The sequence below is a fragment of the Grammomys surdaster genome, unplaced genomic scaffold (assembly GCF_004785775.1).
Source record: "Grammomys surdaster isolate TR1022 unplaced genomic scaffold, NIH_TR_1.0 126278, whole genome shotgun sequence".
Classification (NCBI taxonomy): Eukaryota; Metazoa; Chordata; class Mammalia; order Rodentia; family Muridae; genus Grammomys; species Grammomys surdaster.
In genome coordinates, this window is record NW_021621078.1 from 8,619,979 (window position 1) to 8,689,439 (window position 69,461).

At 39.8% G+C, this 69,461-nt stretch overlaps 4 protein-coding genes across 4 annotated transcripts; 2 read left to right on the forward strand and 2 right to left on the reverse strand.

Annotated features, from left to right (window-relative positions):
- Positions 1 to 8,001: 8,001 nt before the first annotated feature.
- On the reverse strand, positions 8,002 to 8,961 carry LOC114613976 (olfactory receptor 3A1-like). Its single transcript, XM_028759442.1, has one exon. The coding sequence runs from the start codon at positions 8,947 to 8,949 to the stop codon at positions 8,002 to 8,004; it is 948 nt and encodes a 315-aa protein (XP_028615275.1). The 5' UTR covers positions 8,950 to 8,961.
- A 9,265-nt stretch (positions 8,962 to 18,226) lies between these two features.
- Positions 18,227 to 19,186, reverse strand: LOC114613912 (olfactory receptor 3A1-like). The gene has a single exon (XM_028759353.1). The coding sequence runs from the start codon at positions 19,172 to 19,174 to the stop codon at positions 18,227 to 18,229; it is 948 nt and encodes a 315-aa protein (XP_028615186.1). The 5' UTR covers positions 19,175 to 19,186.
- Positions 19,187 to 30,924: 11,738 nt separating this feature from the next.
- Positions 30,925 to 31,915, forward strand: LOC114613967 (putative olfactory receptor 3A4). Its single transcript, XM_028759432.1, has one exon. The coding sequence runs from the start codon at positions 30,940 to 30,942 to the stop codon at positions 31,873 to 31,875; it is 936 nt and encodes a 311-aa protein (XP_028615265.1). The 5' UTR covers positions 30,925 to 30,939; the 3' UTR covers positions 31,876 to 31,915.
- An 8,433-nt stretch (positions 31,916 to 40,348) lies between these two features.
- LOC114613972 (olfactory receptor 139) lies at positions 40,349 to 41,296 on the forward strand. Its single transcript, XM_028759437.1, has one exon. The coding sequence runs from the start codon at positions 40,349 to 40,351 to the stop codon at positions 41,294 to 41,296; it is 948 nt and encodes a 315-aa protein (XP_028615270.1).
- The last annotated feature ends 28,165 nt before the right edge of the window (positions 41,297 to 69,461 follow it).

The following is a 69,461-nucleotide window of genomic DNA, read 5'->3' on the forward strand; positions in this document are numbered from 1 at the left end:
AGAAACAGACAGTTAATGAATTTTCTTGGAAGAAGTCCAATGCCATGGAAACACCTTCTTCTTCTCTTAAAAAATTTTCTCTAGAGGCTATGTGTGGGATAATTCCTAAGCTGCAGCTCCTTCCTACAAGTGAATGGACCCAAGAAGGTCTAAGCATGGCAAACATGGCTCTGGCAGGCCTTGCCTTTCTTCTCACTCCCTCTGCCTTGCTCAAAACCATTAGATTACATTCCTGAAGCTAGTTGCCAAGATCCAGTCCCTTAATTGGCCTCTTCCTCCTTCAGAGGCTAACTAACCAAGGTCCAGGTATCAAAGTATTGAAATCTAGCAATCAAAATCCCCCTTTGGCTTTCCTAATTAACATGCCCAATTAAATGAAACACCTCGTCCTAACATGGGGTTTCTCATGCTTTACCTTTATAAGCCGCCATTTGCCTGTGGGCATCATCTCTCTTCTCTGTACCAGAGTCAGTGCTTTGCCACTCCCCAACATGGACACATAATAATTCTCCCTTCTCTTTCTTGCTCCTTCTTCTCTCTCACTCTTTCTGTCCCATCTTTGTCTCTTATTCCCTACACCTTGTCCCTTTGTCAAAAATAAATCTCATCTGTGCTGAGAACTTGATCTGGGGGAGTCTTGAGCAAATACTGGTCCCTTAAACAAAAGATAATGTCTCACAGTGGTTCTTTGGGGAAATAAATAGATTGGTACATTCTCTGGTAGTCCAGAGCAGAAACATTAGAGTATTATTGGGGTTCTTATGTTGAGTAATAGGGCTCAATCTGAAATCCTGTCAATCTGAAATCCTGTCACAGGAGTATGTAGGACTTCCCTGGGAAGTATAGGATTGATTTTTGTCAATAGCAAGTCTCATTGCATTACTTTCCACATACCAGGTACCAGGTACCTGGTACCTCATATTCCTTGAACTAAAAATCAGGTGGTTAAAATATGTATAAGATTCTAAAGAAAGAGAAGGCATCACTGTAAACAGGTCAGGATCTGAAACACTTGCTGAAAACACTAGAAATTTGAGGTAGACTCCTTTTGATTAGCATGACTTAATGGATTTGGAGGGTGAGATCCCCATATAGTGTTGTTTCAGGGACTCCTTTACGTTCATGCGATCACTTGGTCTGTAGCTAATAATCTACACGCCAAGATCCTTTACAGACTGCTTCCAGGCAGAGTCTGTATTGGGAAAGATCATCTTACAAATGGGTGTAAGAAAAGCAGCAAGATGACTCCTGAAGCACTGCTGAACATTCAGCTTACACGATGCCACGGGGATTCTGAAATGAGTTGTTTTGATCCACCTGAGATGCCTTTAGCATTTCACAGAGTCCCAGGAGTCCCAGTAGGAGTCCTCCTGTGAAGTTCTTTTAAGCAGTTACAGTTCCCTCTTAGAACTTCCAAGAGTAAAAGTCCCTTCTTACTCTTAGTAATGAAAAGTTTGATGAGGGAAGTTTCTAGGGTATCTGATGCAGAAGAGGTAGACTGGGTAGTGAACTATGCTTAGCTAATTCACTCATCCTCTTAACACCATAGAGAATAGGCTTCATAAGAAAGAAGAGGTCAAGGGAAAGAGGACTGGAAAACGAGCCAGGGCCCCTCTGCCACTGTCCTAGCTCTTCCCTCAAGTGGGTTTTTCCTTTCAGGAGCATTGTTACACCATGTGTGATGCCATGCTTGAGGTGATGATGGCAAAAGTCATTTCTCGTTTTATAAGAATAGAGGAAGGAAATCTGAGCATACATGGCTAGAATAGACATCAAACTACTGAGGCTTCAGAAAGGAGGGCAAGGAACTGCACAAACTCAGCTATCCAACTAGAGAGCAGGGAGAGGGGCTACTTGACTGGTGTGAAGAATACTCTGGAGGGTATCCCCTTTGTCACAGCAGTGTCATTCTCTGGGGACTCAGAAGTTGATACTCCTATAATATACTGGAGGATTCGGAGAAACCTGTAGAAGGAAACATCTCAGCCCTTGACACAGTCACAGTGTCTCACCCTCTCTGCAGTTGAGGTTTTCTTATGCCTCAGCCTAATGCAGAAAGATAGAGAGAAGATGAAACATGTCCCACTGGACAATAGGGTCACTGTGGCCCAGAGCATGTGGCTATGTCTTTATTGGTCTTCCTGGATGTAAGAGGTACAGTCGGGGACTGGAATGGGGCTTCTCAAGGAGATGTTTTCTTTTCCAGATGTGAGCTCAGGGCCTTTGAGCAGAGAGGAGCCCACTTTCATACTTAACTTGAACCTGAGAGCAAGAAGAAGCCCTGGGAAGGAGGAGGAATAGAGGGAAGGCTTTTTTGTCTCAGCTCCCTAATGGGTCCAAAGGAATGTAGTAGTTTCCCCTAGGGGCCTTATCAGAGCAGACCACTGATTCCCCTAGGGGCCTTATCAGAGACACTGGGAGGGTGGTTTGGAATGTGACAATAATTCTGGAAGTGGTGGATTGTTCTCGAAGTTATAGATTATGGTCACAGGAAGGCAATGTGCTGATTATTTAGGGAGGGTTTAAATCAATATATTAGGGATAGAAGATCTGTGTTTCCTATTCTGTGTGGTCCAGCAGTAGCTAGTTCTGACAGTCTCAAAGACATTATTGTAGAAGACAAGGCAACATGCTGATGGAAGTCATGGGAAATAAGGGTTGGGAGGATGTGTCAGCAAGTCAAGGGATACCAGGAGCCAACAGAACTACAGACATGGAATAGTTTCACACACAACCCCCCAGCCTTCAGGAAGAACTGTAACTGTTAATGCCTTTACATTAGTTTTATTAGAATTGTTTCAGACTTTTGGTCTCTAGAAGATGAAATAACAAATTTCTGTGGTTTTAAGGAATTCGGTATATAGAAGTGTGTTTCAGCAGCAGTAGGGAGGTGACTCATTCTCTAGCTGTCTTTTTCAGACATGAGAATTCCTCTGTTTCCTGGATGGATTGCAAGAACAAGTTATGGCCGAGGAGTGAGCATAGTTGTGATAACAGAGATTTACCTGATGTGAAAGAACTTTCCTACTTCAGATCTGCATCTCCTGGCAAAAATGCTTAGAGTCTTTCCAAGTGAACTACTGTGTTTAGAAGCTCAGGCAGGATGATGGCAGACCATTAGAAGAGGACTCAAGAAGGAACCAGAAGGCTCAGGGAGCAGAGACCTTACATGGAACCAGAAGGATCATTGCTTAAGTTTCCTGTGAAGTGAGGAAATGTACTAAAAGCTGAAGGGAACAGAATCTTCCAGACGTTCAGCACCAGTGGCCTTGTGGCTTTAGTTTGCTTTCTTCTGATGGCTGAATATGTTGCATATCTATCCTGTATTTGTATATCTTCCTTTGTAAAGTATCTGTTCGTCTCTTTTGCTTATCTGAACTCCATGTTTTGGCTTCCTTTTAGTATTGTAAGAGGAATAATGTTTCCATCTGGCACCACTGAGTTGTAGAATTCCTACAGGATTTGTCTGTTTTCCTAGTACATGTTGGTTATTAGGCAAATGTCTCTTGACTAAAAGTCTCTCTGGGATGATAGCTTGGATATTATATAGTACTTTGTCTTTTGCTGTTCATCACACACATTTTCTAGGTGAACAAGGGTACTTTTTTTGTGATGAGACAGTTGTAATCAATGGAGATCAATGTTAGAGTACATATACAAACAATCACCACGTACATCAAATACTTAGTTTGAAGGGAAACCTGGAAGTACTAAAGAAAGCATTAAAGATAGCACTGACAGATACAACCTTGATACAATGTTTAAATGGAAAAGTCCTTTTACCATGAGCTTGATGCAAAACAAAGAAGATGAATTTCAAAATGTGAAACTTCATTTGGATATTGGGGCTCTAAAATTTAAACACAGTGGGGAACTGGAAATTGTGTGTGTGTGTGTGTGTGTGTTTGTTTGTTTGTTACAGGGCAAACATGACATCTTGAAACATGAATAGTGTTTCTTAATCATTGTCAAAGTTATAGTATGTGTATGGGTATTAAAGAATGCTAGCCCATGAATATATACAAGTTTTACTTACCAGATAAATTTCATTTAATTAATAATGAAGGAAGTAAAATTTAAAAAGGTAAACAATGAATCATAGGGCAGCCACCTTACTCCCCTAAAACTAGATGTTTGTCCAAAGAGAACCCCAATTCCCCAAAAGGGAGTGGACGGCAGTCTTGTTTCAGCTCAAGTTGGAGTATAGAGGGGATAGCACTCTTAAGAAACCTATAAAGCAATTTCTACCTGGCAAACAGAGCCATTTCCCTTACATATCAAAGCTTATGCTTCTCTCCAGAAACCTGCAGTCTGAACTCACCTGTATCCTTATGCATTTCAAAGTCTACATTTGCATGCTGGCCAGTCTTACCTCTTCCTCTACCCTAAGTTCCCAGGCTGCTTCAGGTCACAGGCTTCTCTCCCCTCAGCTATTTGTTCTCCTTAAAACCCACATGATTTTTCTGCTTTCTACTTTTGTCGCTCTGGCCATATTCAGTCTTTTCTCTGCTCTAGACTCTTCTAGATGCCTCTGGCTGTTCTCTTTTATCTACAATAAAAACCTTCCCCTAACCATGAAGCAGTCAGTTTGGTGGTTTCTTTATTACAACCTCACCTATGTAATGTCCAGTTTGAGAGACCCCAAAGAGACTACCAGGGACCACAGCTCCAATGCAATCACATGAGAGTCTTTACTCAAGTTCAAACTTGGGTCACAACCCTTTCTGCGAAACAGGCAACAGGTTAGGAAAGTGATGCCTAGGGGTCTTAGGGTTTATATAGGGAAATTTTGCAAGCTGGGATTTTCAAGCCTTGGCATTACATGATTGGGTAAATGGGTAAAGGAATGTTAACCTCCAAACTGATAGCATTTGTTGAGACAACTAGAAGAGACCACACATCTGAAAAGGGGGTGTCTTTGATCTGGGAGTGAATAACTCATTCTGTTATCAGTGACCAGTTTTTCCTGTTATTGCAAGCTGGCCATAGCTGTTATGTCTATTTCTGATTGCTGGGAATGCTCCATGGTCTCTTTCCCAGAGCTCAAGGGTGGGGGTCTTATCACTCCAAGGACAGCATTTTTCTCCTTCCTCTAAGAACAGGATACAGCAACCTTTCCCAAGGCTTCCCAAGGACAGTGGCTTAAGATAGTGTTTAGAGGACTAGATGGAATCTGTCCTGATACTTTTTGTCTCTTCACTTATATCAGGATAGACAATTTGCTGACAGTAAAATAACATATAAATCAATATCTATCATCTTTCTATCTATCTATCTATCTGTCTGTCTGTCTGTCTGTCTATCTATCTATCTATCTTTTAGAAATAATTACATTTATAAAATAATTCAAATTAGAAAACAACACAATGTTTCATTTAATTATTAAAGACAAAGGATACATTTATAATACCCAGTGATATCAAAGATGTATGTAATAAGGTTTCTTTTAACTGCCAATCAAGATGCAAAATGCTGCACATATTATTTTGCAAAAAGAGAGCCAGAATACTTATTAAAGTTTAAATATGGCTTTACATTTTAAATCACATGTGTACATGTACCCATACTTATACATTACTTGTAGCAACGTAACCAGTAGAATTAATTGCATATGCACAGAAATATTAATCTCAGAATTGTTAGCAATTACAAAAGCAAAAATTATAAAATGAATGAAGTCGATGATAGTATATATATATATATATATATATATATATATATATAATATTTTATAGATTTTAAAATGGATAAGATGGGCTTGTAGCTCCCTTCTGCCTCCCCTCCCAGATGCAGCAGGTAGGAGAGCTAGCTATAAGGTCTTAAGAGTGGGAGAGCTGACCCTGTCCCTCACTGGATTTAGGGACATCCTACACTGTGACATGTTGGAACATGTGAAAATCGTTTTGTACTGCAGATCCAAAGCTGCAGGATCTCCATGACAGGGCAACAATAGGACATCCAAGAGGAGCTTCTGTGAGGATCCAGTATTGATAGTGTAGCAGAAGCTGGAGGCCTTGAACCAGAGTAATGACTCATTGAAATGAACCTTTGCAAGTAAAGATGTGTGAACAAAAATGTATGCTGTGGGACACATTACAGCTTCCATGCCAAGACTGTTTCTATCCAATCTTACTTTCTTTTCTTCTGGGAGAGGAGGTTGCAAGAGCAGAGGGAAGATACAAAGGGACAGGAAGATGAGTGAGATTGGGGTACATGATGGGAAATTCATGAAGAATCAATAAAAAGGTTAAAATGATGGTCTTGTAGGCTGATTTAGAGAGCTGTATAATGCAAAAGAGGAAGGTTAGCTGCAAATCTATGTGGAATTCAGAATATGTGCATGCATTTGTGTGTGTGTGTTTGTGTTTGTTTGTGTGTGTGTGTGTGTGTGAGCGTGTAGTCTCCCTCCCTCCCTCCCTCCCTCCCTCCCTCCCTCCCTCCCTCAGTCCCTCCCTCCCTCCCTCCTTCCTTCCCTCCCTCCCCCCTCCCCCCTCACATTGTTGTCCTCTGGTTTAGAAAGGCAGTGGTGACATTCTGCACCATTTGAGCTTTTACAACACAATGTATTTCATTGCTAATGACAAATTTAAATTATGAAGAGATTTCTAGTTTGTAAAAATAATCTGGATATAGATTTTAAAGAAAAAGGAGGTCTCCAAATTATTCAAAAATTCCCATGATCTTTGTGAGTAAACAGAGAGGTGGTTTCACTACAATCGCTTCAGGGCAGCCAGAAATTAGTTATTTCAGGACCACACAGAATAGGAAATCCAAAGCATCCATCTCTGACATATAAATTTTATCCCATCTCTGACATATCAATTTTATCCCTCTGAAATCTTTTAACAGCCTCTTGGCATCTTACCTATTTTTGCATTAGCTCTTACCTGCAATTCTATCCCTATAGCCAATGTCAGTATCTGTAATGCTTCTGATATTTCTTCTCAATCTTTTGATTCTCGATTCCAATCTCTCCTTATGCCCACATGGTTTATCTTCATTTTCCACAAATCCTCTACCTATTATCTTCTTTTACGTCCTCTTTCCTTCTCTATCTTAGCCCATCCCTCCAGCCTACTCACCCACATGGAAAAGTTAATTCATACATTCAGATCAGATGACAGTGTTAGATGGATTTATGGATTAGAGACAGACCAATGAGACAGCAGCACTGTCAAGAACTGATTAGTTCTAAAAAAAACCATGGTAGGAGGAAGATGCACCTGGGTGATGACTTGATAGATGGCTGGGAAACAGCAAACAGGACTGAGAACATTCTAGATTAGAGTAACACTCTTTGACTGACAAGATGAGCCATCACAGTGTGATCTGCACTGACACTTAGATTTTGGGTGTTAGAGGGGAAGAGTGAGAATTTTCAGAGGAATTTAATATTGAGTAGTATGGAATTTAAAGTTTTTAAATGTTTAGATTATAAACTCTTATCTTTCAAAAATTTAGAAATGTGAGGATGATACTAGAAAGAAGCTCTTTTTCTGTTATAACGTCTCTCTCCTGTGAGTGGAGTTTTGACGTGTACAGTCAGGTCTGTGAGCTGCATGCAGATACCAGTGATTAGGGAATATGAAACCAGACAGCAAGATTTCTCTCACTTCCTCCGAATCATATAGAGTTGTATAAGAGGAATGAATCATTTCTCCTAAAGGGTTAGGTTGCATAGACAGACCAACTGTATCCAAACTTGAGGAATAAAGAAGACTCCTGGGGGAACATTTTCTGAGAGACTCTGGGAACTCCAGCTAAAGGGAAAGTACACTAAGTAGAGGTAGTACTCATCAAAGGGCAGACCTAGGAGGACCCATGTACACACCATCATCTACACATGGGTATGACTTCTTTGGGCAACAATAATTATCATCCCTGAAATTAAGCTATGAGCTGAGAGTTCTGAAAAATTGTTCTTGCATTTGAAGCTAGAGGAGACCCCTATTCTCAGCTGTAGTTTTAAATGAAATATGTGGAAAGAGACTTGAGAACCCCTCAAGCTGCTGGCCGTCTCCCTGTGAATACCCTCCAGAGGGCGGCCTGCACATCAGGGTTCCTGAGACTGTAGATGAGTGGGTTCAGCATAGGGTTGATGACAGTGTTGAAAATCCCAATAGCTTTATCCTTATCTGAAAGATTGAGGGAACCGAGTCGCATGTAGTTAAACATGCCTGTGCCATAGAACATAGCAACCACAGTGAGGTGAGAGCTGCATGTGGAGAAGGCTTTCTTCCTGCCTTCAGCAGAGCGGATTCGCAGAACAGCAGCTGCCACATGCATATAAGAGGTAAAAATGAGTGCCATGGGGATTCCTGCCATTATGAAACTCAGTGCAAAGAGCAGCAGCTCATTGAGCTGGGTACTGGAACAGGACAGCTGGAAGAGCTGGGGAAGGTCACAGTAGAAGTTATCGATCACATCGGGGCCACAGAAGTGAAGTGTGGACATGGCAACAGTGTGAGTCAGCGCATTGCTGAAGGAAAAAGCCCAGGACAATGCCACCAAGATCCTCTGGACTGTGTGGTTCATTCGAGTGCTATAGGTGAGGGGCCGGCAGATGGCCAGGAAGCGGTCATAAGCCATGGCTGTCAACAGGAAGCAGTCAACCCCAGCCAGTAGATGGAAGAAGAAGAGTTGTGTCAGGCAGTCTCCATATGGAATTGTAAGCTTGCGGAGTAAGAGCCTAACCAACATGGAGGGAATAGTAACACTGATGCACCCCACATCCATCACTGAAAGATTCCCCAAGAAGAAGTACATGGAAGTGTGTAGTTTGGGTTCCACCAAGACAGCTGCCAGGATGCTTAGGTTGCCCCCGACTGTTGTCATATATGCCAAGAGGAAGAATATGAAGACAACTGGCCACAGCTCTGGTGTCTTTACCAAACCCAGCAGAATGAATTCAGTAACAGTGGTTCCATTGGCTGTAGGCTTTGGCTGCATGAGTTCCTTTAAACAAATGTGCAAGGAGGAAATCAACAATGTTGTGGGTAATATTTAAAAAAAAACCGCTTCCGGTCCAGCTTGTTCCTGGACAGCCGCCATTTTCCCATGGATCAGGCTCTGGACCGTGGCTCCTGCTAGATAAATTCGCAGACCTTGGCACCCTGGAGACGCCAGCATGGGGGCTGTATCTGCCAATCTACCACTCTGTCTCCACAAAGCTTAACTGAACCCCAGACAATACCTGCCATGCTCAGGGTTCCTGGTAGAAATGAGACTCTCAAGGCTTAATAATTAAACAAAGGATTTATATATTTGGAAATGCTCAGTTAACAAGATGCCCACACAATTAGAGTTCTTACTCAATACCTAACCTTTAGATATAAATTGTTACCCAGGAGTGCTCTCTACCAATTCCTCCTCCTCCATTGTTGCCAGTCTCCTCTTCTCTCCCGTTAGGCTCCTCCTCTTCCCTCCTTCTCTCCTCCCGACTTCTCACTCCCCCTACCTCTCATACAGCTCATTTGCTGAGCTTTATACAAATGTAGTGGGAAAAATCCCACTACACAACAGTACCTCTCAGTGAGGTGGAGAAATTTATATCATAATATTTGAACACTTAAAATTGGAACTTATGTCACCCCTCCCTTCCCTATCTTCCATACAAATGATATAATTATATAATAATCTCAAAAATAAAAGAAATAATTTTAAAAGTTTGCAGTGTTGTTTTAGTATAGCAGTTAAAGGAACTGGGAGTGCTTGAAAGTCAATATGGCTGTAACATGTAACAGGTCAATTGTCTAATACACAATTTACTGATAAAACACATTTTTACTTCTAAAGAAAAACACCCGAGGTTTGGCTACCATGGCACAGCAATATTCGCTACAGTACAATATCTGTTTCTCCTGGGAGGATGAGGACTGAGAAGGAAGGTAGCATTATTGAGATCTATATTAATGGACTCATTGTATCTGTGTACCACTTCCCAAATAAATGAGTGGCTGAACTTATTGACAAATTTAAATTCTAAAAAAAGAAAAAAGAAATAAAGAACAAAACCCAAACCCCCAAGTCCTAAACCATGCATATGTGGTTAGCAAGAATTATCCAAATTTAATTTTTATGGGGCCACTATGAATTTGGAAAAGCTAGACTTTGAAGTGCTTGAAGGGAATGTGGTACAATTGAGTAAAAAGCACAGATTTTTAATAGTTGGGATGACTCTAGGTAAAGCATGAATCTTTAGAAGCACACATACTCATGAATACTTTTCTTTTTTATTGGATATTTTATTTATTTACATTTCAGATGTCATCCCCTTTCCCCATTTCTCCTTCCTAGAACCTCCTATCCCATCCACCTCCTCCTTTTTGCTTTTATACCATTTTAATTACATGCAAGTATTAAGGTCAGTTCTAGGTTGAAGGTCTAGCAATACAATAGATGCAAATAGTCAAGGAACAAGCAAGACAATTCACACAAATAGTCAAAGAACAAGCAAGGCAATAAACAAAATTCTGTGAACACTCCTGTGGTCACTCTTTCTAAGGGCTTATCAGGATGATCAAAATATCTGAGCCAACTTCCTTGTCATAGCCCAAAGTCATTTTCATGTCTGAAGCCTACTTCCTTGTTCTAGTCTAAAATTTAGATTCCTGTCTGAAATTACTTCTTTGTTCTAGCCTAAGATTTAGATTCTTGCCTGAAATAACTTTTTGTTCTAGCCTAATGTTGGATTCCTGCCTGAAGCCTATGTCCTTTTGCTTAGCCAATGTCATATTCCTGACAAGCAGCCCATTTCTTTGTCCTTGTCCCATGTCAAATTCTTGCCAAGCAGCCCCAATGGCTCTCTGCCTCTCCGCCTTTTTTATTTTATTAACAAGACTGAACCTGTCTTAGGTTGTTCTGACAAGATTGCCTTAATTATCTGCCCTGGAATATGTGTTATCAAAAGCAATGCACTTCTGCCTTAGGTTGGTAAGGCTCTGTGCAGAATCTTACCCATCCCTGGCTTGCCAGACTGTTAATTTTATAATTCTGTCTGGGGGTCCATTTTCAGGTTCAAGCCATGTCCTTTGGCTGCCAACATGTTGATGTTGTTAAAAACAATCTTTTACACGATGGGCAGGAATAAAAGTATTCCCAGTACAAAAAGGGATAGCATGATCAAGCTATATATACCATTCTTGATGCTTGACAAAAATAGAAATACTGACCTCAGGCCATGGATAATTTTGTCAGCAGTATCTACCACATCAGCACTCAGAAGAGCAGCATTCTTGAAATTCATAGGCTCACTATGTAAATTTAAAACATCTGGAGAAGTGTTACAATTATGTCAAATACACTGCAAGTGTCTTTAACCTTTTCCTAATTATAATGACCACCACTGTAAATTTTAGAACTAACATGAATCCAATGGTATTTCGCATGACACTCATTTGAGATGGCTCCTTATCCTTAAATTCTGAACCTCCTTCCAATAATTTGAATAGGATAAAGATCACCAATCTGTTCTTCCAAATGCTCTTAGAATGCCTATCTAAATCCTCTTGTATATTCAACACATTAGTGACTTTTTTTTTTTTTTGCTAAATGATTAACAAAAGTAGCTGTCTTAACTTCTTGTGTCAAAGCAATTGCAGAAGCAGTGGTGCTAGCAATTAATGTAATTAAAGCTGCTATACTAGCAATAATCAAGCCCACTACCCTCTTGCTTCTGCTTAAAGCCTGACTCATTTCTTCTAGTACTTGCAAGCTATTTTTAGAATACCAAGGTTCTGTGATACTCAGGGCAATAAAACAAAAGCTGGTTGATAGACCTCCATAACTGACATGCCAGATTTCAAAACACTAACACAATTAGAAGGTGTACAGTGAATGCAACTTACATTAAATACTGTCAAAGAAACCAAAGTAATTTAACTTGACAATTAAAAGAACCTTAACACATGTGCTAACACCTGTTTGATATCCAGATCCTGCCCCAACTTTATTTCTTGCTAACATGACATCATAGAGAACTGTAGCTAACTTCCAAATATGTCTCTGAAAATGTCCAGAACCAGACTTCCAAATGAAGACTGTTATTTCCAATATTGGATTGACTTCTAGACCAGTCCATGATTGAGTCCTAATAACTGGTCACATTTAAGAACAATACAAGTGTCATTATAACTTCTCATTTTGATTCTCTGTTCCACAAGGTCTAAAAACTTGAGACAAGACAGCTTGTCCCACCAGGGGTATAGGAAAGCCATGGTGGGTGAGGAACATATGTCTAATACAGCTTCCCAGTCAATATGAACTCTACAATTTATTTTTACAATCATAACAATTATCCCTTTTAAAAGACCTACCGTGGCACAGAATGATAGCTATTACTTGTTCTCAACCAACAAGAGAATAGGCCTATGTAAAGTCACCTACCAGCACCATCCAAGATGTCTGTGGTTGATGGGATCTTGAGAAGACAATCAGTGGTGAGGAGCATTCCTGATGCTGAACCTGATCTCACCTTCACTTGGGGGAAGATTTACCTGATCACAAGTCTCTATTTTACTTTTGACACACTGATCAACATATCTGTAAGATCAAGAATGTCAGAGAAACATTTGAACCCCTATCAGGTGACTTAGGGCAGAAGAAAGGCCATGAATACTCACCTGGTGATGGCACAGGAATCATCATAGAAGTAATGTGAGAGAACAAGGAACACACAAACTCATTCAGCTTTAGGGATGACAAGAAGGTGCTGTATGTATACATAGAGATAAGCAAGACAAAGAGAGACTGAAGCATCTCTGTCCTGAGGATTTTCCATCATAGTGGTCTGTCTTGGGACCTCAAAATTAGTCCCAAGGAATGAGAGGAGGTTTGGGAACAGACAAGGTCATGTCAAAGGCTCAAGCCCTAATAAACACCACTGCTTTGAGGCATGTAGAGCTTCACCTCACAGTAGGGATCCAGAATTTTTCCTATGTCTTTGGTTTAATCCTCACATTATCTAAAGGCATGTAGAGGAGATAGGACACAAGTTCAGTTTAACAGACAAGGACATAAAGTGCTGTTAGTTGTCTCAAAGTTACACAGGGAACTGTAGATAGAACATGGTCTTGAGGCTGATAATATAGCTCCTTTACATGCTTGTTATAAACATGATTTGAGGACTGATCCAGCGTGTCTTCTAAGCTTGTGGTTGAAGAGAGAAGCTGCTTTGGGTCTAGAAATGAAAGAGAAACCCAAGAAAGCAGGAAAGTCAGAAGAGGCCTATTGTAACCATAGCAAATCCTCAAGGATAACATGTGTTCCCACTTAGATCCTTGTTAGGGAGTACCAGAGGGACTGTGTCTTGAGATTTCTGTAATGATTCTAGGAGAGGCCATGGAAGCACTTTGCTTGGCAAAACAGGAAGTTGACGGGAGTAAAGTTGCTCCCTATTGAGGTACTGGGCCATGTCCCTAGATGATTGGTAGCCTTAGCAATAGAGATGATGAAAGAGTGAACTTGAGTAGCTGTGCAATACAACTTTCATTTACCTTAGCTCTTCAGTCAACTGATTATCTATTCAAACCCCAGAGGTAATGTGCTGTCTGTGAGATGGAGAGACTTGTTTTCCTTTCTTAGTAACTGCTTATCCCCTTTGGGCCTCAGCTTTTTTTCTTTACTCTGTGAATATACATGATATACATTTTTAGGTTTTCTGTGAGAATTACATTAAACAATACCCACAGAGTTCCTTGTAGGGGATGACTAGTATGTTTAGTAACAGTAACAATGAATAGCTTTTTATCTTATTTGTAGTATTCATTTAGCAAGGACTTTACATTGGGTTGACCAAATTCCAATCAGTCCTTCCAATGATTCTCTCATGTACCTGTATTTCTCATGTTTTACAGGTTAATAAATTGAATTTCAAAGTGATTAAGCAATTTTTTATAGCCACACAGGAATCAGAGTACAAGAGTTTAAATAACACATTCATAACATTCTAAGGAACATCTAAGTGTTAATATCTATACTGTAGGCTCCCACTCTATTTTCTTGTATGAGACCCACCTACCATTTAGTGGACATTTAGATCTGTTTTGTGTGTAGACCTGTTTTTTATGTTTATCTCATTTAATATTTATTTCTGGAGACTTTGACACATGAATCCCATATTTACACTATCTCTACTGCAACTTCCCCTTCCTTAAACACCAGTTGTCTCTTCCCAGTTGTTCTCAAATTCACAACAGCTTCTTTAATTATCATTATATGTATATTTACTACAACTTCCAGAGCCTTTCTAGTGTTGCTTATGTGTATATGTGTTTACAGCTGACTGCCTGGGATTGGATAACCAATTAGGTCCCATTCCTGAAGAACACTGATTTTCTCCTTCTCACAGCAGCAATTAATTGCCTGTAGCTCTGTGTTTAAGGTTAGGGCCTGATGAAATTTTCCTTTGCCCTGTTGGGATGTCAATTGATAAATAAACCTTTAGCCAAACTAACTAATTAGCACTGAGACAGTATTCAAATTAACAAAAATAGTAATGAAAAGTGAGGAAATAAAAAAATCAGATTTTACTACAAAAGCCTATAGTAAACAAAACTGGAAAATCTAGGTGAAATGGATGATTTTCTAGACAGAAATCACATACCTAAATTAAATCACTATCAGGAAGACTATCTAAACAATTCCATAATCTCTAAGAAAATAGAAGTAGTCATTAAATACCTACCAACTCCCCCCCCCCAAAAAAAAAGGCCAGGGAAGGATGGTTTTAGTGAAGAATTCTACAAATCCTTCAGAGAACTAATACCAATACTCCTCAAACTAGCACACAAAATACAAAAAGAAGGAACACTACCCAATTCATTCTATGAAGCCACAGTTACTCTGATACTTAAACAACTGTCATATAGTAGACATGAAAAGAAGGAATAATAAATAAGGAGACCTTGTTCATTTCTTATGAGTAAATTTTAGAGTAAAGAGTTATATTAGAATGTAGCAAGAGTGTAAGTTTTGAGTGTCAGGTAAAATCAACAGCAGAATAGTGGCTGTGGTGTGAAGGGCAGGAAAAAAAGGTTTTGCATGAGAAGAAAATGACCAATAAGTCTACAATATTTGTTTAATGCAGTTAATAAGTTGGATCAAACAAATTCATATTCCACTGTATTAAATCAATATGATGGATTTTTATCTGTTTAGTCTCTGGTATTTTAAACACCACTCTTAAAACAAGAATTGTATTTGAAATAAAGACACCATAGTTTTGAGATTGATTTAGTTCAGAGTATGACCATGAATCTGGTAGCTCAAGACCATGTTTCTGGGAGCTAATGGCCAGATGAGGTATTCCTTGGAGAGTGGTGAAGGTTGAAGAGATTTATTCATAGTGGGAGTTGGATCCAGGGGCCCATCTCATGTCAAGTGAGACCGGGACAATGGAAGAAAGACACAGGCAAGAAGAAGCAGAGTCGTTTGGAGGATCCTTTGTATCATTAGTTAATTACCAGGCATTCCTCTCCAGGTCAGTAATTTCCTGTAAACCTAGTCTTCAACTCAGAATTCACACTGTCTACAGTTTCTCACATTGTTGTTGCATTCCAGAAATAGTCCAGTTACAGCACCTTTACATGTCTCTTATAAATAATGGGATGATTGTGACCTGTTCTCCCAAAATGCCATCCCTAGGCAACATTCCATTCATCCACTTTCCTCTCTCACACCATTCAAGTGGAGAAACCATGAAAAGTTGGGACTACAACTCTTGATACCCGATTCCATTTGGACCCTTCACACTCTTCAGCAAAAGTCCTAATTGTCCATGGAGGTCCTCCCAAAAGTAACACAGAGAAGTATTAATCTCAGAATCATTAACAATTACAAAAGCAAAAAATATAAAAAGTATGTGAAGTCAAGTATAATTAATGTATAAAATGGAGCATTTTAAGATTTTAACATGGATCAGATGGGCTTGTATCTCGATTCTGCATCCCATCTCAAGGCAGGAGAGCTAGCCCTAAGGTCTAAGAGTGGGAGAGCTGACTCTTTCCCTCACTGGATGTAGGGACACATCCTACACTGGGAGATCTGGCCCTGGAAGTTACCTGGGTAGCACAGTAGAGCTAAGCCTGGTGGCAGAAGTACAGGTGAGCCAGCTCTGTGAGGTTGAGCTCAGAGAGCTGGCCCAGTTCCTTACAGATTTCAGCATTGGGTAAGCTAGCCAGAGCTGTGCTAGAGAACTCTTCCTGATAGTGGAGGCACAGCAGAGCTAGTGGTCTACCCAACACAGCTACCTCCCAGGCACAGGTCTAGAATTCTGTGTTGGCCCACCCCAACAGTCACATCTGTGATCTGCTGGAACATGTGAAACTCCTTTTGTACTGCAGATCCAAAGCTTCAGAATCTTCATGGCTCAGGGCAACAATAGGACATCCAAGAGGAGCCCCTGGGAGGATCCAGTATTGATAGTGTAGCAGAAGCTGGAGGCCTCGAACCAGGGCAATGACTCATTGCAATGAAACATTGCAAGTAAAGATGTGTGGACAAAAGTGTACACTTTGGGACCCATTACAGTTTCCATGCCCAAAGTGTTTCTGTTCAACCTTACTTTCTTTTCTTTTGGAAGAGGAGTTTGCAAAGACAGAAAGAGGGTACAAGGGACAAGAAGATGAGTCGGATTGGGGTGCATGGTGTAAAATTCACAAAGAATCAATAGAAAGGTTAAAAAGATGAGCTTGATTTAAAGAACTGTATAATTTAAAAGAGGAAAGTTAGCTGCAAACCTATGTGGTGTTTTGAATGTGTGTGTGTGTGTGTGTGTGTGTCTGTGTATGTCTCACACATTGTTGACCTCTGGTGTAGAAAGGCAGTGGTGACATTTTGTACCATTTGAGCCTTTACAACACAATGTATTTCATGGCTAATGATAAATTTAGATGTCTAGTTTAGGATAAAATAAGCAGGACATAGATTTTAAGGGAAAAGGAGGCTTTCAAATTATTAAGAAAAAACCCATTATCTTTGTGAGTAAACAGAGAGGCGGGGTCACTGCAATGGCTTTAGGGTTGCCAGAAACTGGTTATTGCAAGACCACACAGAATGGGAAATCCAAATAATCCATCTGTGACATAAGTTTTATCTCTCTAACATCTTTCATCATCCTCTTGCATCCTTGCCTATTTTTTGCATTCTTTCCCATCTCTTTTTTAATCCCTGGAGCCCATGTCAGCCTCTACTACTTCTGTTATTTCTCCTCAACACCTTGATCCTTGATTCCAATTTCTCCTTATGTCTACATGGTTTATTTGCATTTTACCACAAAGTCTTCTTTACTGTTCTCTTTCCATCTCTATCTTATCCCATCCCTCCTGTCTATCCAGCTACATCATATATCATGAAGAGGTTAAATAAGAGATTCAGATCAAATGAGAGTTTTAGATGGGTTGGGGATACATTAGTGAGACAGTAGCACTGTGAAGAATAGATAAGTTTTAAAAAACATGTGAGGAGATGATAAGTTCTAAAAAACCTAAGTGATGAGTAGACTGATGGCTGGTAAACAGAAAATGGTGTTGATTAGAGACTGACAATAAGAGGATCACACTGTGTTGTGAACAGCTTAGAGGTTTAGAGATGAAGCATGAAAATTTAGAGAGGAAATAATATTGAGTGGTGAGCTGAATTAAAATGTTTAAATGTTTAGATTATATATTCTTATCTTTCAAAAATTTAAACATGCAGCAAATGATAATCAAAGGAAGTTTTTTCTGTTGTAACATTTCTCTCATATGAGTGGAGTTTTGACATGTACAGTCAGGTCTGTGAGCTTCACACAGATACAAGTTCTCTAGAATTACTAGGGAATATGAGTTTATAGAAAAACTTTCCTCCCATTTCCTATGAATCCTATAGAGTTTTATAAAAGAAATGAGTTATTTCTCCTCTAGGGTTAGGTTGCATAGACAGACCAACTATATCTGAACTTGAAGAATAAATAAAACTCCTGGTGGAAATGATTTCTGAGACACACTGGGAACCTCAGCTAGAGGGAACATACAGTGACTAGAGGCAGAACTCATCAAAGGGAAGACCTGGGAGAACTTATGTATGTACCATTATCTATACGTAGGTATGACCTCTTTGGGCAACAATAAACATCATTCCTTAAATAAAGTGCCAAGTTTGAAACAATTATGAACAATTTGTTCTAGCGTTGAACCATAGGAAACCTTAATCTACAGCTTTAGATTAGTTTAGAAGAAGCCTTTAGGTCTCAAGGTGACAGCTGTCTCCCTTTGAGTACCCTGCAGAGGGCAGCCTGCACATCAGGGTTCCTGAGACTGTAGATGAGTGGGTTCAGCATAGGGTTGATGACAGTGTTGAAAATCCCAATAGCTTTATCCTTATCTGAAAGTTTGATGGAACCGAGTCTCATGTAGGCAAAAATACCTGTGCCATAGAATATGGCAACCACAGTGAGGTGAGAGCTGCATGTGGAGAAAGCTTTCTTCCTGCCTTCAGCAGAGCGGATTCGCAGAACAGCAGCTGCCACATGCATATAAGAGGTAAAAATGAGTGCCATGGGGGTTCCTGCCATTAGGAAACCCACTCCAAAGAGCAGCAGCTCATTGAGCTGGGTACTGGAACAGGACAGCTGGAAGAGCTGAGGCAGGTCACAGTAAAAGTTATTGATCACATTGGGGCCACAGAAGTTGAGTGTGGACATGGCCACAGTGTGAGTCAGTGCATTGCTGAAGGCACAAGCCCAAGATGTGGCCACTAAGATCCTCTGGACTGTATGGTTCATTTGAGTGCTGTAAGTGAGGGGCCGGCAGATGGCCAGGAAGCGGTCATAAGCCATGGCTGTCAACAGGAAGCAGTCAACCCCACCTAGCATATGGAAGAAGAAGAGCTGTGTGAGGCAGTCTCTATATGGAATTGTGTTTTTGTGGGCCAACAGCTGAATCAACATGGAGGGAATAGTAACACTGATGCACCCCACATCCATCACTGAAAGATTCCCCAGGAAGAAGTACATGGGAGTGTGCAGTTTGGGTTCCACCAAGATAGCTGCCAGGATGCTCAGGTTGCCCCCAACTGTTGTCATATAAGCCAAGAGGAAGAGTATGAAGACAACTGGCCACAGCTCTGGTGTCTTCACCAAACCCAGCAGAATGAATTCAGTAACAGTGGTTCCATTGGCTGTAGGCTTTGGCTGCATGAGTTCATTTAAACATACATTTAAGGAGATAAATAGCCACTCACTGAATTGAAGAAGTTTAAATCACAGCTGCTGGAAAACATAGAATTATAATTCTCAAAAGAAGAACTCATATCATTCCCTCCCTTCCTTTTCCTCCCTTTATAAGATGTAATTATAAAATAATACACATAAAAATAGTTTCAAAAGTGTTTGCTCTTATTGTTGTATAGTTCTTCAAGAAACTGGGGATCTTTAGTATCAACATTTTTGTAATGTGTATCAGATCGATTGTCTAATGCACACACTGTTCACAGATCTAATTCATCCTTCATTCTAAAGAAAACAACTCAAGTGTTAGGCTACTATGGCATAGTAAGATTTTCTAGAGGACATCTGATTATCCTTCAAGGATGACAGCATATTAGGGTGTCACTATTTTATTTAATTTGTATATAGCTTTTGTAGTGTTAACAACATTAATCTTGAGAAACAAAAAGTAAAGGTTGTATTTTGGAAAGAAATGGTTTATCTCCTAGAAAAATAGCCGTCAGGACAATAAGAGGTAAGATGTAAGGAGTCCTTTTTTACTCATATGCCACCAGTGTACATAAACAGGAATTGTAGTGAGAAATATATTCATTATTGTGTTTTCCCAACAAAGCAGAATAAATCTCAATGTATAATGTTATGAGATTAAAGAAGTGTGTGTGAGAGAGACAGAGAGACAGAAAGACAGAGAGAGACAGAGACAGAGAGAGACAGAGAGAGATGAGTATATAGATAGATATTCACTAAAAAAAAATTTCACTCTTACCATTGGCTTTATCAACGGTGGCATTTATTTCCTTGCTTGTTTCAGTTTTCCACATTGTCTACAGTTGACAGTTTTTAAATGCTATTTAGAGGCAGCATCTGGAAATGGCCATGTAAACCTACTGAGTCCCACAGCACAATGAGCTAACTGAGCAAAGGAGAAACAGTGTTCTCTTTCTGTGTATTAGCCAATGCCTTGGATGCGGACAGCTTTCTTGGGGCATTCTCTGGTAACACTCAAGCTGAACTCCTGGGAAGCTTGTTCTGGGCTAGCACTACTCTAAGGACTGAACATGTAGGCACTGCTCTACTTTGAAGATTACACATGTAGTAGATAATAATTTCTTCAGTACCAGCATGGCGTTACTATCTTATTCCTTGCTTCACGTCAAGAAAAACATGAGCATGCACCAAGCAAGAGGCACAGGCAGGCTTTATCCCCCAGATTCCCTGCTCTTAACTACTAACACTGCAGTTAACCCCAGGATCTCAAGGGCTCAAGACCTTGCTTTTCTCAACTTCTCCCTAAAGCTCTCTGAACCACTCTATAGTTCAAAGTTCACCCACAATCCTATGACTGTGCTTCTATGGACTCCAATATCTTGTCTTTCAGGCAAATAGTTCAAGTTCCAATGAGTTCCCTCGTGGGCCACATCCACAGCAGCCTTTCATCTTAATTTCCTGTATCCTCACTGATGCTTCTGTTAGTTTCTTTGCACGCAATGCCCTCGTAGTGTCTTCTGTCCACATCTTCATGATTTCGTACAAACAATGGATGTTAGTTCCAGAGCACTACACTGAAGGTTCTTGCTTATTCCAAAGTGGCACTTAAGTACTCAATATTCCTTATGCTCTATGGCTATATGTTACATGGTGCTTATCTTATATAAATCCTTTGGCTATTGTCCTAATCACTCAAGTATAATTTAAGGTCAAACTCCACATCTGATTTTTCTTTGGGACCTATACTCATAGACCCACTGTGAGTATGCACCACTTCACCTCAAATGAATGGCTGCACTTGTTGAAAAAAAAGAAAAGATAACAAGAATTTCCAAAAAGTTTTTCGGGGTTGGGACAGTATGAATTTGGAAAAACTTTAGAATTTAAAGAGATGATGGTAAGAGTTGAGTGAGAAACACATGTTTTGGTGCAGTTTTGTCTGATGATGCCAGATAAAACATACGGTTCTAGCAAACAACATGTTCACAAATGCTTTTCTTTTGTGCTTTGACTCTATCTATCTATCTATCTATCTATCTATCTATCTATCTATCTATTATTATTATTATTATTAATTAATTAATTATATTTTTTGGGGGTAGACATTGCCCATAGAATTTGCTAAAAGTAGCAGAGTCTAAAGGATCACAAATTTGAGACCAGCCCTGGCTACACAAATACTTTTAAATATAAACTTTACAAATCATTTTTTCTAGTTAGGACAATTATTCCTTATTAAAAAAACAGTTATACCATGTCATAAAAAGGTAACTGCTACCTTGACCTTAAAACTAAACATGTATAATGTTTAGTTAACAGCATCATCCAGATGTCTGTAGTTGATGGGATTTTGAGTGGACTTTTAGTGGTAATGACCATCTCTGACCCTAAATCATCTCTTAAACTCACTTGGGGAAGACTTGCTGTCTGCATCAAGTTTCGTTTTTTGATTTAGAGACAATGACCAACATACCTCTAAAGCCAAGAAGGTCAACTCACTGAGAATCAGCTGAAGCCCTGTCTGGTGACTTAAGAGCTGAGAAAGGGCCATGAATGCTTACCTGGTAATAGCCAGGGGACCAGTATGGTTTAGTGGAGAGGGAAGTGAGAGAACAAGGACTACACAAACTCATTCAGCTTTCATGATGGCAAGAAGGTGCTGTATGTATATATAGAGGGAAACGAGACAAGGAGAGGCTGCAATATCTCTGTCTTGAGCATTTTCCATCATAGTGTCAGCCTCTTGGGACCTCAAAATTAGTTCCAGGGAGTGAGAGGAGGTTTGGGAACAGACAAGGTCTTGTCAAAAACACAAGTCCTAATAAACACTACCCTGCTGAGGCAGAGGAGCTTCACAACACAGTAGGGATCCAGAATTATCTTTGTTCTCACCCTTATATTGTCTACAGGCACACAGAGAAGATAGGACACAAGCTCTGTTTAACAGACAAGGGTGTAAGGACTGCCTGCTGTCTCCAAGTCACTCAGGGAATTATAGGTGGAGCCAGGTCTGAACAGGGTCTTGAAGCTGAGAATATATTTCTTTTATATGCCTGCTATAAACAGTATCTGAGGACTGAGCCAGGCTAATTTCTAAGCTTGTGGTTGAGGAGAAAAGATGCTTTGGGCCTGGGAATAAAGGAGAAACCTAAGAAAGAAGGCAAGTCAGAAGAAGTCTATTATAACCATAACAAATCCTCAAGGATAACATGTGTTCCCTTCCACCTAGATCCTTGTTAGGGAGTACCAGAGAGACTTGTCTTGAGATTCAAATAATGAATCTAGGAGAGACCATGGAAGCACTATGCTTGACAAAGCAAGAAGTTAAGGGGGGCAATGCTGTTCCCTATTGTGGGTTTGAGCCACACCCTTTGAGCTGTGAGCCTTAGCAATAGAGTATGAAAGAAGGAACTGGAACAGCTGTGCAATATAATCATTATACTCTTTATTCTGTCAGACAACTGATTATCTGCCCAAACCCCAGAGGTGGTGCATGCTCTGTGGGATGCAGAAATTTGTCCTTGTCCTCTTTTCTTAATAACTATGCACCTTCTTTGAGCCTCAGCTTTTTCCCAGTCTGTGAATGTAAATGATTTATTTTTTAGGTTTTCTGTGAGAATTAAATTCAACAATACTCACAGAGTTCCTTGTAGGGGATTAGTAACACCTTTAATAATTTAATAACAATGGATAACATCTATCACATGTTTGCTACATTCATTTACTAAGAACTTTATATTGGGTTGATTGAATTCTAATCAGTCCTTCCATGGTTCTTTCATGTGCCTATATTCCTCAAATTGCATGGATTGATAAACTGAATTTCAATTCAGTAGTTTTCTTATAGTCACATAGGAATCGAGTTTAAATATGTGTTTGTACCATTCTAAAGAACATAGTCTCAACACCTATGCTATGAGCTCCCTCCTCTTCTTTGAGACTCATTGACCACACTGTGTACCCTTTAGATCTACTTTTTGTGTGTAGCTCTGTTTTTTATGTTTATCTTATTTGATATTTATTTCTGATAATTTAATTCATGAGTACTATTTTACATCATTCCCACAGCAGCTTCCTCCTCCTTAAAGCTGCCTTGTGCTCTTCCACTCAGTTTCAAATCCTTGATTTCTTCTTTATTTATTATATGTATACAAGAACACAACTGAATGAGTCCATTTACTTTTTCTTCTATATGTGTGTGTTTACAGCTGACCACTCGGGATTAGACAAACAATTAGTGGCTCATCCCTGGGGAGGCTGATTTCCTCCCTCTCTTAGCAGCCATTAACTGCCTGTAGCTCTTTGTCTGGTTTAGGGCCTGGTAAAATTTCCTTTAGCCATGTTGGTATGTCATCTGGTGTTCTCATTGCATAGGTCTTGTTCAGGCAACCACGTTGTTAAATTTCATTGGTGTAACTCCTTGTCATCTGTAGAAGACACTACCTCACAGCAAACAGCCCGGTCCAGTTCTCATGGTCTTTCTGATTCTCTTTCATCCTTGATGTTCCCCAAACCTTAGATATAGAAGTTGTATTGTAGATGTATCAGTTGGAGATTGGCACCCTAAGGTCTGTTGTTCTATGCATTTTGACCAGTTGTGGATTTCTGTAATGGTTTCTGTCTGTTGCAAAGAGAAGTTTCTTTGATGAGGGGTGAAAGATAAACTTATTTGTGGATACAAAGGTAAGAATATAGAATGCTGTTGGGAATTCTTTTGGTTTACCAATCAGACAGTATTAGGGTCTCTTCTAGAGTCCATGACCTCACCAACCTTGTTTATTTGCTTGGATTCATAGTACTAGGCATACATTTCCTTAGTGGGTCTTAAGTAAAATTATATAGTTGTTGGTTTTTTCCAAGATATCCATGCTACTGATACATTGTACTCTTGTGTATATCTGGACACTCTGATCATTGTTGGTATTCATAGGCTTTACAGCTAGGTAGGACTATTGTATCTCTCCCTTGGCAGCTTGCAGAGCATCTTTGGATACTATTGGTAGTTTTGATATTTATGATGACTATCAATGCCTATGTAGAATGAATAATGTTCCAAAGAAGAGCACAAGACATCCTTAGATTAACAATAATATCCTGGGGTCTGTGCTTAATATCCTGATTCTTAGTACCAAACCACGTTTTCATCTCCTACTTCTGAGATAACTTTCTCACCAATCTACTGTATCTACTATTCAGTCTCATCTCAAAGAAGTATAAAGCTCTTCTGTGAGAAGTTGACGTCTCCATATTTATGTTAGATTCTTGGCCTCTCTCTTAGTTACTTTTGTATCACCACGACAAAATTTCATGGCCAAGGTAATTTATAAAGAAAACCATTTAATTAAGACCTTACAGTTACAGACCAGTAGAGTCTATGATTATCAGGACAAGGAGCCTGGCAGCAAGCAAGTATGCATGATGCTGGAGCAGTAGCTTGTTGGGCAGTGGGCTGTGAGAGGCAGCTGGGTATCTGGTTGGACAGGCTTTGAATCCTGGAGCCCCTAAGGGATGGGCGGAGTTTGGCCTTGCTCCTGGGCTCTTGGATCCTTTCACATAACTACACCCCCCCCCCCATAGAGATCTGTGGCCATTAGTCACATAGGACAATGCTCCTACTAGCCCCTACACAGGTAGAGGACATAACTACAGGACACAGAGTCTCAAGATAGATCTCCATATTAATGAGATACCTAAAGGCCAGAGGGCATAGCCAAGTAAGCATTCCTTCCCAGACCCTCCTCCTTGCAAAAGGTATATAACCTCAGGCCCTCCTTGAGAACACCAGGGTATAGCTTCATACATTTTCTGCCATGACAATAAACATTTTAAGACCTGGACTATCTTTCTTCTTTGGGACCCACTGTGGGGAATCATGAAGGTCTTCAACTACAGAGACTTTGTCTAATCTCCTGCTGCTGACCTCTCTATACTTCCAGCCACGGAGGCCTCAAGCAAGCGAGCTGATCCAGCTATGACCTAGCCAAGAGAGTTGTCGTGACCTTGAGTCTCATTCCTGCAGGGGCACAGCCAGAGCTTCTTCCCCCCCCCCGCCCCCACCTTCTGCTGTGGGTCGATCCAGCCCAAACGCCCTCAGTGTCTCAGTCCTTCTGTAGCCTCTCAGTGGCGCCTGAGTACCCAAGGGCCCAAGAACCAGTCGGTTCCAGCCACCTTGGCCCGGGGACCCCCAACCCAAAAGCTCCAGTCCCCATGGGACCCCAGACTGTGTTCCCTCACCCTTGGAGAGGAGTCCTGTCACAGCCCGACATCCATCCAGCGACAGCCTCGGGTGAACACAGTCAACTTCCCGCACCTCTGCCTCACTGAGCTGCAGCCTTAGCTCCTTGGAGGTGGCAGACGGCGGGACCCATAACTCAAACCACAGGACCCATTCCCTCACGCATGCTGCAGTTCAACAGTAGCTGAGAGCTTATATCTGGTTCACTAGCATGAGGCAGGGAAAGAGAGAGCTAACTGGAATGATGTGGGCTTTTGAAACCTCAAAGCATGTCCCTACTGAATACATCCTCTAGCAATGTCACATCTCCTAATACTTCCCCAAAAGTTCCACCTACTAGGGGCTGAGTATCAAATATATGAGCCCATGGAGTCCAGTTTCATTTAAGCTGCCACAGTCCCCAAATGTTCATCCTTAAGGTTGTAGTATATGAACGCAGAGGCTTTTTGTTGTTCAGCAATATTTTTTCTAAATACAAAACCAAAAATACTATTGTGAAAATTGTCAATTGTAGAGGAATTTCAACTCAGCAACATGGCTTCTCTGTGAAGGAATCACATCCAAAGAATTTCTAGGTCTGTGATTCTTCTGGAATGATACACTTTTAAGTACTCTGGCTGGAATACAGATATACTATCAGAACATACTTTTATTCCCTAACTATGAAGGTAAAGTTAGTTTTTAAAAGGAAGCTGCCATGTTTGAAAGTGACATCTAATTGAGGGGCAGACAATGTGAAAATTTAGAGAAAGATTTGAGAGAATGAGTCAGAGACAGGATATGTTCAACTCTCAAAAGAACAGATAGGAAAGAGAGGCTACTTATGAGCAGTGTAGAGTGAGTTAGGAGGAGGGGGCAGTTCAGTGAGTGCAGTTAAGCTGAATTCAATCAAAGTACTGGAGTTCTGTTGAGTGCAGTTCAGTTGAATGCAGTTAAGTCTAGAGGAGTTCATGCAGTTCTGTTCAGTTCCATTCAGTTTACACAGTCAGTGTAGTTCAGTTTGTGGAATTCAGAGGCAGTTTTTCCAAGCAGAGCAATTCAGTGAGAAGCTGAGAGAAGCCAGTTTGAATCAGTCTACTTATGGAGGAGTTTTGAGCCAGAACAACTGAGTTAGACCAGCTAGCCAGAATTCAGAAAGAACTAAAAAAAGACTTATTCATCAGTAAGCCTCCTGGATAACAATTACATCTGGCAATTAAAAGTTACTTTTATAGTCAATGATAACTGAAACTAAAACATCAATGAAATTCATGGTGAAACTAAATATGCTTTTTCTAAATAGTTCTTGAGTAAAGGGGAAAAACAGTTTCTATGTTGTTATAGGAATGTCATAATACAATGACAAGCTGGCTCTGAGCTGGGTTTTCAGCTTAGTTTTATCTTGTACTGGTCATTGAATGTCATTCTACTTTGAATGTGAAACACCCCCTGAAGGTGTCTGTGCTTGAGAACTTGGTTCCTAGCTGATGGAGCTATTTTGGGAGTCTGTGGAATCTTTAGAGTAGGAAGCATGGAGGTTGTCTTAGTTAGGGTTTTCATTGCTGTGAAGAGCCACCATGACCAAAGCAACTCTTATAAAGGACAGCATTTAACTGGGGCTGGCTTACAGTTTTGGCAGGTCAGCTCATTGTCATTATGGCAGGAAGCATGACAGTGTGCCGGAAGACATGGTGCTGGAGAAGGAACTAAGAATTCTGTATCTTGATCTGAAGGCAACCAGGAAAGACTGACTTCCAGGCAGCTAGGAGAAGGGTCTCATTGCCCATCCCCACCATAACACACTTCCTACACCTCCTAATAGTACCACTCCTTGGGCCAAGCATATTCAAACCACCGCAAGGGCCTTGGCAGGCTGTAGCCTGATACTAATTTGACTTAAATACTCTGTTTCCTTAACTGTCAACCTATGAATTCTGATGGTAGAGTTCTCCTTTTGAAATATAGTTTATATCTTGCCTCTGGACACTGAGACATAAATACATAAACACATAGTATCAAGTATCTATGCAACTCCAACTACTCACGATGAGATTTTTTTCTCCTTCAATTATGCCATGTAGGATGTATGGAGGTCCTTGTGCTAAAGAAAGTACAAGGAGAACCAGAATGTTAAACACACATTGTTACTCCTTAAAAAGTAGGGGTGCATAACTTTTTCACATGAAAATAATGAAGTCTAGTTTATTAATTTTTTTTACAGTCACTGTGGTGCTGATGATGGCACCAAAGTGCTTTGTTCTATGCTGTCTCTGATCTCATTGTGAACTCTGAGCAGAGAAAAAAAAGGTCCCAGTTGGAATGACCTGGAAATGAGAAGGGGGGATTAAGAAAAGAGGTTAAAGGGTGATGGTTTCTTGAGACTCATATGCTTAAGGAGTCCTTGTGAATGTAACATCTTTCTCATGAGGATGTTGTTAGCAGAGAATCCTGGGGTGCATGGAGAGATCTCATGAGGGAAAGTGAGTAAAAGACCTGAGCTGTTAGGAGGGTCCAACACAGAGATGACACTACACACTATGATATTTTTAGGTCCTGAGGGTCCTGATGATGAGATTAATGGTAGATGGGGTGGGGTCTTAGTATATACGTAGCAGAGGACTGCCTCATCTGGCATTAGTGAGAGGGGAGGCATTTGGTCCTGTGGAAATTTGATGCCCCAGAGAAAGGGGATGTTAGAGGGGTGAGGCAGAACTGGGTGGATGTGGGAGGACCCTCTTAGAGGCAAAATGAATGGGGATGGGGTAGGGGAGTTTGTGGAGGGGAGACCAGGAAGGGGGATAACATTTGAAATGTAAACAAAATGATTAAAAAAAAAGAAAAGCTTTATTCATGAACAAGGTACAGTTAAGAATTGTGTTTGATGGCCAAAGCAGCCCTCAGAAATTAGTAAAAGTAGGGTGTTCCTGGAGCAGAAGATATCTTCAAAACTTTCTTTGCTTTCATGGTATTGAATGCACGAATTTGGGATGCATTTTAAGTCAGGATCCTGTGGCATCTAAAGTGTACCCTAAATCTGAACTCTGTGCCAACACTGTGACTTTCTAAACTGTAAGATTCATGAAAATATGGTACAAATGCACAAAGGAGTACCATTTAGTTATAAAAAAAGGAAGATCTGTCACTTGTAGAAATGTGGATGAAACTAGAAGACATTGAATGAGATAGGCATACTTTCTCTCATACAGAAAAGTTAAAAAATGTTCTTAAGGTTGAATAGTGATTGCTATATAGAAATTAGGAAGGGTGTGTGTGCGTACGTGTGTGTGTGTGTGTGTAGAGTAAGGCAGAATTTGATCAGTGCATACTGGGGATATCACTAATAATATCAAATAATATCACTAAGTCCCACTAATATGTTCAATTAATGAATGCTGTAAAGACTTTCTGAGGGCCGTAACAGTTGTAGAATGGCAGTAACAAGAGTGCTAGTTTATAAACTCTTTAGTTAAATAAATGTGTGAACTTGTCTACACCCATGAAGTTCATACCTGAAACATGGAAAGAGTCTAAAGCATTTTCAAAGCACTAGAGATTCTTGTGTCTTGGAAAGGCAGATATTCATCCTTCCCTTGTTCCCCCTGGAATGTTTTAATTTCAGACACCACCACAGGGAGAAAATAGGAGAAGAGCAAACCTATTGGGAAGATGATGTCAGTCAAGTTGTTTGTCTCTTTGTTTCTCTGTCTTTGATAAACTCCCAACCATGGAGACAATTTGGCTTCCTCTCTGCCCAAGAAGTGCCTGCCCCTTCACTGAGTGAGTGTCATTTCAAGAGTTCTTACTGCATACTCACAACTGGGCTTATATAAAAGTGATTTCACTCTTTGTCTTTGGAATGGCATCTCCCTCCTCCAGGATGGCCCTGGGGAGGCTCAGGTACTTGGCTGAAAGGGGTAAAGTATGCAGGAAATACTATTTGCTAGGATAATCAGGTTGTTCCCAAAACATTTCCTTCAGTAGCTGATGGAGAATGATAAGCATTTGACTTTTGGAGATATTGAGTTGGACATGGTACGATTAGTGGTATGATTAAGCTCATGCAAAAAGAAAAAAAAAAGCCTGTGCCGTTAATAGTGGTTAGCCTTCTAGGACCTGAGTATCTTGTTCTTCTGCTCTATTTGTCTTTGAGAAACTCCAGCTTCTACCTTTTTCAATGTGAGTCTGTATTTATCTGAGTAATAGTTATCTTCACTTCAATTAGGTAGATCACTATGTGACTTTGTGAGGCTCAGAGGGCACCACGTAAGTGACCATATGTGTGGGAAACATCTATGGCTCTATAGTAGGCTGTGGTCTTGTGGTAGCATGCATGTTAGATAAAATGGGAGTGTCAGGGTGTGTTCTTGGTCAAGACTCCAGTTGTGAGAGTGTTCAGCTGGTTGTCCATCGAAATGGATAGCTGTTCATCTCTCCCAGGCACTAAACCATGTAATTTTCACCTTACTCAAAGTTTTTCCACATTGTTTTTACTTAGCAAAGCATGAGCACTGTAGTACCCAAATTTCCTGGACACTGTGGAGAAATGTAATATGTAATCTTAAGGGTCAGGAAACCCAAGGCTGCTTGTTATTAGTTCTAGAGCTGAAAATATCTTCAGTGATGTGCTCTCATGGAGAGTCACTCTGGCATGTGTTTTCATGGAGTGTCACTGTTCTTCATGGGATTTTTACCTTTCTCTGAAAGGTCTGGATAATGTCTTATGGCTCTACAACTCAATTCCTAATAGTCTAGGTCACATTGACCATTTTACTACTGACATACTTTAACTTTCCATCTGCCTGCAAATTCCATCTCTGTGACTTCAGGCGTGGATGGAAAGTGCGTGTAAAAATTATGTCTGTTCTAATAAGGACAGGGATTCCCCCATCAACACCCCTTAAACAATATAAGATAACAAAAACTCACACAGCAAGGATAGAGGGTAAGGTATTATATGTCATTTAGAAATGACCTAGAGTGTATTTGGAGAGTGTGCATATACTATATATAAATTCTATTCCATCTTATATAAGAGACATGATCACCCTTAGGTTTTGGTGTCTGACAAGCTATGGAACCAATCCTAAGATACTGGGGGAGGGTGGTCACTGTAAAATGATATGTGTAGTATATGTTGGGGAAGAGGACCATACACCCTCTTCTCTGGAAGCTTCTCTTTCATGCGCCAGGATCTTTTGTCCAGGTCACCTTGTGAAGACTGTGATTTCTTTTCTAGAATTTTGACCTCAGGTAAAGAATCTTTCCCTATGTCAAACATTACATTCCTTCTCCTTGCTATGCCAGTGTTTGTATGTCTCTGAGTCTGATTGATTCCACTGCTTTGTGTCAGTAACTGCTGGCTGCATCACACCTTTATCTATTGTGTTTCAGCCTTTAACTTTTCCTCCCCTTGTGTTTTCTCTTGCATCCTGGCTGCACCTGGACATTGCAATACTTGATATTCATTACCAAGATGTCATTGTCCTTGTATCACCTTTGAACTTCACTCAGCTGTCACTGGTGGAAGAGAGTCATGGATCTGGGAACATTGGGAAATGATTCCTGTGTGACCACGTTTGTTCTGCTGGGTCTCACAGAGACTCCAGCTTTGCAGCCCATCCTCTTTGTCGTCTTCCTTCTTGCTTATGTAGCTACTCTTGGTGGCAATTTCAGCATCCTGGCTGCTATCATCGTAGAACCCAAACTCCACACTCCCATGTATTTCTTCTTGGGGAACTTGTCTATGTTGGATGTTGGATGCATTAGTGTCACCGTTCCTGCCATGTTGAAACATTTCCTATCCAATGACAGACACATTCCCTATGGGGCATGCCTCTCACAGCTTTTCTTCTTCCACCTCCTGGCTGGGGCAGACTGCTTCCTTCTGACTGTCATGGCCTACGATCGATATCTGGCCATCTGCCATCCCCTTACCTATAATACCCATATGAGTTGGAGGATTCAGAAAGTCTCAGTGTGCCTGTCATGTGTGTTTTCCTTTAGCAATGCATTGACCCAAACTGTTGCCTTGTCTACTCTTAAATTCTGTGGTCCCAACACAATCAACCACTTCTACTGTGACCTCCCTCAGCTCTTCCAGCTCTCCTGTTCCAGCATCCAACTCAATGAGCAGCTGCTCTTTGTAGCAGCAGCCTTCATGGGCGTTGTCCCCTTGGTCCTCATCACTGTGTCATATGGCCATGTGGCAGCTGCAGTTCTTCGTATCCGATCTTCTGAAGGCAGGAAGAAAGCCTTCTCCACATGCAGCTCTCACCTCACTGTGGTAGGCATCTTCTACGGGACAGGCGTCTTCAGCTACATGCGGCTGGGGTCAGTGGAGGCTTCAGACAAGGACAAGGGCATTGGCATCCTCAACACTGTCATCAGTCCCATGCTGAACCCGCTTATCTACAGCCTTCGGAACCCTGATGTGCAGGGTGCCCTATGGAAGGTACTCACAGGGAGGTAGCCCCAAGATGACATAATTTTCTTCTGGCCTTAACCAATGTCAGAGCTCCTCTCACTGCTTCTAAGTGATATTGTGATTAACACAACTAGAGTGCAGGTATGGCAAATTCGGGTACATCCTTGATTAGGAAGACGAGTTCCCTAAAATAATAACTGTCACTTACGTCATCACTGCCATATATAAGGTACTAAGTGACTAGTGTCACTACTTCTGTTAATTCTCCTAATTATATGAGGTTGGTGCAGTTTGCAAATTGTAGAACAGAAAACATAACTTCAGAGAGGTTGAGAAACTTCCTTAAAGCCACAGAGCTAGTGAATATCAGAGCAAGGATTTGATCCTAGAGGCAAGCGCCACATGTAGCTATTGTTTCTTAGTAGTAATATATTATAGTGAGGATAGGAACCCTAAAGTAAAAAGATGATATAAATAGTAAACAATAAAGAGTAAGAAAAGAAATTTCAGTGTGATAAAAACTAAATCCACAATTAAACTTTAATTAAGAGATTTTCATTTCTTTACCGAATCTGATTTGTTCAAAAGAAGCTGGAGTATATTGAGGGTTTTCAAGATATCAGTTTATTAAATGAACAAATAAAAAGACAACAGATTTTAAAACATAACTCATAAAGAACTGGCATTGTTTAGAAAAATCATAGAAATGAGACAGAATGTTTCTCCATTGGACCACCTACAGCAAAGGACAAATGATTGTGGAAAGATGCTCACTGAAGCATCCAGGAAAGAAGGCTGCTTCAGCCTATCTGAATTCATTAATAGGCTTTTAATTAGGAAAGAGGTTTGCCACTCCTTATCTAAATAAAAGTCTATTAATTAGAAAATCTCATGAACTGAAAAGAAAGTTTTGATACCTATGACTTGTACAGGAAACTGATTGTTCCCTTCATGCCACCTGAAGGAGGAAGATGGTTCAACTTAGTTTTAGACAGCTGTTTCTACAACACAATAAAGTGTGTGTCTATTAACAAGTTAGAGGTGCTAGGGAGAAAGCTCAGTGGATAAATCACTTTCCATATAAGTGTGAGAACTGAAGTTCAGATCCTCAGCACCCACAGGATTAGCAATAGATGTGGTGGCCATCTGTAATTCAAACTCTCAGAAGGCAAAGGCATGGTATCCTCAGAGAAAGCTTAGGCAGGATTCTAATTTAGTGAGGTACTCCACCTAAGCAAATAAAATAGAAAGTGATTGAGGAAGACAGCAAATATCAGCTTTGACCCTCCTTTGAACTTCCATATGCGGGTACATATACATGTGTATCCACGCACATGTGAGCATGCATACATACTCACACACACAAATATATGAGAAATAAATAAATAAATAAATAAATAATAAGAAAATACAGAAAGAATAAAATAGAAGTCACCATTAGATGCACCATTTACAGAAATCACATGGACAGTTAATATATAATTATTAAAATGCTTTTGTGCATGATATATATTTATAAAGAACAGAATTGTTTCATACCTAAAATTCTATAATTTTGTCAATGTAGGTGAACTCAATAATACAAGTGACTCTCTTTCCATGATGTTAAATATAGATGATTGCTATCATTTTTGTGGCTGCATAGTATTTCTTTCAGTAGATGAGGTGAAATGTATTTAATTATGTACTATTAGGTGATTACATTGAATTTGATTGTTCTAATAATCTGGGATGCATGGTATGCTGGGATTTGCTTCCTGTGTGTTCATCTCATCTATGCACTCTCTTCTAACTGCTGGACAAAAATCAATGATAAGGGTCGCAGGGTCAAAGGGTATGAACTCTAAGAATACAGAAACCCATGAAGCAGGGCCCTACATCAAAGGATATGAACTCTGGAACACTTAAAAACATTTGGCTAGAGACAGAAAGTCCTTGATTACTTCTGTTCTGCAAGTTCCCATTTCTTTTGGATTGTTTGCTGACTATGGGTCTCACTATACATCCTTGGTTGGCCAGGAACTTGCTATACATCCCAGACTGCTCCAAACTTGTAGTGATTTCCCTGCTTCTGCCTCCAGTGCTGAGATTCTAGCAGTGCACTACAACTGACATCCTTTGGATTTTATACATAAAGACTCCAAGGCCCCCCCCCACTTAAATGTTAGTTTTTTTTTAAATATTCTGAATGTGGTAAGAGATTAAAGTGAACTCAGAGCTATGAAACCATCTGTGATTTGAATACTGTGTTTCCCTCAGCCCTCAGCCCCAATTGCAATGTTTGGTCTCCACATGGTGGTGCTATTTGAGAACTTTCAAAAGTGGGGCCTAGTTTGGAGGTGTAGATCATAGATATTGGGTCTTTGAGGGATTATCATCCTTGACTTGTTCCCATTTCACTCTCTCTACTTCCTGTCCACCAAGATAGAAACTGTTCCTTGCCTTCCCTGCCATGATGGACTGACGACCTCTGAAACTGTAAGCTAGAATAAATCTTTCCTCCCTCCAAAAACAAACAAAAACTCCCAACAAAACATTTGGCTAGATTGACACTCAGAAATGGTTGAACAAGCTGATATTTCTAATTATTGATTATTTCTATTTATTTAAATGCAAATATTATAACCCATTGCTTCATTAATTGATATTAACCACTAGTAAAATTGAATATAATATTTTAAGAATAGTAGTAGAAAATATTTTTATATGAAAAATATATAAGATGCTCATATTATTTTTATGAACTTGGCAGTGCTTGAACCTTCTTAATGGGACTATTGAGTCACATGTTAAAGGCAAATGGGCACCTGTCATGCCAATGAGGTCAACTACATTTCAGGTAGCATGTGTTCTTTGGGAGTTCTTGTGGGAAGGAGGTGGTCACACAGGAAATATCCAGGGAATTAAAATCTGAAAGTGACGATCACAGATGAGGATGGCTCTCTAGAGAAGATTGGAAAAAAGGCCACAGATAGTGCAAAGGGGTTTAAAACTTTATTATTATTCTGTTTGTGTTCGCATGTGCCCACACAGAAAGTCAGGAGACAACCTTATGGAGTTAGTTCTTTCATTTCAGCGTCATTTGGGTCCCAGTGAACAAACACAAGCTATCAGGCTTGTGTAACAAAGCCGTTTATACCTACTGAGTCATCTTACTGGCTATATTCCTCTTATTCTTGCTTGTTTGGAAACAGGGTCTCACCACGTGGCCCTGGCTGAAGAGACATATTGTTAAGAAGACTTTTAATAGTTTTATTGAAGATAAAAGGACTGTGTGCCAGAGTGCTACTGGGCAAACACCAGCAGTAGTGGTTTATGGTTAGATACATAAAGAATGAAATGATTTCCCATAGACTAAAAACAAGACCATAAAAATGTAACAGTATTAAGAGAGATGCTTGATTTTCTATATAGAGATATGTGTGCTGTTTAAGAAAAGCAGCTGCTGAAGTATTATCAAGGGGAATAGAGTAAGTGCAACATGTGAGCATTGGCTCCCATCCCTGCTACCACTCTGTCATTTCCCTTGCCAACAGCTGCTCTTGCTAAAACACTGATTCACTGGCTGTATACATGTCTACCCACTGTTCCTGCCCTCCAGAAACTCATAAAGAAAATTATAATGAAATGGTGTAAATGCAACAATAGTATTTATATGTTTATTATAAAACCTAGGGATTAAACACTCATTGAATTTAAGGACAGTTTGAGCACTGGAAGCCAGGACTATCTGGCAATAGTAAAAAGTAAAGGTTTAAATCAATCACTCTCTCTCTATCTCTCTCTCTCTCTCTCTCTCTCTGTCTCTCTCTGTCTCTGTCTCCCTCCCTCCCTCCCTCCCTTCTTCTCTTTCTGTCTCTCCTCTCTCTCCTATTATCATCTATCTATGTATATTTATCTATCATATACCTAATCACATCTGTAGATATCATCTACTTATCTGTTCATTTCATTTATTTACTCACCTGACTAATGTTTACTAGTATCCCAAATGTTCAGCACTATTCTATGTAAAGAATACAGAAAGAAAACAGTCATTAGAGTCATTAGAGTTATATACTTCTTCCTTGGAGGCTAGTATAGGAACTGTAAATACAGTGGAGTAACATACACAAATACTATTGAATATAGTAGCAACAATTCCAAGCATGCAAGTATTAGTTGTTGTGAAGGATACTTTCTTTAATTAGGTCTGAAAGCTACATTTATCAGTGGGTATAAAGATAAATATTTAGAATGCTGTTAGGAGCCATTCTGGATTGGTAAAGTAGTGGGGAATATGTTCTTCTCTAAGACTGATGACTTCACTAGCTTTGGGTAGTTGGGTAGGTTTCAAGTACCAGGAAAGGTTTCCTTTCTCTTGGTAAGACTTTAGGTAGCTATTGATTACTGCCAAATTATGAATACCATTATTGCATCATTAGGGATATCTTACCATCCTTGTCATTATTGTGGTTCATAGGTATTGTGGTTGTGTAAAACCATTGGTTCTCTCCTTCCCTTGGAATCTTCTGGTGCTATGAAAGTTCATTTCTTTTTGGTGGGGATTCAAAATGGCATCACGAATTTGTACAACAAACTGTCAGGTGAGTTGTGTGTATCTGGTGTGTGTGTTGTTCATTCATGTACACATGTGTGCTCATGAGTGTGAGTGCATATGTGGATACCGGAAGCAAATGATTAATGTCAGGTGCCTTACTTGACTGTTCTCTGTTTTATTGAGGCAGGGTCTCTCACTGAGCCTAGAACTTCCTGATTCCTAGTACAGCTAGCCAATATACTCTCAGAATCCCTGTCTCTGCCTCCTGAACACTGACATTCAGGCAGACTACCATATCACTTTAGCTTTTACTTGGATGCTGGGGATTCAAATTCAGATTCTCATGCTTGCATAGTAAGTGCTTTATCTATGGAGTCATCTTTTAAGCCTTAACAATTAATTATTTTAAATAATACATTTATGCATGAACTCCAGTAATTACAATTCAAGGCATTTTCCAGAGAGGATTAAAGACATAGGTCAACATAAAGAATTGCATACACATATTTACTAAAGCTGACTTGTAATGGCTAAAATCTAGAAATAGCCCAAATATTCATCAATGGTAAAGAACCACACATTACATACAATAGGCAAAAAAACTAAACAAATTATTATATTCATATAATAGAACAGCTTTTCAGTGAAGAAAGGATATTAGCATGCTAGTATCTTTACCCATATTTGTTTCCTGCTTTTCATATACCATGGTATGAAAATACTACACAAAAGTTCCAGAAACAACCAATTCATAAGTTTTAAATAACTTTTCTTGCAGCATATTGTAGTAACTATTTTATTTTATTCTTAGTTATGATGGTTAATCTCATTTATGAATTGAACTATTTCATAGATGTCTATGGGGGAATTAATGTTGTATTTATGTATGTTTGGACTACACACAGTGGTAGATAACTCCTGGAGCTTTTAAAATATTTTCCTCATAAATAATGTGGACAACTGTACAGCCAACTCACAAATATCAAAAGGATTACACTTATTGAGGTCATTAATTTATAAAAAGGACTTGATAGGATCTGGGAAAATGATTCAGTGGCTAAAGAGTCTGCCACACAAGCATGAGTACTTGAGATCAAATCCTCAAGAACCCACCTAAGCACTACTAGGTCCAGTAGTACTTGTTTGTAATCCCAGTGTTTCCATAACAAGAAGGGAGGCAGAGACAGGGGAATGTTTGGAAGTGCATGGGCCAGCTAGCCTAGTGTACACAGTTGTAAACAAAAGGACTTGACTCAAATAAAATAAAAGGCAAGGACGGACACTTGAAGTCGTCTTCTGGTCTCCATGTGTGTACTGGGGAATACCTGCACTCACACACACACAGAAACGTGTGCACACTGCATGAATATATTTATGTCATCATAAAAGGTAAACTCTAGGAACAGAAGCCAGATAAAATATTGCTGGGGGCAGTTGTATGGCAAGGGCATTAATCACTTGTGAGTTATAAGAAATTATTGAAGCACCTTCCGTATTGGGGAAGTGCTAGATCTATTACTGTAAATTCTATCAAACTCATAAACTGTATGATTAAGCTTACATAAAACGTAAGCCAACTTTCCAAAATTATACCTTAAGTATGTGATCACTCCTGGGTCTTAGTGATCATCTGAAGTCTAAGCTGAGCTCAAACCATGGATCTACTTTGTGGACTCAGCAGGTCATCAAAGCTTTTAAGATTATATTCTCCTGTCTCCAACATGTTGGCAATGGTGTCGTGAATAGAATACTTGTTTAGGTGGTGGAGAGAAACCCTTGTGGACTGAGGTTGTTCTCCTCTGTCTCCTTTGAAATCCTTGGGGAATTATATTATTATAAGGTCTCTGGGTGCTGATTAGCTCCCAAATGGAGAGAACATCAAGACATATTCTCAGCTTTTTATAAGCTCTCTGAATACTGACAACCTTGGGTCAACTTAGTAGTTACTCAGCTCTCTGTAAGAACCAGAACCACACCAGATATTACATCGAGGTAAGTGCCTTACAGTCCTCCACACCACCCCAGCATCCTATTTTCTTTCCTACTCAAGTGAGAGGACATCCATGAACTTCAGATAGCCCTTTTTACTATCTATGTGTAAGAAAAGTATCAGGCGATGATAGATTCAGGAAGTGGCAGTGATGATGAGCCTTTCCTCTCTGAGTAACTGGGAGGGAAAGGAAAATACATATATATATATATATATGTATATGTATATGTATATGTATATGTATATGTATATGTATATACATACGTTTCTGTGTGTATGGCAGGGAGATTGAGAATCAGCAGGAGTTGGGAGAAAAACAGTAAAGTGTCTGTTCAGAACAAACGCTGACGTTTTGTGAGCTTCACCTTACTCAAAGATAGCCAATGGTTTCTGTAGAAAAGGGCATAATGGTGGTGGTGGGATTGGTAAATGTTCAGGAGTGCCATACTGTCCTATAGTGACCCATTACCATAATAAAGATAAGCTCTTTATCTGGAGTTGTGAGCTTTGCATGGCTCATCCTGTGCTGCTGGTCAAGCGCTGGAATGATCAGGTTAACTGCCTGTAATGCCATAAGAGAGAAAACTCAACTGAAGACTAGGCCGTGTAAGGAGAATTCCCTTGAAGACATGGAACTATAGCCACAGATTTAGTTCCAAGGGATTTTTTTTCTAATCTGTGGAGGGGACAGTACTTTAGACAGAAAAAAGTAGAAATTCAGTTATATATAGAGAGTGGTCCAGCATAGGCAAGGGTCCAGAAGCAGAGATACTCAAAGAAACCTCTCTAGAACTACTTTCTGTAGTCACAACCAAAGGGCCTTTTATTTATTGTTTCTGTTCATTCACCTTGGACTTATCATCATATGCAGTGAGTGGAAGCCAGTGAAATATCCCTCAGGACTTCAGCTCCCCTTTTGTCTTTGAAAAGCTTCTGCTCTTCCTTCACACAGGTACACACTAATCACGTGCCCCCATAATACTTAGTATCAACTCAATTTTTTTAGTTGCTCAGCAAAGGACCTAGGTCATCCTTTCACCTATATGTCACAAGTCACACCTGTCAGTTCCACCACAAGCACACTCCTTAACATTCAACCAATAATTATTAATGAAGATAAGTGGACAGGACCCTGACTTCTTAGAATAGTTGTATGGATGCTAATACTGAAAGTTTTAGGATCCCATTCCTCTTTTTATTGTACACAGAGTCACCCAAAAAGTCAGTAGAACACATGCCAAAGTAATACAATGTAAATATTTGAGGTTAGTGCTAGACAGTCCTTAGCTTGTGCTAGCTCTTGGGAACGTTAGGACCCAAGGGTGTTTATAAACACTTTGTAAGCATCAGTATCCTGATTATACAGAGACACAGTAGTTATTTCATAGAACTTAATGAAGTTAAATAAAAGAGCTATATACAGTACATCTAAATGTTATTTTTTTTAAAAAAATGCCAATCATAGCTCCAGTCTTTCACCTCCGTGTATTTCTATACTTTGGCTCATTTCTTGCTCTTCTCCTTTCTCAAACTCTTTATGCCTTTTTAAGTTCATGAAAACTATTTTATTACCTTTTTATCTTATGCTGCTATTATCTCTATGGTGTACTTTTTAGAACCTCATATACTCAGGAGCCAGTGAGAGTTGTCAGTTGCTATAGATGGATTCAAATGTAACAGGGATTGTACTATTGAAATACTTGGATACCATGTTGGTAAATGGCCACTCAACCAATCCCTTTCTTGGTATTCTCTGGTTTTCCTTATGAACCAGGACCAAAACAAGGTTATTTGGTCAGCAGGAGCCTTCAGAAGACTGCAGGATACCTGCAAACTAGGCAGGTAACAATTTTAATCAGTAGGCGTTCTGCACATACCATTACCAGCACCATGTAGATGTTGATTACACGTTCACACGTGCCACTCTCCTTCACTATTTGTGAGATCTAACTCTTCCTCCCTTGCCCTCCAGCTCATAGCAGTGGCCTATGGAGCCAGGTGCCTGGGGAAACAGAACAGCCATCACAGAATTCATCCTTCTTGGCTTAACAGGAAATGTAAGACTGCAACCTATCCTTTTTGTTGTCTTTTTCTTTGCCTATCTTGTCACAGTTGGGGGTAACTTCAGCATTTTGGCCGCCATCTTTGTGGAACCCAAGCTCCACACTCCTATGTACTACTTCTTGGGGAATCTATCTCTGTTGGACATCGGATGCATCAGTGTCACTGTTCCTCCGATGCTGGTGTGTCTCCTGGCTCACGAGTGCAGGGTTCCCTATGCTGCCTGCATTTCACAGCTCTTTTTTTTCCACCTCTTGGCAGGTGTGGACTGTCATCTCTTGACAGCCATGGCCTATGACCGCTACCTGGCCATCTGCCAGCCCCTCACCTACAGCACCCGCATGAGCCGTGAAGTGCAGGGCACACTGGTGGGTATTTGCTGCACTGTCTCCTTCATTAATGCTCTGACTCACACAGTGGCCGTGTCTGTGCTGGACTTCTGTGGCCCTAATGTGGTCAACCACTTCTACTGTGACCTCCCACCCCTTTTCCAGCTCTCCTGCTCCAGCATCTACCTCAACGGGCAGCTGCTTTTTGTGGGAGCCACTTTCATGGGAGTAGTCCCCATGATACTGATCTCAGCGTCCTATGCCCATGTTGCAGCTGCAGTACTGAGGATCCGCTCCACAGAGGGGAGGAAGAAGGCATTTTCCACATGTGGCTCCCACCTCACTGTGGTCTGTATCTTTTATGGAACTGGCTTCTTCAGTTACATGCGTCTGGGTTCTGTCTCCGCCTCAGACAAGGACAAGGGCATTGGGATTCTCAATACTATCCTCAGCCCTATGTTAAACCCACTCATCTATAGTCTCCGGAACCCAGATGTACAGGGTGCCCTGAAGAGGGTGCTGACAGGAAAGAGGCATCCAGTGTGAGAACACAGGACAAGGATATCAAAATCTCCTGCCATCTTTACATATGTCCTTGGCAATCTCATACCAGAAGCTCAAGTGTACAGTTGGAGGAATACTTCAGAAGTGGGTCTAAGGATGGAAAGAAATTAGATAGTACTGATCAGAGCAGATTATAGTTTGGACTAGGAGAAAAAGACTATGTAAGTTATGTATAGAAACTATACTAAATACAGAGGAATGAAAATTATAGCATGAATCATGAACAGAAGATTAACTTACTTGTGTATTTTTACTGCTTAAATGAATTTTACTTAAGATGGTAATAAATAAAAACAACTGTTTGGTCTCCTTTATATATAATCTGTGTTTGTACTAATGTGTGTGTGTGTTTTTTTTAAAAAGGAATCCATGTTAAAAAGAAATAGGTCAATGGTGGTTGATGTCTGAGAAACAGTCAGACAATCCTGACATCATATTCTTCAGAGCAACATTATTAGAATTATTATTAGAATTATTTCTTTCCCAACCACACTTGCTTCCTAACTAACTCATGATTGAGACCAAATATATCCTGCCAGTGTATGAGAATGTGCAAGAATGGAAAAAAGGAATCTGAGGATATTTCCCAATCAAGTGACTTTTAATCAAACTGTATTCACCACACTCTCCAAAGCCAACCATCTAATGGGTTCTGCACATGGCTTGAATCCTTTATACCCACACTTAATATTTTTATTAAGTCTTTGAGAATTTCACACAATGTATTTAAATCATATTCACCCCTGTCCCAACTCCTTCCGTACTCACCCTCTCTTTCCTAACCTCCCTATCCACCCAATGTTGAGTGTTCTTATTTTATTTTTCTCTTCGTCAAATCTAGTTTGTGTTGCTCAACTAGACTTGGGAGTGTCCCCGGAGTACGCTGGACCTACTAGATCATTCCAACCAGTGATAAAATAGAGCTGACACTGTCTCTTTCAGAAACTATCAACTGCCAATAGCACCTCTTCGGTTATTGGGGAGGTTTGTGGCCACCACACCTCCACATCCAGGCTGGGATTTTGTATAATTTGAGCTTATGCAGGTCCTGTTCATGCTGCCACAATTACTGTCAGTTCATATGTGCAGCTGTCCTACTGTGTATGGAAAACTGCCCACTGGAGCAATAGTGTCACAAACGTTGTGAGAGTAGCCAACCTCTTTCCAATTGAATCTAATGCAGTCTATGTAAGTCGGACCACATTCTTAGTATTAAGTAGGCCAAGAAACTGGTTAGATAGGTCATAGATCCTAGGAGAGAACCTAGTACCATTATTCTGCTAAGTGGACATAGTGTTAGAAGGTAGAGAGATGGCTCAGTGGCTAAGAAGAACACTTGCTGTTCTGCAGAGGATTCAGTTTCTATTCCCAGCACCTATGCTGTGGTCAATAACTATCCATAATTCCAGCTCCAGAGGACCTGAAACCCCCTTCTGGCTTCCATGGGCACTGTATACATGTAGGTAGAACACCACCTACACATATAAATGAACAAATATTTAAATAGACATAGTATTAAGTGACTTCTAACGATTTATTGCTCTAACTATGAATTATTGCAAGATGTAAACCTCATTTGGGAAGCTGCTTTCTGCAGTAGACAGCAAATAATCTGCCTGCACCTTTGTATTCTTGCAGATATCTGTCTTCATGGACTGTCTTGAGCTGTCTCATCAGGACTTTTGCAATAGCCCCTGAGACCTGTGCTACCTAACACTGGTTCGCTGCTGTTGCTCACTGTTGGAGAGAGCAAAAAAGGCTATAATAAGCACAGAAATTATTAACATGCCATTTTGCTGTGCTATATTCCCATCTTATTTTATTCTCCAAAGGCTCCTGATTTCTTCCTATCATTTAAAATCTAGACCTTTGTATAATGTGCAATGTAACCGCCTGGGCTGCTGCTTCAATCTGTGGGTCAGGGTCTAGCAAGAGAGAGAGTGGGGACAGAGGGGCGAGAGATGCGAAGAATGGAGACAAGACAGAGTCTGGTCTAGTCTCGCCTCAAGTCTCGCCTTTATTGAAAGGAAATCATGGGTATATATAAGCACAAGCAGGGGAACGCAGCTGAAGACACTTTACCACATGCACCCTGCAGCTGGGGGCAATAAACAACAAAACAAGAATGTAAGAAAAGCAAGATAATTATCAGTGTGTGCTCAGCTGTTGTAGGCTGTTGAAAACAAGTCTCTTGTCAGGGTATATGGCTCGAGATGGCTGCAAAGATGATAGCCGCTTTCTGCTCAGAGTCGGCTCCCAACAGTGCAAGATCTCCTTTCTTCAATGCCATTCTACCCAGTCTTCATCTCTCTACCACAATCTCCCAAAAGTGACTCTTTTGATCCTTTTGCTTGTAGAATGGTTCACATAGAAATATACTGTGTTAATAATTTCTGTATTTATTGTAGATTTTTGCTCTCTCCAAGAAAATGATATGATTCTGAAGGTTAGAATCTAAATCTTACATCATAGTGTATCTTTGAAACATCTAGAAGAAAGCTGGGAGATAGTTGAAATTCATGCCATTTGCAGGGTAACTGACATTGGGAAGAAGTATGATTTATGAAATTTGATTTCTTTTTAACCTAGAATATCTGTGAAACCAAAACAACTTGATGTTTTCAAAGTACCTTAATGAGTCCAATATCAGGGAAAAGTAAAGACATAAAGGAATTACAATTTGTATTGCATTCATTTATTTATAGGTGTGTGCATGTGTCCACATGTGCTATGATTCATGTGTGGAGTTAGAAGATACCTTGTGAAAGTTGGTTCTCTCCTTCTACCATGTGGGTTCCATGAATAGAACTCAGGTCTTCAGGTTGGAGGAAAGTGATTTTACCAACTGCACCATCGTTAAAAATTGTTTTTAAATTTTAGGTACGTATCTGTGTTTACATTCCTTTTCTCCTTTCCTCCAACCAAGCCCTTCTGTGTTGTCCCCTTTCTCTGCTCACTTTCAATTTTATGACTTATATTTCTCTTGCTATTACTGTTACACATGTAAACATATATGAATAAATACAACTTTCGGAGTCCATTCAGTGTTGCTTACATGTATACTTTTAGGGTTAACCAGTTGGTATTGGATAATCAACTAGAGGCTCATCCCTGGGAAAAAGTGATTCTCTCTCAGCATTGATTGCCTGTAGATTTCATTTAGGTGTGGGGCTTTGTGGGTTTTCTCCTGTGTTAGTAAGTCATCAGTATGCAGTTCTTGTTTTCGTGACCGTATTGTTGCAAGTTCACAGGTGCAGATTTTGTCATAGAGAAGACATAATTTCACAGCAGATGTGATCCAACTAGGCCAACTTGAAGGTCTCAAAAGGGACTTTCTTAGAAAGAAAATGTCTTCTGAAGGAACAAAAGTGACTATTATTAGGGACAAGATCCTTGTCTTTGGGCATAGATAAATTTAAAAAATATTCTTAATATATTATTTGAGAATTTGTATACACGCATACATGTATTTTGATGATATCCACCTATGGCTCCCCATCTCTTCCTTCTGCCACATTTCACATTTGATGATATCCACTAACCCTCTCAACTTCAGATATTTTATTATTACACACACACACACACACACACACACACACACACACAGAGAGAGAGAGAGAGAGAGAGAGAGAGAGACAGAGACAGAGAGAGAGAGAGAGAGACTGTTTAATTAAATTAGTTCTTTCTGTATGTTCATAGGTGGTACATAGGATCATACTAGGATCATACCTTGGAAGATGGCAATCTACTAGGGATCACAGGCCTGAACCCCATCAAGCTTCAGTTACCTCAGCTAGGGATAGAGCTTCATAAGTCCCTCTGTAGCTCATGCTGGAATTTTGAATTTCCTCTCTTTATCTTGTACAGGCAACCAGAGCTGCTGTGAGTTCATGAGTATGGTAACCCTGTAATGTCCAGAAGATACTATTCTGCAGTAGTCTTCCCCAGCCTTAGGCTCTTAAAATCCTTCCACCTCTTCTGAGAGCTACACTAATCTATGGGTATAAAGATCAGTGTTGAGAAGACAGTTTGATACCAAGTAACAAAATATTAATAATAGTAGGTTCTCCCCAACCATGAGTTTTCTGGTAGACTTACAGTACCAGATATGAATTTCAATCTATCAAATAGGCCTTGAACAAATCAGAAAGTGTTTGGTGACCTTCATAGCCTCTGTAATGTGAAGGTCATAACTTTTTACTAATGGCTATACCTTTCTAGGCCAGTTATTATTGTAGCTTTCAGTGTTTGTAGCTGGTTAAGACCTGTTGATGACTTTTCTCTCCAAGCACCATGTATGACATGCATAATAATGGCAAATGATCACACTAGTGAGGTGGCATAGTAATGGTGAAAGGTACAATAATCATAAATTATCCTAATAGTAAGGCTGGATAGTAATGACAGATGGTTATATTAATAAGATGGTATAGTAATTATGAATAGTCTTAATAGTAAGGTGGGATAAGAATGATCAGAATAGAGAAATGGGATAATAGTAAGTGTTTATTATAGGGAGGTGTGATGATAAGGAGTCGTTATAATAGCGAGGTGTATAATAATAAGTGAGTGGGCTTAGCAGTGTTGCAGGTCCATGATAATAAATGAATGATAGCAATACTGAGATAGGATAATAATAATTATAAGTTATGATAAATATTTTTGTCTTTCTTTAATTCTCATTCTAATATAGTTTGAAATTTTGATATACTAACAGGATATAGGTATTTCAAGTAAATAATTTGAGTAAAGTATATATTTTGTCTAAAAAGACGAGTTTTACATATTGACTTGAGAGGATTACAGGGCATACTGCTAAATTCAGAAGGTGACAGAAATTTAATGCACACACAACTGAAAAATGTCCTGGGGAACACCCCTTTAAGTCCAGCATTTGCTTCTGAGTCCACCATCACTGCCTCCTTCCCCACATCTAGTAGACCACTGAAGAACCGAAAACTAACAGTAATACTGTTGACAGCTTCAGAAATGCAAAAGGCAGTGAATAAGAATGGAAAAAGCTTTCAAGAAGGCATATAGAAACCCCAATTCCAACCCAGCCTTACTTAGTCTATCCTAAGAATCTTAGGCTTATTATTTACCTACTGTATAGTAAGCGCTTAGATCCACACATGGTGCAATGCAAGGAAGAAATATATGACTATTGGAAATGAAATAGGTAGAAAATGATACTAGAACCTATGTAAACCCAGGAACTGTTCATGTACAGTGGATCTCTGATGGTTAGAGTCTAGTTTTGGGGAATAATCAGATTGACAGATGTTCAGATTAGAGGAACATATAATTAGCCAGTCAGAGATGTGGAGGCCCGGGAGGTAGCAGCAACTGTAACAAAGAAGAGAGCTTAAGAAGGTGTTGGAATGTCAGTTAGAAGCTGCCCAGCTTTGTTCTTAGACTTTATATTAGCAGGATTCGGGGGTGGGGGGGCCGGGAATAAAGCTACCAGGGTCCTACAGAGTTCAGACCTTTATTTGGTACTTGCATATGCTCATCCATTTTAGAATGTAAATATAAGGGAAGGTCATTGTTGATGTAGCATCTTCCATGTGGCAGGGAGTTAGCTGGGAGACTCAGGTCTCTGATGCCCTAACTCAGCACTGGATGAGGAGTTGCGAGAAGTGGGTGCTGTATTAAAACTGCTTCTTGCTGCTCATGTGACACTGAGAATGTCAGTTCTATGGCTTTAGTTTTCTCAGCTATAAAATAGGATTCATAATGAGTCCTTCAAGTGATCATTTAGAGGATTCAGTGATGAATGGGCTACTCATTATAAAATTGATGTTTGGGGTAGCATAGATGTGAAGAAGGTTCCATTGGCTTTTGAGTTGAAAGAATAACTTTTTTTTTTTTTTTTAGAATCTTTGATCTCTTTTTCTCTAATGAGGATCAGGGCTAGTACTTACCCATAAAAATTTCCTCCCCCAACCCCCAGATACACACTTCAGCCCTCACAGATAGTGCTATGGGTTTTGTACACTTTTTACACTTAACTTTATTTCATTGATGGAACTGAAGATTTAGGTCTATAGAAACTTGCCATCCATATGACATACACACAGGAGGGAGAACGGCTAATCTCCCTAGCTTTAGCATATTGTGATGTATCAGACAAATAGAGACTAATTGAAAAGCTTCACTAATTTCTTCTGCTCTGAAGGGCCTCAGGAGGCATCCACCCAGCAATGGTCCCCATAGAGATAGACAGAGCAAGGACTAGGGATGGAATCCCTGAAAGTTTGCAAGCAGAATCCTCTAATTAGTTCCCAGGTGAGGGTTCAAGATACTATGGCCCAGGGGCTGAGGGAAGGAACGTTATAAAGTCTCCTGCATCATTACTAATAAGGCCAGAGGGAAGAAACATGCAGACACAATTTACTTTCTTTTTGGTTGTTAGGATTCAGGAAACTAGCTCCTCAGAGAGTAGAGGGGCCAATTAGCCACAGGTAGTTACTGTAGTCATTAGCAAGACTCATTAGCCACACATTGGGTGGAGGGGAGATGTATCTGTTCTATGCCTGTAAGAAAATGTAACAACAAACCCTATTTTTTATTAATGTATTTATCAAGTTTATTAAAGTATTTAAGAAATAAAGCCACATGGGCTTAAGTCAACTTCCTTGGTGTCATAAGGCACTGTGCTTCTTCCTTTTTTTGGGGGGAGGGCAGGCACTATTGTGTTACATTATTGGTCTTACATTTTCCTCCTTAATACACACACACACACACACACACACACACACACGTTTCTGTTTGCTGTGTCTTCTTGCCATCACAGTCTGTATTTTCTGCATTTGTCATCCAATAGCTGTATAATGATTTTCCTACACAACCTTACCTCAGTCCTATCTGTGGTTTGGCAGGGTCTTGGTGCAATGCTGATCTACATGAGGAAGAGCATGTGCTGTTTTACTTTCTGAACTTGGATTATTTCACTTATTAGATATTTTCTAGTTTATTTTTTTCTCTGAAAATATTTCAATATTATCTATTAAAAATTAAAATAAATTAATAAATTATTAAAATATTATCTATGAACTTGACAAGTTACTAACTGGACACATTGTAGAACTTTTCTATCATCTTGGGGTTAGAAGAATGTTTTCCTATTCCCAGATAAACCTTTGAAATTGTCAGTAAGAATCTACAACACAGTGTGAGTCAATATTTGCCTTGTTGCTTTATTTTATACTTCTTTATGAGTAAGACTAAGAGACTATTCCTATTGTAACACAGGCAATGAACATATTTTCCTCTCATCTTTTTAATAATAATGGTGCTTTAAAAATGATGTTTTGTGTGTGTGTGTGTGCACCTGTGTGGAGGTCAGGGGGCAACTTCGTTGAGCTGGTTCTCTCCTTCCATCTTTACTCTGTTCTGATCCTCAAACTCAGGTCACCAGGCTTACACAGCAAGCAAGCACCTCTGTGTGCTAAGCCATCTTACCCACCTAATGGTGTTTTTTTGTAAGAAATTTTCTGTGTATCTAAACATGGAAACATTCATGTTATGACTTCTGTCTTTGCTGTCACACTTGGAAGTATCTTTCTTATTTCAAATTCGTAAAAAATAACTGACACTTTCATGACTTTTAAATAGAATCTATGGCTTGAGAGCATGCCTAATAATTGGTAATGGCCCTTGATCAAACATCAAGTGTGTGTGCACATATATGCCTGCTTCTGACCATGTCCTGTGCACATCGCATCCTGACAAGTCCTGTCATGACTTTCATCCCACAAATGCTCTCACACTCTCTTCTCCACTTGAGCTACAACTTCATTTGGTCAACTGGAATTTTCTCCCATTGCAATTTGACTTATAGCTATGCTAAATTTATAGGATAACTTTGCGGGGGGTGGATTGACAGTGTACCAATATTAATCTTTTTAGATTAGGGACATGGGATAGTCTATCCATACATATTCAAGTGTCACTTTTAGAAAAGTATTAAAGTCTTTTCATTTTTTTTTACAATCTAACATTTTTAGACAATATGCTTTGACCATATTCTTTCCCCTGTTTCAACTCCTTCTAGCTCCTACCTACCTCCCTACCCACCCAGTTCCATGTTTCTCTCCTTTTTTTCCAAAAAAGAAAAAACAACAAAACAATGAAAAATAAACAAACAACATAAAAACAGAAAAACTGAAAAAGAATAAGGTTAAAATGCCAAAATAAAAGCTAAAGTACACACACACACACACACACACACACACACATGCACGTGTGCACCTACCATTTTCTATATTTTGTGTTGACCAACCAACTACTCCTGGCCATGGGGCCTAACTTGGAGTGTGGTTGATGTATTTTGTGATACTCAATTAGAGAAAACTGATCATTTTTCTTTTCTAGCAGCTATTGACTGAAAATGACTTCTTGGGGTAGGACTTTGTGTCTACTTCCCCTCTCAGTCCTGAGACCTCATCTGGATTGAACCTGTGGAGGTCCTATTGCATGCCACTGCAGTCTCTGTAAGTTCATTTGTGTATTGGACCCATTGTAACTGGAAGTCACACTTTCTTTGGAGCCATCCACTACCTTATGCTCTTAAAATGTTTCTGCTTCTTTTTCTAATCCCTGAACCTTGAAGGAAGGGGTTTAATGAAGATATCTCATTCTAGAGTCTTTTTGAAATGAGATTCTTGTTCTGCCTAGGCTGGCCTTTAGCTCTCTTGCTCCTTCCTACTGAGAGCTAGAATTACAATGTGTGCCCCAGCTAGCCTTAGAGTTTCCCCAGTTTTTTCCTTTTTTGTTATATGGTCTCACTACGTAGCCCTGGGTTACCTGAAAGTTGCTAAGTAGACCTGTTTGGCCTTGAACAATAAAGCTCTACTTTGTTTCCTGAGTACTGGTATGTACAAAGCAAGTCTCCACTTTTTAATAAACATTATCAATGTTGATGTTACTTTGCTGTTATGAAATGGAAATTTTAATGTGAAATATGAAGATATCAGGCTCTTTTGTGTATGTTTATTTTATTAATTCTGTATGATTCATTGTTAACTAACAAACACTAGAGACCTGAAACACAGAACCACAGAACATATTTTTAAGTTTACATGATAAAAACTGATGAAATGTGAAAGGTACCAAGATTAACATAACCCCCAGGATACAATCAACAGAACTCAAGAAGATTAACAAGCAGAAGGGCCTAAGTGACAATGTTCCAATCCCACTTGGGAGGGAGAAGAAAGCAATCATGGGAGGCAGAGGGAAGGAAAGACCTGGGTTGGAGAGGGGACAGGAAAGGGAAAAGGGGAACATGATCAGGTATGGGAGGGGGCGGAAGGAGGGAAACTCTGAGGGCCAACAGAAAGAATGGAAACAGGCAACTTCGGGAGTAGGAGGTGAAGGGTTCTCTCTAGAATGTACCAGAGACCTGGGAGGTGAGAGATGCTCAGGATGCAGAGGGAGGGACCTTAGATGAAATGCCTAACAGTGGGGAGAGGGAACTTGTAGAGTCTACCTCCAGTAGAAAGACAGGGCATCAAGTACAGAGATGAAGTTGCCATCCCATAATCAAAAACTCTGATCTAGAATTGTCCCTATCTAAAAGAACTTCAGGGACAAAAATAGAGAAGAGACAGAGGGGAAAGAGGTCCAGAGACTGGCCCAAGTTGGGATCCAGCTCAAGGGGAGGCTCCAAGGCCTGACACTATTACTGATGCTATGGTGTGCCTACAGACAGGAGCCTTGCATGGCTGTCCTCTGAGAGGTCCAACAAATAGATTAAAGAGCCAGATGCATATACTTACACCCAACTAATGGACAGAAGCCAAGGACCCCTGTGGTTGAATTAGGAAAAGGCTGGAAAAAGCCGAGGAGGAAGGTGACCCTATAGGAAGACCAACAGTCTCAGCTAATCTGGACCCCTGAGATCTCTCAGAGACTGAACCACCAACCAGGCAGCATGTATTAGCTGATACAAGGCCCCTGACATATATAGAGCAGAAGATTGCCTGGTTTGGCCTCAGTGAGAGAAGAAGCAGCTAACACCAGAAAGACTTAAGTCCCCAGGGAGGAGAGAGGTCTATTGAGGTAGGGGGTGGTTGGGACATCCTCTTGGAAATGGAGGAGGAGGAAAAGGATGAAGAACTGTTGGAGGGTGGACCGGGAGGGAGACAATGACTGGACTGTAAAAAAGATTAAATAATAATAATAATAATAATTAATAAAATAAAAAATATTAAAACATAGAACTCAGTGGGAATAGTTAAATCAAAATGTGGAAAACAAAATATCACAACATTTTCAGTAGCATTACTGAGAAAACAATATATCTGGAAATAAATTAGAATAGTAATTTCTAGGAAAACATTAATTTAAAATTTATCATAAACAGTCAAATCCTAAGGTAATCAGTCATGACTTTTTCTGTTGAAAGCAAGCATTCTCCTCTCATGGGTACCCTTCTTTTCATGGTAGTTTACCTCCTTCAGTCCCACATGATATCCATACATAAAATATTGGAAGTTAGAATCTGCATGCGAGAGAGAATAAAGGGTGGTTATTCTGAGTTTTGGCTGTCTTGCTTCCTGTACTATTTTCTACTTATGTCTATTTTCTTGAAAATTCTATAGTACCACTTCTATTTATGGCCCAATCATTAGGTGAAAAAATAATAAAACTAGGGAAGAATTAATTAAATGTGGAAAAAAGGGCTTGCGAAGAATCAGTGAAATAAAAAGACTATTTCCTTTGAAAAGACAAACAACGTTGTCTAACCCTTTGTCAAATTAACTAGACAAAAGACTAAAGTTAGTAAAACTAGAGGTAAAAAGAAGACATTATGATAGACACAGAATTCAAAGGATAATTGGGGCATTCTTTAAAAATATGTATTTCAGTAGGCATGAAAATGGAAAATTTTCTACTAGATACATGTAGACCTGAAAAATTAAACCAAAAGGGGAATTCAAACGGTTATATAGCTGTAAAAAAAACTAGTCAGATTGAATTAGTAATGTTTCCCAACTTAAAAAAAATCTTCGTCCAAGATGAAGTCACTGCTGACTTCTACAAGACCTTGAACAAACTAACACTAATGTCCATAAATTATTCTGTAAGATAGACGTGAAGGAGTGGGAAAGCTACATTTATGAGACGAGTACCACCCTGATAGAGAAGTGGATAAGAACATCACTATAGCAAAACTATAGGCCAATCTCTTTGATGAACATGGATACAGAAATTCTCAATAAAAATATTTGCAAGTCAAATTCAACAGCACATCAAAGATGACTACCTGGGCTTCATTCCAGGGATTGCAGGGTGATTCCACATATGCAAATCAATAGTTGTAATTCATCATATTAATAGACCTAAAGGCAGAAATTACATGATTAGGCCATCTCAACAGAGGAAAACATTCCTTTGATAAAATTCAACATTTCTATAATCAATAAATAGTGCTGAAGATAGCTAGGAGCAGAAGGTAAACACATTGACATTCTAACCAACTGAACAGTAAACTAAGTGAGGAAAACCTCAAAGCTTTTCCAATAATAGCAGGAATGAGACAAGGGTGTCACTTTTCCTACTCTAATTCAATATGTCCTTGAAGTCTTAGCTGAAACAATAAGACAAAAAGAAAAAAAAGGAAATGAAAGGGTAGGAAAAGAAAAGAGGAATTGACTCTTTTTGAAGATTATATGATCCTCTAGACATGATACCCTATGTGCTCTATCAGAAAACAATAATAATTAAATAAAATGCGCTAACTCCTAAAGAGTGAGAGACACAGGATAAGCTGGAGGGATAGTACCTGGGAGAAGCTGGAGGGAAGTAAGGATGGAAAGTGACGAAATTCCATTTCTATTAAAACATATTTAAAAACTAAAAGTCAAATAAAAATTAATAACCATAGGTACACATTCTACATATATTACGGTAATGTGTTAAAAACACAAGTAAATATGCCAAATCCCTGGAATCATATGAACGTCCCTCAAACACAACCAAGCCTATATTTCTCATCTCAATTACAATGAGTTATAAAAAGTAGCAGGGCAGAAAACCTGTCCTGGAAAAGTCAGCAGAGAAAGCCAGGATACATCTCCAGACATACTGAAACTTAAGAAGTATCAGCTTTAAGAACACAGGATCCCCGTCATGGTACATGTGCTCCAGAGCACAGATGAGCAGCCTGTGCTCCCTGGCTGGAGGATGCCTCATGTCCACAATGCAGAAGGTGCCGAGGCAGTGAAGTTGGAACAGTTCTATTGTGTTTGTACGTAGCATGGCCATTAAGCCCCAAGAGTAGTGGGATGCATCAGACCATTCTTAATGCTTGATGTTAGACATGTAATAATATGATAAAGAAAATGCAGCAAAATTACAATAAATATAGTCCATATTCACAGTATGCCTGTAGTTTTGAGAGTCCTTCAGTCCAATGATATTTTGTCTATTGACTTCATATGTTATGTTCAGTTAGAAAACTACTTCTGGCCACAGAATTATCTTTTGCTATTGACACAAATTCTTTCATTGTTTTTATTTATTTATTTTTAAGCTTCAGATTTTATTCCCCTCCCATTCCACATTCCGACTGTTCCACATCCCATACCTCCTCTCCACTCCCTGTTTCCATGAGGATGTCCCCATGCCCCACCTCCCACCCCACTGGACCTCTAAACTCTCTGGGGACTCCAGTCTCTTGAGAGTTAGGTGCATCTTCTCTGACTAACCTCAGACCTGGAAGTCCTCTGTTGTATATGTGTTGGGGGCCTCATATCAGCTGGTATATGCTGCCTGGTTGGTGGTCCAGTGTTGGAGAGATCTCGGGGGTCCAGGTTAATTGAGACTGCTGATCCTGCTACAGGGTTGCCCTCTTCTGCTTCTTCCAGCTTTCCCCTAATTCAACCACGGGGTCATCAGCTTCTGTCCATTGGTTGGGTGCAAGTGCCTGCATCTGGATTTGACTCTTTCAGCTGCTTGTTGGATCTTCTGGAGGGCAGTAATGATAGGTCCCTTTTTGTGAGCATTCCATAGCCTCAGCAATAGTGTCAGGCCTTGGGGTCTCCCCTTGAGCTGGATCCCACTTTGGGCCTGTTGCTGAACCTTCTTTTCCTCAGGATCCTCTCCATTTCCATCCCTGCAGTTCTTTCAGAGAGGAACAACTATGGGTCAGAATTCTGACTGTGAGATGGCAACCCCATCTCTCACTTGATCCCTTGTCTTCCTGCTGGATGTGGGCTCTATAAGTTCCCTCTCCCCACTGTAGGGCTTTTTGTCTAAGGTCCCTCCCTTTGATTCCTGAGAGTCTCTCATCTCCCAGGTCTCTGGTACATTCTGGAGGGTCCCCCCAACCTCCTACCTCCCGAAGAAGTTGTCTGTTTACATTCTTTCTGATGGTGTAAGGTGTAATCTCAGGGTCGATTTCTCTGATCACTAAGGACTTTGAACATTTCCTTAGGTGCTTCTCAGCCATTCAAGATTTCTGTTGTTAATTCTTGGTTTAGTTCTATATCCCATTTTTAGATTGGGTAGTTTGGTTTCTTGGTGGTTAGTTTATTGAGTTCTTTATATATTTTGGATATTAGCCCACAATTAGATGTGAGTTTAGTGAAGATTTTTTTTCTAATCTATAGGTTGTCGATTTTTCTTATTGGCTATGTCCTTTGCCTTATAGAAGCTTTCCAGTTTTCTAAGGTCCCATTTATCAATTCTTGATCTTAGAGCATGAGCCATTGGAGTTCTGTTTAGGAAATTTCCCCCCTGTGCCAATGAGTTCAAGGCTCTTTACCACCTTCTCTTCTATTAGATTCAGTGTATTTAGTGTTATGTTGAGGTCCATGATCCACTTGGACCTGAGTTTGTGCAAGGTGACAAATACGGATCTATTTTCATTTTTCTTTTCTTTTTTTTTTAAAGATTTATTTATTTATTATATATGAATACACTGTAGCTATCTTCAGACACACCAGAAGAGGGCATCAGATCTCATTACAGATGGTTGTGAGCCACCATGTGGTTGCTGGGATTTGAACTCAGGACTTCTGGAAGTACAGTCAGTGCTCTTAACCACTGAGCCATCTCTCCAGCCCTATTTTAATTTTTCTACATATCAACAGTCAGTTAGACCAGTACCACTTGTTGAAGATGCTTTCTTTTTTTTCCATTGTATATCCCTGGCTTCTTTGTCAAAGATCAAGTGCTCATAAGTGTTTGGTTTTATTTCTGAGTCTTCAATTTTATTTCATTGATCAACATGTCTGTCTCTGTACAATATCATGCAGTTTTTTTTTTTATCACTAATGCTCTGTAGTAAAGCTTGAGGTCAAGGATGGTGATTCCCCCAGCCATTATTTTATTTCTAAGAATTGTTTTCACTATCCTGGGTTTTTTTGCCTTTCCTGATGAATTTGAGAATTGCTCTTTCCATGTTTTTGAAGAATTGTGTTGGGATTTTGATGGGGATTGCATTGACTCTTTAGATTGCCTTTGGTAGAATGGTAATTTTTTCCTGTTAATTCTGCCAACCCATGAGCATGGGAGATCTCTTCATTTTCTGAGATCTTCTTTGATTTCTTCTTGAGAGACCTGAAATTATTGTCATACAGATCTTTCACTTCTTTGGTTAGAGTTACTCCAAGATATTTTATATTATTTGTGGCTATTGTGAAAGGAGCTGTTTCCCTAATTTCTTTCTCAGCCTGTTTATCATTTGTATAAGGGAAGGCTACTGATTTATTTGAGTTAATTTTATATCCAGCCACTTTGCTGAAGTTGTTTATCATCTGGAGAAGTTCTCTGGTAAAGTTTTAGGGGTTGCTTATGAATACTATCATTTCATCTGCAAATAGTGGTAGCTTTATTTCTTCTTTGGCAATTTGCATTCCCTTGATCTCTTTTTGTTGTCTCATTGTTCTAGCTAGCACTTAGAATACTATATTGGATAGATATGGGGAGAATGGGCATCCTTGTCTTGTCCGAGATTTAGTGGGATTGATTCAAGTATGTCTCCATTTAATTTGATATTCACTGTTGGTGTGCAGTAAATTGCTTTTATTATGTTTAGGTATGTGACTTGAATTCCTGATCTCTTCAATACTTTGAACATGAATGGGGGTTGTATTTTGTCAAATGCTTTTTCTGCATCTGAAGAGATGATCATGTGATATTTTTCCTTTGAGTTTGTTTATGTAGTGGATTACGTCCTAGTCCTATCCTTATGTATAGTAATTGTCTATTCAGAAGGCTTGTCATAGAAGGTTTTTTTTTAAACTTTAAGCCCATTTGAATACTATATAATAATAATAATAAAATAATAATAATGATGATGATAATAGATAAATAGACTGGGTTTGCTGACAAATATGCATTGTGTTCTTACATAAACCCAAACCTTACATCTAGATCCTTACACAAAAATGTGTCCACCAATTTCTTGCTTAATTTCTGCTCCATAAATTCCAATAGCATCACCTGTTATACTGTAACACATTGCTACCATCAGCCCTGAGTTGATACTCTAGGGACCACATTATATTTATAGATATTTCTGCTTCATATATACTCAGTTTCTTGTATAGAGAGGGCTCTGATTACATCGTGAACAATGGGAACAGAAGCTTTTGACAAAATTGATGCCTTGTTAGGATCAATGTAAAGGCATCTTCAACTTGAACTGGTTTTTCTACCTTCAAGTCTTTAGGATTGGATGGAGAGATGTTTTGTATGTACATTCTAGGCCACAAGGACATGTTTTTTGCTGTCTCCTTCAGTCACTGGAAATGAAGTCTATGACCTAGGGGAAAAGGAGTGGTGTCTTCCCGAGAAACACCCATTCTTTAAATTTTTCCAGAAAGTTCTTCTTTATGCTTGTAAGATGGGCTTTGGTAATGGTGGCACAGAGATTGTGATTGTTGCCAATCAATGCTGGTACAACTTGAGGTCCTTGACAGACCAGGTGCCCATGCCTGACACAGACTGGATGTCTGTTAACCAGAGACTAGATAACCCAGGGATCTAAAATATAACCAAACACAACTGAAAATGTCAATGAAACGATCCCTAATGATATGCTGCTGCACTCATAGATCAGTGCCTAGCCCAGTCATCATTAGAGTGGTTTTACCCAGCAACTGATGCAGATGCAGAGACCAACAGCCAGTTTGGACAGAGAACTCCTGTGCTCAGGGAAACCCATGGAAAAAGGGGAAGAAGGACTGTAGGAGCCAGAAGGTCAAAGATTCTACAAGAATATGGCCCACAGAATCAACTAATAAGGGCTCACAGAAACTGAGGTGGAAGTCATGGAGACTTTATGCATCTGTGCTAGATGCTCTGCATATATGTTATGGTTGTATAGCTTAGTGTTCTTGTGGGATTTCTAATAGTGAAAGTGGGGGATATCTCTATCTTGTCTGCTCTTGGAACCCCTTTCCTCTTATTGAGTTGCCTCATCTGGCCTTGATATGAGGACTTGTGCTTAGTCTTATTGTAACTTGTCATGCCAGGTTCAGCTGATCTTCCTGGGAGGCCTGCTGTTTGATGAAGGGAAATGGAAGAGAAGTAGATCTGGTGAAGAGGGAAGGTGGGTAGGTGGGGAGGACTGGGAAGAGTGGAGGAAGAGGAAACTGTGGTCAGGATATAATGTACGAGAGAAGAATGAATGAATGAATAAATGAATGAATGAATAAATGGCCTACAAGGATTTGTGACCACCAAAGCATCTGTACTAGAGAGTACTGGAAGCAATGTTGAAGAGAAGGATAGATGTACTCAAGAAGCTATGGGGAAAGATGAATGATGCTAGTGTAGAGAGTGGTTATATAAAGTACAGATGAGAAAACAAATGCCACAAAATCAATAAAATGACAGCAATTAATACATGCTCTTCAATAACTCTGAATTTTAATGGCCCAAATTCCATAATAAAAAGATACACATTAGCCAATTGCATTATAGACCAAGACTCATCTTTTTGTCTACAAAAACCATATCTTACCATCAAGAATAAGCACCACCTTAGAGAGAAAATGCAGAGATATCCTAAGCAAATGGAACTGGAAAACAACCATGAGTCACCATTTTTTATATTTGAAAAAATAGACATCAAGCCCCAAACGATCGGAGATAGATCTAAACAACAAAAGTTAAACTAAGATGAGATCCATATTTTAAACAGATCAATAATAAGCAAGCACATTGAAGCAGTAATTAAAATAAGATGTAGATAAATCCACAAGAGACTTTTACCACACATTTAAAGAAGAACTAAAACCAATAATCCTCCAACTGCCACACAATATAAATACAAGGGGTACTTCAGAACTCCAATGAAGGTATTGGTAATCTAATATCAAAATAAGGTGATGACTCACAAAAAAGAGCAGAACAAGACCACTATTCCTGATAATCTTAGAAGTAAAGTTTTCTCAATCCAATACTTACAAGTTGAATGTAGGAAAACACTCAAAACCAATGATGATGAAGTTGGTTTCATCTCTGAGATGCAAGGATGTTTAGACATGTGAAAAACAACTAATGGACTTAAAGACAAAATTTGCAAGATCATCCCAATCACGGCAGAAAAAGTCCTTAATAAAAATCCAACATGCCTTTATGGTAAAAGACCCAAAGAGAATAGGGTTAAGAGAACACACTTTAACACAATAAAGGCTATACATGGAAAACCCACAGCCGACATCATACTAAGGGGAGAAATATAGAAGCATTTGCGTTGAAAATCAGGAACAAGAGAGTATTGTCCATTATCTCCACTATTATTCAATATAGTGTTTGAAGTTAGCTAGAGCTAACTTAGATCAAGAGAAGGAAATAAAAGCCTATAAATAGGAACAGAAAAAAAAGTTATCCATGTTTATGGATGATATCCTACTTCATATTAGAGCTCCTATAGACTCCATCAGAAAACTACTATATGTTATGCACATTCTCATTAAGTGGAAGAGGTAACGTACAAAATCTGTAGCTCTCTATATACCAAATACCAAATGTACTCAGAAAGAAATTAGAGAAACTATTTCATTTATAATAGCCTAAAAGAAATGTTTTAGAGTAAACATAAGGAAGGAGGTGGAGGACAATGAAACATTTAAAACCCCAAAGAAAATCAAAGAAACAAGATTAAAATGTCTTCAATGTTCATAGATTGGTGGAATTGATATTGGAAAAATGGTCACCTATATTAGTTACTTTTCTATTACTGTGATAAAACACCATGATAAAAAAAAACTTATAGAAGGAAGGGCTAATTTGGGCTTATGTTGCCAGAAGGACAAAAGTTCATTACCGTTATGGCTGGAAAGTGTGGCCACAGGATAAATAGCAGCTGGAGCAAAAAGCTGAGGGCTTAGATTTTAAACCACAAGCATGAAGTAGATTAATACCTAGAAATAACATGCAGCTTTGAAATCTCAAAGCTTGTCTGTGGTGACATACCTTCTCCAGTAGGACCACACCTCTTATCCCTATTCAAACAGCACCACCAACTGTGTATTACATAGTCAAACATCTGGATCTACGGGGGACATTCTCATTCAAACCACCACAATATTCTCCCAAAATCAATTTACAGATTCAATGCATTCTCAATCAAAATTTCCACACCATTCTTCACAGAAAAAATAAAACAATTTTAAAATTCACATGGAAACACAAAAAAAGATAGCCAAAGAAGTGTTAAGAAAAAGAATAATGCTAAAGGCATTATCACACTTAATCTCAAGTTATATTATAAGAGCATAATAACAATGACATGGCACTGTCAAAAAAAATTGACACATAGATCAATAGAACAGGATAGTGGATCCAGGATGAAGCCCATAAAATTACAGCTACCTAATTTCTGACAAGGATGTCAAAATACATACTGAAGAAAGGAGGGTGTCTTCAACCAATGATGCTGGGGAAGGTAGAGGTCTATGTGTAGAAGAATGAATCTTTTTAAAAAAATATTTATTTATTTTATGCGAGTACACTGCTGTTCTCTTCAGACACACCAGAAGAGAGTATCTGATTACATTGCAGATGTCTGGGAGCCACCATGTGGGTGCTGGGAATTGAACTCAGGATCTCTGGAAGAGCAGTCAGTGCTCTTAACCACTGAGCCTAAAAGAAGGAATCTTAATCTATCCCTTTGTTCAACAAAACCATCTGCAATTGGACTAAAAACCTCAATATATACAAGCACTCTACCAACTGAGCTCAAATCCCCAGTAAGAAATTATTAAAATGGTAAAAGAGAAGGCAGAGAATATGTTACTACATGTAGGCACAGGTATGTTCATTCATGTTACAACATGAAGGCATAGGTAAGGACTTGTAAAGTAGGACTATGGTTGCTAGGAAATGAGGTCAACAATAGGTAAATGGAGCCTCTTGAAACTGAAAAGCTTCTCTACAGCAGAAGAAACTGCCAATGATGTGAGAGTCAATATATAGAATGAGAAAGAATATTGCCAGCTATGCAGTTGTCAAAGATTGATATCTAGAATACGTAAAAAACCAAACATCAGAAAATGAAGCACCCAGTAAGAAATTGTTACTGACCTTCACAAAGAATTTTCAAAAGAAAAAATGTGAATAGTTAATAAATAGTTTAAATGAATTTACTATCATTCACCACCATGGAAATGCAAACTGAAACTACTTTGAAGCTGTATCTCACCCCAGTCAGAATGACTATCATGAAGAATTCAACAACAAATACTGACAAGCATGTTGGTCCACTTTTGGTAAGAGTGCAAATTAGTGTAGCTACTATGAAAATCACTGTTGAGTTTCAAGAAATCACCAGAACTAGAAATACTGTATGGTCCTGTTATTCCACTTCCAGCCATATACCTGAGTACTTTTTATCCTACTATTAAGATACTTGCTTATCCTTATTTATTGCTGCTCCGTTTACTGTAGCTAGAAAATCGAATCAACTTAGATGTCCATCTACTGGTGAATAGAGAATGACGCACATACATGATAGAAATTTATACATCTGTAAAGAAAATGAAGTTATGCAATTTTCAGGAAAATTAATCAAAGTAAAAAAATACTGAGTGAGTTAATTTAGACACAGCAAAAGATGCATTGAATCTTCTCCATTATATGTAGATTGCTAGCTTTGAATGTCTCATTTTATGTGGTCTTGCAGAGGCCAGAAATCCAGAATTAGGTCACTGAATGGGGAGGACTTAAGAGGGTATAGTATGATAGCAAAGTAGAGAAGAATTATAATGGAAATAGAATAGTTTAGACAAGTGGTTGTGGAAGAAGGAACAGGGAGTGTTAGCCAAAATGAAGGGGGCTTGAAAAAGTTATGTGTCAACTTGCTATTCTGTAAGCAACCTAAACAATAATACTAAAAAGTTTTAAAGAAAGATGCACCAAATGACTGTAAAAAGCTGCTTCTAGAAGCTGTGAATTTTTAAACAAAAATACAAGTGCCAGATGTAGTGCATCTCTTTATGAGTGGTTGGTCAGATAGGTCCTAGACATTTCCCAAACCAGACAGGCTCTTGCTATTCCTCTTTATTGCACACCAGAATTAGACAATATGATCTTACTTGTGAAGACACCATGTACTTTATTTATATAATGCAGAGGAATCAAGCTGTCACGGAGTGGAAAGCTTCCACTTTGCTGGCTAGTTTTCATAGTAATGGAAGGTTTTAGGTAGCCTACTGGGGAAGAGAAGACATCCAAGATTTTTTGCAGCTATGAACACTATGAACTATGCCATTTACCTGCCAGGCAAGCTGTACCCCTTTGTGCAGTAGCTGAATGACTGTTGTGAGGGCAACCAATTCTTCTCTGTATTTTGAGGTCTCCTCTATAGGAAGGAATTCATACCTGGTACAGTAAGCTATTTAAAATCCTCTGGTGGAGGATGTGACAGGCACTAGGGGAAAACTTATTTCAGTTGTTTAGGTAAGTTAACACAACATTGTACCAGTTTCTAAATATCTATGTATATGTTCATAGACAATTTCCATTGTTAGCCTTAGTCTGAGAGGGCTCTCTCTCCAGTGAGCTACAGTGAAAACAGACGTATGACTGCACAGAGAATAAGTGATAGTTGAGTATGTATCCCTAAGTAAGACATTAGACCATGCCTTCCAAAGCTCACAGAAATTGTGAAAGAGGAAGCAGAAAGAATCTAAACACCAGGTGATAGGAAGAAAAGACTGCAAAATGCAGTATTCTGGGCAGTACACAGTCATTGAAGGCATGAACTCTCATCCACTTCAGATGAGGCACTGGATGTGCACAAGAATGGGACCATCAATAGCCGGGAATGGTTGGAGGAAGGGCCCAGAGAATCTTCCTTCTCACCGATATACTACTTCTATGGACAGATTTAGAGAAAAGGGAAGTCATTGCCTTCAGTTGGATGAATGACCTTTGTGAGGATAACCAATTACCTCAAAACCAATTTCCAGTCATTGTCTGGTGACCTTAGTAGGATCCAATGGACAGTCTCAGTGTCACACAGACAGCCCTAGTTAAGCTAAATCTTCATAAAATAAAATAAAAAACATAAATTTGAGAAAAGGGCAGCCAGAAGTGGGGTGGAGAAGTCTGATGGGGATGGGAGTGAGACATAAGGGGTAGAAGGAGAGAGCATCCAGAAGTCTGATGGGGATGGGAGTGAGACATGAGGGGATAGAAGGAGAGAGCGTCCAGCATACATTATATACACATATAGAATTGTTAAAGAACTAAATTACTAAAAAGGTCAAAAAGTAAAGTGACAGCAACAATATCTAAATTTATATCTGATCAAGTGTAGATGGCATGTCTCTCTCTCTTATAACTCATGCCAAGGAGACACATATTCCTCTGGTCAAAATAAACTGCAGGTAGTGCCATTGTTGTACACTAGGCCAGTGAAGGAAAGGGTTAAGTTATTGAGAGATCTTCGAAGTGATAGCCAAGGCATTACCATTTTGGGATCTAAGTATGCAGAGGCATCCCCAAAAGTAGCAATGATGGGAACCTTCCTGTGCAAAGCCTACCATAGACATAAACATAATTAAAGAGCAAAGTAGGAGAATATAATCTGGGATTTGACTTCTATGAGTTAGTGCTTTGGTCAGCATTCGGCCATAGTCAACAGACTTTTACACAAGGCTTTGCTTTAATTATACCATACTTCTGCATGGCATGAGTCATTGAGCACCACTTAATTCAAGGACCAATGTTGCCAGAGGCTCTGCCATGTTGGGATGGAGTCCGACACTTCTGCAGTCAGTACAAGGAGGGATAGATTGAAGATCTAATTAGGTACTGGACTGTATTGCATCTAAAGTACATAATATTTGTGCTTATATGTAGGACATGTGGTCTGTGCCACCAGAGGAACTGGCATAGAACTGGTGAGGTATAGTTTGTTCAAACTCTAGAAATCTCAAAACTTGAGAATGGCAGAGTGGAACTAGCTCCCTCTCTGTTTCCATGGCTGCCTCAGAGCACTTAACCTGAGACCTCCAACAAGGTGGTCGCAGATAGCCAGTCAGGCAGCCCAGGACCTGGAATTCTTCCCCATGCAAATAGAGCATCATCAGAATCTTAGCCTCAGCCAATATAGAATGTACTTACCTCTAAAATCCCATATCATTCTGTAGGAGGAGCTAAGGTGGGAGGAGTAAGGAGAGGAAGAGGAGGAGTTGAGAGAGGAAGAGAAAAAAGGAAGAGGAGGAGCTAGAGAGGGCAGAGATGTAGGAGGAAGGAGAACCACACAGATATGGAGAGCACGCATGAGGAACAACTTATAAACTTATAATTAGGTTAGCTAATTGGGATACAACTCCCTTTGTATGGGCATCTTGCTATTAATCATTATCAAATATATAAAGCCTTTGATTAATCTATAAGAATTAGAGTCTAATTCTCTTACTGCGCCTGCATGGATGGCGGAATGGTCTGGGCAATGCCCTGCCTTGTGGAGACAGTATGGAAGATTGGCAGAGCCATCTCTCACGCTGGCATCTAGTGGGTGGCAGGGCTGGTGTTTCTGACAGGCCGGTTCTAGCTGCAGTGCGCATGTGGCCTCAGGCCGAGAAACATGGCGGCTGGGCTAGGCCGAGCCACTGCAGCTTAGATAGTCGGCTTGAGCTGGTGGCCGCTTTAAATAATTACCACAACACCATTCCCCACGGTTCATATAATCCCTAACCACAAGAATAAAGCAGACAAGTTATTTCACTGGGGATTGTCTGAGACTGACTGTTTTTGTCTTTTTTTTTTTTTTTTTTTTAACAGAATTGTAACACTTGTGAGAAGACTCCCTTCAAAGCTCTCATTATTGGATCTTTGAATCCACCTGCCTGGCCAGATTCCTGTCCCACACAGAAGCTCACATCAGAGCAGCCCCCAATCTATTACTCCACTGTAGCCACCACAGGACCAGGGATCCTGGCCCCACACCACTGGAACAAAGTCCCTGAAGTTCTGGGCTTATCTAAGGTAAAACCACAAAAATGATATTATTGACATAATGACCACTTAGTGTACTTTCTCAATTTCTTTTATTTTCCTATCCAGGGAACAACGTCCTCCACTTAGTATGTATGATCTGGTTTTAGGGTCGTAACTCCAGGTACCATGCCTTTCTAGTATGTCAGACTGGAGTAACACTGAAACATGCCATCAGATCCTTTTCTTTCCTATTTACTTCCTGGAACTTTGACTCCTGAGTAGAAGCACAGAAGACTGCAGCAAGGCTATAGGCTATCTATCACAGTGCTGAGTCCCCTCTCTTCTGGCTCCCTAGACTTCACTTTGGTGCTGTGATCTCCCTCTTTACTTCGGTTGTTTCCAAGCTCTTGTAGAACAGATTCAGAATGTCCTGAACTGTTTTTCAGCTTTGAGAAGCTTCTTGTGCAGTCTCAACTGAAAGGTTCCCTGGACTTTTAATACTCTTGCATCAAACTAAGAGATGACGGAGGAGAGAAGACCCAAGATGAAAGTGAGATGAAACAATGTGCATTCCCCACTGTGTGGTCATAGGTGTCTCTTATACAACATTGCATCCTAGGAAACAGATTTACATAGTTTAAAATGTTGGCTTTAGCTCATTCACCATCTGCATTAGAAGATATGAAGGTTTCCCCAGAAAAGGATGTAATGTCCGTGTGTGGGAACTGTGCAGCAGTGGAAACTGGGTGGGCTTTTCACGACAGCTGGTCCCAAAACAAGAGAAAGTCCGGAGTTCCAGCGGCTGGAAGCTTTGGCGATGGTAGGCCCCAATGATAAGAGAAGTCTGTGGGTTCCAAGAGTTTTACTGTTCATGGTATGTGATAGATGGTCTGCACACCCCAGTTTAAGCCAAGGGAGAGCTGGCTTGAATAGGGAGGGGGAAAAGAGGAGGGACTGGGAAAAGGAATAACTTAATTTAGCTACAACCCCTCCCCCCACCTTTAGGTAACTCCTGAATATGGAAATCTCTCGAAGCTAAAACCTGTAGTCACGCCCTCTCTAGCCAAACGTGACTGAAAGGTGTAGATCAAATGGAGATCACGCCACATGTCAGGAGCCTGGATTCTGGGAGTGGGGCAGAATAGATGCTCGTCCTTCACAGGCAATGCACATCTGTTGGGTCTCCAGGCTATTTCCAGCCAACGCTTCCACCAAAACCAGCCATCCTATCATGGTCCTACATCCGTGCAGATCTTTGTACAAAATTTTGAATTACAGAGATCTCAAAGCTTTAAACCATAATGTATCTTTATTATGTTTTCAAGACACTTTTATATTTTTCATAACAAATTATGTTCTTAATAATGCATTGCAGTGAGGCAGAGGCAGGCGGATTTCTGAGTTCGAGGCCAGCCTGGTCTACAGAGTGAGTTCCAGGACAGCCAGGGCTACACAGAGAAACCCTGTCTTGAAAAACCAAACCAAACCAAAACAAAACAAAAAAAAAAAGAAAAAATAATGCATTGCAGTGTAAAACACAGCACTCCTGTGTCAATTTTATTTAAAAACAAAATCTTCTGACGTAGGAAATTATTCAATTTAAAGTCTTGACCTGCCTTCAGGCAATCACATTTGTCACTTATATACAAACTCCTTCGAATATGAAGAGCCCTTAAATTTTTATAGTGAAAATGTAACTAGAGTTCTCAGCTCCTGGAGGCAATGTCTAGTTGTGTGGGAAGCCTTAACTTTCCTTGTTCTTCCACTAGAAAATGGTTTGCACTTTTTAATTGCCAGTGAATCTATACAGGCCTTCCATCTCTGGTCATTTATAAACATAACTAATGGTTTCAACATCTTTATGTTAAAATAGAAATCAACACAAACTTATGTGATTTTCTTTTTATAAAGTAATAATTCTAATGATTGTGGAGTATAATTTCTAACTTTGGTACTTTAGAAGGAAATATATAAGCAATTATCTGGGGTTGGAAAGATGGCTTAGTGGTTAAGAACACTACCAAAGGGCTTAGATTCAAGTCTGAGGACCTAGATGGTGGCTCACCAACATCTGTACCTGTATTTCCAAGGGATAGGATGCCCTCTTCTGGCCTTTGGAGGCATTGCATGCACAAATGGCTGGTACTAGAAAATATCCTGAGTGAGGTAACTCAGACCCAAAAGGACATGCTTGGTATGTGCTCATTAATAAGTAGATATTAGCCAAAAAAGTACAGAATGCCCCCAAAACAATCCACAGAACTTAAGAAGGTTAAGAAGCTGAAGGGCCCAAGTGAGGTTGCCCCAATCCCATTTGGGAGGGAGAAGAAAGCAATCACAGGAGGCAGAGGGAAGGAGGGAGGGATCTTGGTCGGAGAGGGGAGGGAGAAGGGAAAAGAGGAACATGATCAGGTATGGTGGTGCTGAGGGCCAGCAGAATGAGTGGAAATATGCAGCCTTTGAGGGTGGGAGTAGGGGGGGCTCTATAATGTACCAGAGACCTAGTAGGAAAGAGACTCTTAGGACTCCAAGGGAGGGACCTTAGATGAAATGCCCAACAGTGGAGAGAGGGAACATGTAGCGTCCACCTTCAGTAGAAAGACAAGACATCAAGTGGAGGGTTGGAGTTGCCATCCCACAGTCAAAATCTCTGATCCAGAATTGTTTCCATTTAAAAGAACTTCAGAGACAAAAATGGAAAAGAGACTGAGGGAAAGGAGGTCCAGTGACTGGCCCAACTTGCGATCCAGCTTAAGGGGAGGTTCCAAGACCTGACTATTACTGATGCTATGGTGTGCTTACAGGCAACAGCCTAGCATGGCTGCTCTCCAAGAGGCCCAACAAGTAGCTGACTGAGACACATGCAGATACTTACACCCAACCAATGGGCTGAAGTTGGGGACTGCTGTGGTTGAATTAGGGAAATACTGGAAGAAGCTGAGGAGGGCTACTCCATAGAAAAACCAGCAGTCTCAACTAACATGGACCCCTGAGAACTCTCAGACACTGAGCCACCAACCAGGCAGCATACAAAAGCTTGTCTGAGGCCCCAGACACATATACAGTAGAGGACTACCTGGTCTGGCCTCAGTGAGAGAAGATGTGCCTAAATCTTAAGAGACTTGTGGCCCCAGAGAGTGGGGAGGTTTGGTAGGGTGTGTGTGGGTTGGTTCATCCTCTTGGAGACAGTGGGGAAGAGGAATAAAATGAGGAAATGTGGGAGGGCAGACCAGGAGGAGGGTAATGACTGGACTGTAAAAAAAAATAAAAGTAACAAAAAATATATAGAAATAGAAACCAAAACAAACAAACAAACAAAAGAAAGCAATTATCCCAAGGCTTTGGTTTATTACACTGCAAAATGCCTTTGGAAATTAATCCATGATTAATTTCCAGTCAATTCAAACTGATTTGAACCTCAAGGTATTTCATTTGTTCAAGAATTTTAACTATTCTAATACGAAATAGAACTTTTCTTTCCATAGTTGATATTGGAGAAAAATGTGAACATCAAATGCCTTCTTTATAGTTTACTAAGTTTTGAGGAGCAAGTTCTAACACAGCCCCAGACCCTGACTCAGAGCTGACTGTACTGTCCAGGAGACAGTTTGGTTCAGCCAGGAGAGCACACGCATAACCTCATATTATCCCAAAGAAATTCACCTGGTAATCGCAAGGAATAAAAATATAGTTCTGTTTTCCAAATGCCACGAGTGAAGAAAAGAACACTGAATGCTTTGAGATACTGTCACAGCAGTGAGGAGACACTTTCAACAGTTGCTGATGGTAGGTAGTGAATGCTTACTGACGGATTCTTGTTTGCATCTGTTGTGATGTGGAAAAATGGTCATCTGTTTTCCTCTTCATAAGTGCCTCTGATTCAACATTTTTAGATTTTAACTGTATATTGACTACCTGTGAGAAGTAGAGGAATATAAGTATTTGTATAATCTATTTCAGCAGTTAATATATGAATTGAGCTAAAATCCAGTAGTGTTTCAAAATTGCATTTCATTTTGTGCTTTAGAATGAAAATTTATGTCAATTTAACACCATATGTACTTAGTTTAAGGAATAAAATGTAACATAAAGCAGCCACCTGGCCCATATTTCCCCAACACCTATTCCTAAGCCCTTAGTGTAATCATTCTGGATTCTTTGAGTTATTTCTTTTGGTGTCCATATCTGTTTCTGAAGGAATGGGGCTTATGCTGTTATTTCTTGACTTTTGAATATCAAGTATTATTTGTTTTCTTCTCTCTTTGGAGATGAGGTAGCATTCTTAACCTTTCATTTATACACTCTCCAAACCATATACATTTTTCCTTCCCTCTGTGTTTTTACTTTAGAAAGTTTAAATTACCTCATAAAGTAGTGTTTCCTGATGGCATTTCATAGATGGCTTTTGGAGTCTCCTCTTAACCACCCACTCCTGTCTTATCCACAGATGAGACAATACAGAAATACAACAGACTCTTCAATCTCACTGAGATTAGGGACAGAATAATGTCAGACTGTCACAAAAGTGAAATCTGAAGCCTTTTACATCAGAAACTTGTACCAGCAGCTTTTTTCCCTTAGAGGTTCCCATATCTTCTTCATAGACTGTGTCCTTTAGATACCTCCCACATGCCCAAACCTTCAGTCTTTTTTTAAAAAATTGTGTGTGTGTGTGTATGAGAGAGAGAGGAGGGCAGAGGGAGAGGGAGAGATGGAGAGAGGAAGAGGGGGGGGA

Coding starts and splice junctions, on each gene's coding strand:
- LOC114613976 (XM_028759442.1), bottom strand. CDS start 8,949: ATGCAGCCAAAGCCTACAGCCAATGGAACCACTGTTACTGAATTCATT.
- LOC114613912 (XM_028759353.1), bottom strand. CDS start 19,174: ATGCAGCCAAAGCCTACAGCCAATGGAACCACTGTTACTGAATTCATT.
- LOC114613967 (XM_028759432.1), top strand. CDS start 30,940: ATGGATCTGGGAACATTGGGAAATGATTCCTGTGTGACCACGTTTGTT.
- LOC114613972 (XM_028759437.1), top strand. CDS start 40,349: ATGGAGCCAGGTGCCTGGGGAAACAGAACAGCCATCACAGAATTCATC.